At 39.0% G+C, this 65,048-nt stretch overlaps 7 protein-coding genes and 1 long non-coding RNA gene across 8 annotated transcripts; 3 read left to right on the top strand and 5 right to left on the bottom strand.

Annotated features, from left to right (window-relative positions):
- The first annotated feature begins 783 nt into the window (after nucleotides 1–783).
- Nucleotides 784–6,398, top strand: LOC133709313 (uncharacterized). Its single transcript, XM_062135013.1, has 14 exons — nucleotides 784–1,113; nucleotides 1,750–1,840; nucleotides 1,981–2,065; nucleotides 2,151–2,220; nucleotides 2,542–2,611; nucleotides 3,129–3,198; nucleotides 3,497–3,542; nucleotides 3,636–3,885; nucleotides 3,973–4,178; nucleotides 4,304–4,378; nucleotides 5,036–5,096; nucleotides 5,236–5,316; nucleotides 5,793–5,872; nucleotides 5,992–6,398. Exons 1-14 carry the CDS (start codon nucleotides 977–979, stop codon nucleotides 6,068–6,070), a joined length of 1,401 nt encoding a protein of 466 aa, XP_061990997.1. The 5' UTR covers nucleotides 784–976; the 3' UTR covers nucleotides 6,071–6,398.
- Nucleotides 6,399–13,666: 7,268 nt separating this feature from the next.
- On the bottom strand, nucleotides 13,667–16,272 carry LOC133710580 (leucoanthocyanidin reductase-like). The gene is made up of 5 exons (XM_062136687.1): nucleotides 15,901–16,272; nucleotides 15,623–15,763; nucleotides 15,301–15,538; nucleotides 14,299–14,502; nucleotides 13,667–14,172 (listed from the first exon to the last, which is right to left on the bottom strand). Exons 1-5 carry the CDS (start codon nucleotides 16,105–16,107, stop codon nucleotides 13,910–13,912), a joined length of 1,053 nt encoding a protein of 350 aa, XP_061992671.1. The 5' UTR covers nucleotides 16,108–16,272; the 3' UTR covers nucleotides 13,667–13,909.
- A 12,184-nt stretch (nucleotides 16,273–28,456) lies between these two features.
- On the top strand, nucleotides 28,457–30,157 carry LOC133709759 (uncharacterized). Its single transcript, XR_009846364.1, has 2 exons — nucleotides 28,457–29,104; nucleotides 29,187–30,157. It is a non-coding gene; the product is annotated as an uncharacterized LOC133709759 (long non-coding RNA).
- A 7,069-nt stretch (nucleotides 30,158–37,226) lies between these two features.
- On the bottom strand, nucleotides 37,227–43,852 carry LOC133708880 (transcriptional repressor ILP1). Its single transcript, XM_062134441.1, has 6 exons — nucleotides 42,597–43,852; nucleotides 41,580–41,747; nucleotides 39,849–40,528; nucleotides 39,350–39,629; nucleotides 38,834–39,123; nucleotides 37,227–37,852 (listed from the first exon to the last, which is right to left on the bottom strand). Exons 1-6 carry the CDS (start codon nucleotides 43,749–43,751, stop codon nucleotides 37,660–37,662), a joined length of 2,766 nt encoding a protein of 921 aa, XP_061990425.1. The 5' UTR covers nucleotides 43,752–43,852; the 3' UTR covers nucleotides 37,227–37,659.
- Nucleotides 43,853–45,101: 1,249 nt separating this feature from the next.
- On the top strand, nucleotides 45,102–48,883 carry LOC133712132 (SUPPRESSOR OF GAMMA RESPONSE 1). The gene is made up of 6 exons (XM_062138224.1): nucleotides 45,102–45,262; nucleotides 46,191–46,329; nucleotides 46,922–47,108; nucleotides 47,187–47,758; nucleotides 47,957–48,373; nucleotides 48,481–48,883. The coding sequence occupies exons 1-6, from the start codon at nucleotides 45,255–45,257 to the stop codon at nucleotides 48,532–48,534; spliced, it is 1,377 nt and encodes a 458-aa protein (XP_061994208.1). The 5' UTR covers nucleotides 45,102–45,254; the 3' UTR covers nucleotides 48,535–48,883.
- A 3,306-nt stretch (nucleotides 48,884–52,189) lies between these two features.
- LOC133712218 (small polypeptide DEVIL 11-like) lies at nucleotides 52,190–52,779 on the bottom strand. Its single transcript, XM_062138334.1, has one exon. It carries the CDS (start codon nucleotides 52,762–52,764, stop codon nucleotides 52,453–52,455), a length of 312 nt encoding a protein of 103 aa, XP_061994318.1. The 5' UTR covers nucleotides 52,765–52,779; the 3' UTR covers nucleotides 52,190–52,452.
- Nucleotides 52,780–55,672: 2,893 nt separating this feature from the next.
- Nucleotides 55,673–59,431, bottom strand: LOC133712216 (serine/threonine-protein kinase STN7, chloroplastic). The gene is made up of 10 exons (XM_062138332.1): nucleotides 58,841–59,431; nucleotides 58,673–58,756; nucleotides 58,350–58,472; nucleotides 58,125–58,223; nucleotides 57,697–57,865; nucleotides 57,494–57,587; nucleotides 56,724–56,817; nucleotides 56,578–56,634; nucleotides 56,090–56,503; nucleotides 55,673–56,011 (listed from the first exon to the last, which is right to left on the bottom strand). Exons 1-10 carry the CDS (start codon nucleotides 59,288–59,290, stop codon nucleotides 55,850–55,852), a joined length of 1,746 nt encoding a protein of 581 aa, XP_061994316.1. The 5' UTR covers nucleotides 59,291–59,431; the 3' UTR covers nucleotides 55,673–55,849.
- Nucleotides 59,432–60,113: 682 nt separating this feature from the next.
- LOC133712217 (probable galacturonosyltransferase-like 3) lies at nucleotides 60,114–61,925 on the bottom strand. Its single transcript, XM_062138333.1, has one exon. The coding sequence runs from the start codon at nucleotides 61,665–61,667 to the stop codon at nucleotides 60,573–60,575; it is 1,095 nt and encodes a 364-aa protein (XP_061994317.1). The 5' UTR covers nucleotides 61,668–61,925; the 3' UTR covers nucleotides 60,114–60,572.
- Nucleotides 61,926–65,048: the final 3,123 nt, after the last annotated feature.

The raw sequence follows: 65,048 nt of genomic DNA on the forward strand, positions 1-65,048 counted from the left end.
TGAAAAATCAAACAGGTACTCTTTAGACGAAAGGAAGTCGCAACCATATGCTGCCATCTATAACTCCATTACCAAGTGCCCTTTTTTATCCATCCACATCTATCCATATAAGATATGTACGCACCTGTCCCTAGCATTTTTATAAAATTATTTTCTCTAGTCTCCTTGGTGAGGAGGTCTTATGTCACGCACTTAAATCATTTCCTTGGTTCAATCAGTCAATTGAAAATTGCGGAAGTTATATACAGTACGCTAGCGTATCCGTACATCAAATGTAGAATAATTTTTTAGTTATATTCTAGCTTGAAGCCATGATACTTTTGTATCCAGCTGATCTGCCTAATGCATCGATGCATTAATGTACTATATATGTTGACATATGAAAAAAATAAAAATGATCATGAATTTTCAATTGAAATACAAGAGTATCTGAAATATAAAATTTCATTAGTTTGTTCAAGCGTCACTCTTTAATTAGTTAACCGAATCATTAAAATTGTCATTCATCGTAACCCGAGACTCTGTCGTCTTTTCGATCTCTAAGTATTTTGAGAGAGTCGCCTTCTAATAAAACTTTGTAAAACATAGATGGCGTGTGAAATGAATTTCCCCTAAAAGGCAAAATTGTCCTCGTCTCTAATCAAATCAAAACAATCATGAGGGTTGTTAGTTGACAAATTTAACCAAACCCCTCGTCGCCGATTATGCCAATACCCGAGGGCATTTCCGTCTAAAGAGACATGTCAATCGTAAGCAAAAAAAGGAGCAGGTGACTTGGCTTTTAGCGTGAAAATGAAGTCCAGATGGAAAAGAAACAACAAATGAAGTCTCCTTCTCCTTGTTGTTCCTTGTCCTTGTCTTAAAAACCTCCGGCGACACCTTCTTCAGTTCTTCAGTTCTTCGCTCCTTCACTGTTGACTGTGATTCATTGTCGGGCCTCGATTCCCGTTCACCGGTGGTTTGGGGAAATTAATTAATGTTGGTAGAGCGGAGAGGGATGACGTGGCGCTCCGTGGCCAAGTCCCTGCAAGCTCTTGTGGCGCATGCCCTGCTTTTCACATTCACCGTTTTCCTCGTCCTCCGCCTCCACCACGCCGTCCGCTACCACTGGTGGTTAGTAATTTTGTTTTATCTTTCTCTTGTTGCTTTTATCTGGTTTTGCTTCGAAACTCATCAGCTTTACATTTCCGGCGGCAGTGTGCAAATATTATATTATTCATGCTGCCCTGCATGTATTCTTGTGGGTTTGTTTATTGATTTTTCGAATTAGAGTAGAGAATTTTGTGGTCTCTGCTTAGTGATAACATTGGAAGCGCGCGCATTTTCAGTCGTGGGTGGTGGACATAAATTGCTTCAAAGAGCCTATTTTTGATGTTTTTGGTTAGATTCTATAATGCTTGCTGCTTCTAATTGTTACCTGCACTTTTTGTGTTGGAGCCACTTTGCAAGATAGTTCAATCTGGTTAATGTAATATTGAGCTTTGCAAAACCAATTCCTCGGGAATTTATCGAGCATTTTTTTCTGTAGTTGTATTGGCAACGCTTGAGACCTCAAGAAAGCTGTATCATAACTTGGTTTTTAAGGGTGTTAAGAGTTACTGACATTTCTGCCATGAACCGTACCTTTTTCAGATAAAGAGAATTCCCCCCCCCAAGATCGTATCTGGATTCACTTGCTTTATCTTCTAACAGCTGCTGTTTGCCGTATTTTTTTTCAATATATAACAGTTTGTTGTCTTAATACGGCAGGATCATATTCTCCCCTCTGTGGCTTTTCCATGCAGTTGTAGCAAGAGGCAGATTCTCATTACCAGCTCCAGTGCCACCTAATGATCGTCACGTATGAGATTCCAACTTCTTTGTGTTTTGCCATATTTCTCATGTGAAAATATGATTATACTGCTGTAGTGGGCGATCCTAGTTCTTTATGTATTTTCAAACCACTTGACAGAAAAGTAAATGTTTACTTTCCATTGACAGTGGGCGCCACTTCATGCTGTCATGGCAACCCCCTTGCTCGTTGCGTTTGAACTACTGCTTTGTATATATCTAGAGAACAGATACGGTATACAGGCAACAATCTTACTTTTTGATAAGTTGATAAATGATTATCTTGCAATATCACTTATCAATACTTTAAATGTTTGCAGTTGTAAGCTTGAAGATTGTCTTTGTGCCATTGTTGGCGTTTGAACTAGCAATTTTATTTGACAATGTCAGGTATGATTGTATTTCCATCAATTGGGCATTTCCCATATTGTTTCTGCCATTCTGTAATTGTAAATGGAGCGACTTCCACAGTTCCACCAAACTCCTTGGAGACATCCAAATTGTACATAAATGAATTATCAAGAATAATTTAAAATGAACTAGCTACATCTTCTTATAAAAGACTTCACAAAAAGTTTATCCATTACTTTTTCTATGGGCAATTCTTAACCTCCAGTCAAGCTGAAAATTCTTTTTAACTAATTTGTTTTAAAAGGCCAATGTAGTTGCCATTGTATTATAGGATGTGTAATTATTGTTTCTGTTGTATAGGATGTGTAAGGCTCTAATGCCTAGTGATGATGACACCATGAGCGATGATGTGATATGGGAAACTCTTCCTGTAAGTTTATCACTATCTATTGTAGGACTGAGTTGGAAATATAGATTTCTTACTGTATTAACAATTGGCTTAAGTGGGTGCAAGTGATTAGTATGACTTGAAGTTTAGTGTCATTTATTTATTCTGTTCACCTAGGTGTTTGTGATAAGAGGATAGCAGACTTGCAGCTGTACAAGAAATTTTGTTGATATAGTTAAGCTGGACGAAATCTAAAACCATAACAATATTGTTATTCTAAACACAAAATTATTTGGCATGATCAAGACGTGAATCTGTTATTTTCTATAAGAAATAATAATGATATTGATGATAATAATATTAATAATAAATCTGTTATCAAGAAAGAAGATCTGATGATGAAAATTAAAGTACCATTACTTTTTCAGTTAGTTGCAAAACTGGAAATTAATATTTTCCTTGTCTATATATTATTTTGTTATATTTACTCGAATTTTATGAATGGGAAGTGAGACTCCTTTATACTGTCCATGCTGAATTACCAATCTTTGGCTTCCAGCACTTCTGGATTTCTATATCTATGGTCTTCCTTATTGCTGCCACAACATTCACTCTTCTAAAGATAAATGGTGAGTTCTAGTTTTGTACTGAATTACTTGTATTTGATGACATGTGTTGTTGTGTTGTAATGACATCCTTTCATCTCTCAGAAGTATTTCGTAGTGATGCAGTTTCCTTTTGTGATGTTTACAAATTAAAAACAGTCCACAAAAGTTTTCAAAAAATGGACCATAGTAAGCTTACATGAACAATGATCAATTTGTCAAGCATGCATATACTTTCCTCATGCATTTCAGCCCGTAGTTAAAGAATAATGTTCATACAATCAGCTGTCCTTTCGCTTTAGTAACTTTATTTGACATGCAGGTGATATTTCTGCTCTAGGCTGGTGGGACTTATTTATAAACTTTGGGTACAGTTACTTTTATGTTTACAAATAATTGTTCATTATTAATCTTTAGTATTCTCTGTCTTAGCTTGTTGAAGTTTGTTTATCCTTCTACAGCATTGCACAGATGTTTGCCTTTCTTGTTTGCACGAAGTGGTATAACCCAGCAATTCACAGACATGCTCACTCTGGAGAAGCATGTTCATCTTCAGTGACCATAAGATATCTTGATTGGAATAGAGGCTTTGTAGTTTCTTCAGAAGAAGACCAAGAAGAGAGTGGAATATGCAGCCTGCAGGATATTGGTGGACATATTATGAAAATTCCTCTAATCACTTTCCAGATTCTGCTGTTTATGCGCTTAGAGGTATCTTAGGTGTTTGCAAAGCACTATTATTTTGATACTTCGGAATATTATCAACATGTCATTTTCTTAAGAAGATGTATCTTTCAGGGAACACCATCCGGTGCTAGTCAAATCTCAATTCCACTTCTTTTTGCTCCTCTTCTTTTACTGCAAGGAGCTGGTGTTTTATATGCTGCATATAGGTTGATAGAGAAAATTGTACTTTTAGTACGTAGTGGAGTTGTTTCTGAAAGATACTTGGTCATAACATCAAAAGTTCGTGATTATTTTGGGTTCCTGCGTCATGGTTCTAGGTAACTCTTCACTTTAGGGGAATTCAACATTCAAATTTATCTTTAGAGATTTGTAATGCAAACTCCAAACAAAATAGAAGTTACTGTCCGGCCATTCTTATTGGTATAATGCATCCTTTTGACAGGCTTCTGGGTTGGTGGTCAATTGATGAAGGAAGTCGAGAGGAACAAGCTAGACTGTATTCTGCCGGAGCTTCTGGGTCTGTGTTTCCTGTACTCAGTACTTTCATTTACTTCATTTATCTTCTGCAAATTTTAGGCAATCTTCTTCTGTGTCCTCTTGCTTTTTTATTGAAACAAGTCCTCATCAATGTAATTTCTTGATTGAAGATCTATGGAACTGAAAAGGTTGTATAGACACCGCACCATGGTTCATTCTAGTGTCGGGAAAATACCAATGCTTGATTTGCAAATCATGCGATGCATGGCAGTATGGCACACTTGATTGCAGGAAATACAAAATGTTTTATGCTTTGCTTAGTTCAATTGTTTGACTTCTTGCGTGTGGATATCTTGGTCTCTTATTGTGCATATGTGCTCAAGCATTTCAACAGATATGGGATGTTTCCATCTTGTATTTGTATGATGAATGTGGAAGTGTAATCATTTGAGGTAGTGATCTGCCAATGGGCAGACCGTCAGAACTTCAAAGCAGGGCCAAACGTAGAATAGTCCTTGTCTCTTTATTGTTGCTCTATGTATTGGTTTCTATCACTTTCTAATGTGTGATTATTCATAGTTCTACTATTTTCTAGTAGTTGTTGCATATGTAGATGTTCCCTTGTGTGGATGTAGAGGTCTTATTGCAAAATAATAACAGATATCATTGCCAATATTTGCTTTCATCTTTTGTTCAGGTATAACACTTTCTCACCTGATGTAGTGAAGAAGATGCCTAGGTCGGACCTTGTTGAGGAGGTGAACACTCTATTTAATTTCTTGGGAATACTTTTGCCTCTTAGTTGAACCATTTGTCTTCATTACAGCATTGTTGATATTTGGTACATGTAATTAATGTTTATAATTTTCTTATATTATTTCTGTTTCCCTCTGTCAGATTTGGAAACTGCAAGCTGCACTTAGTGAGCAAACAGAAATCACGAAATTTAGCCAGCAGGAGTATGAAAGACTTCAGAATGTAATATCTCAGCTGACTTCTGGTCTTTCAATGTTGGTTTGTTAAGTTTCCGTAACAACTGATTTCAACTAAGCCAAGCCCTTGGTATGCATACAATTATTGAATTAGCTACCTGAGTTCCCCTTGTACTGCAATCCTGGGCATAAATGCATTGTACCCACTTTTCCTGTCACGAGCCATTCTTCTCTCTTACATCTTTAATAATCTTGTTCCTACCTTTAGCAGTCTTTTCCTAAGCTATTATTTTGGTTTTCAAGAATCAATAGGCTGAAGAAGTTCATTAGTCAAATGTCATTTAACTAAAAAGAGCCGGGGCAGTAGAGGCATTTGTGGGTTTTGACTATGAAATAGTTATAGCCTATGTAGTTTTTCACTTTTTTGTTCTTGGTACAAAGATAATGTATATTAATGTTTTGAATTTCCAATATTGCCCATCTTGCATAATAATTATTTGAACGATCCATTGAATCCGACAGGAAAAGATCCTATGCAGAGTATGCTTTGAAGAACAGATCAATATAGTCCTCCTTCCATGCAGGCATCATGTGCTTTGCAGGTAAGTTCATCTACCCTTGCATTGTCATATTCTTTGACCATGCCAAAGTATTCTCAAGTAGGACTTATGGAGAACTGATTGTAGAGCCGTCGCTAATCTTAATTCTAACTGCATTTCAGCTCTTGCTGTGAGAAGTGTAAAAAGTGCCCCATATGCCGGGTCTGTATTGAACAGAGACTGCCGATATATCATGTATAATTTCAAACAAGTAAAGCAGGAAGAGCAGCAGCTCCAGAACTCCCAAGTTGTTGGTTGTGAATTTTGGTTGAATCCAGCAATCGGAATCTGGCAAGTCTGCCTCCTTTTGTTCATGCTAGTGTGTTGTAGTTTCCTACGGAAGAAGAACTGTAAATTCTATAGCCTTGTAGTCACCGACAACAGCGGTTCTGTCATTTGAAGTTTTTCTTGTTCATGACACTGGTATATAGCCGTACAGTTACCCACCAGTCAACCACTGTCTTAAGTCAGGAAATTGGATTGGACTCTTTGAAATTTCAAAAGTTTTGATCTAGCTTTCTTCATTTCATCTTTGTCTTTTGCTGTATATAAAGGCCGTACTCTTGTTTTCAATAGAAAACTTCTTTGTTACAAGTTGAAGCCTTCGAAAAGTTTGGTGATCACAAGTGAAGGAAATTTGCAACTTAAAAACGTATTTAAGATCGATTGGCTGGATAAAGTACGTACTGTATGCAGATTGCTTATTATACGCTACAACAATAATCCATGCAAATTTTGGTAATTAAGTTGGGGTTTGAAGCTTGTGCAGAACATAAGAATGATAACATTTCTGCCATGAATCTATAAGCTTAAAGCTTGAGGAAGAAGAAGATGAACTCACCGAGAGAAAAGAGAGCTTCAGACAAAAATATCTGAGAGTTTTTCCAATTAATGAAGTAGACCTAATTATTACAATGCAAGAGCTATTTATAGTAGTAGAGAAATAAAAACGAAATAAAGAGAGCTAGCTATTACAGCCTGTAAGTACACATCAGCACATCACCAACAGGTCACCACTACATGTATTACAGCTGGACAGCATCTTATTGGCTAACTGATTCACGTTGACGTTTACGTTGACTTGCTTTGCTAACACCTCCCCTCAATCTCAGCGGGAGATAACACACCGAGATTGGTACAATGCTGCTTAAACGCAGGACTATGAAGACCTTTGGTGAAAACATCTGCAGTTTGGCTCTCTGTGGGTACATATTGGAGGAGAAGATCTTGCCTTTGAACTCTCTCTCGGACAAAATGAAAATCATTATCAAGGTGTTTAATCCTTGAGTGGAAGACTGGATTTGAGCATAGAGCAAGAGCAGAATGGTTGTCGCATTTCAACAAAGGTGGAGCAGGAATCCTGATTTGCAGATCACATAGAATGTGTCTCATCCATGAAATCTCTGCAGCAGTATTAGCAAGAGCTCTGTACTCAGCCTCAGTTGAGCTTCTAGAGACAGATCCTTGTTTCTTGGATTGCCATGAGACAGGACAATGTCCAAGATAAACAATAAAGCCTGTAGTACGTTGATCTTCTCTGATTAATGTCCCCAGCCCAATCGGCATCACAAAAGGCATTGACATAAGCAACACTATTACCATACTTGTAAAACAGCCCTTTAGACAAGGTGCCTTGCAAATATCTCAAGATTCTCTTAACAGAAGCATAATGCACATCAGTTGGAGAAGACATGAATTGACACACAGTGTTTACAGCATAAGCTATGTCTGGCCTGGTAAATGTCAAGTATTGTAATGCACCAACAATGCTCCTGTAGAGAGTAGGGTTTGACAGAGGTGTACCTTCATTTTTGAAAAGCTGCAGATGAGGCAAACATGGAGTGTTACATTCTCTGCAAGTTTCTAAATCGATCAGCTTTGGCTATCAAATCCTTTGCATATTTCTCTTGTGACAAGAAGATACCCTTGTCATTGTACTGAATATTGATTCCCAGAAAATAAGACAAAGGCCCAAGATCTTTCATGTCAAACACATCATTGAGCTCAGATACAACAGTTGATACACCATTTTTGTCAGAACCAGTAATAACAATGTCATCAACATAGAGTAACAATGCAATTATTCCATTACTCGTGATCTTAACAAATAAGCTCGGATCAGAATGAGAAAACTTAAATCCCAAGGCAGGAAGAAAACTAGTGAATTTCTCATTCCAAGCTCTTGGTGCCTGCTTCAAACCATATAGAGATTTCTTGAGCAAACACACATGGTTCGGATGAACTGGATCAACAAAACCCTGAGGCTGATGCATGTATACTTCTTCTTTAAGATCACCATGCAGAAAGGCATTCTTAACATCAAGTTTCCTTAATTCCCAGTTATACATTGCAGCTAGAGAAATAATAATTCTTACTGTACTATGCCTTACAACTGGACTAAAGGTTTCATCATAGTCCAGACCCTTTTCTTAACTGTATCCCTGAGCAACCAATCTTGCTTTATATCGTGAAACACTTCCATCAGGATTTTTCTAGATTTTATACACCCATTTACTCCCAACAATATTTTTACCTTCTGGGAATGGAACCAGTTGCCATGTACCTTGTTTATTCAGTGCATCCATCTCTTCATTCATAGCAATATTCCATTCAGGCCTGCCAACAGCAGCTTTAAAGCTTTTTGGCTCAACAGGATTATGAATGTCCATAACAGCACTGAGGCCACTAAAGTAAGACAATTCATCAAGTAAATTGTGTTGAACAACATAGGAATAAGCACAAAACTCATCAAACGATTTCCTCTTGACTATTCCATTCTTGGCCCTAGTCATCATGGAATGATTGTTGTATGCAAGTGCAGGATCAACAATAAACTGCAACTCTTGAGAAAACACTTGACCACTATCTTGTACAGCATCATTTTCAACAGACTGAGATGAATCACTAAAAATACCCTCTTCAGAGCTATCATTTCTATTCCCATCACTGGTACCACTGTCATTGTCATTCATATCACCTCCATTGTCAACCTCAATATCACTACGAGAAGAAGAAGAAGAAGAACCAGTATCAACCCCCTCATCAGCCAAGGCTGGGATACCAGCAGAAGGCTGAGAGACAAATGGAAGAACAACTTGGAGCTGATCAGAAGAGAGGACAGGCATCATATGTGGGGAAAGATGGGAAGGACGAACAGGGACAGAGGACACAGGAAAAGAACAAGAGGAAGAATGGGATGGTGAAGCAGGATCAGGAGAAGAAAGTACACTAGAAGAGTGGAATGGAAACACTGACTCATCATGAATAACATGTCTACACATCCAAAGCTTGTTTTTCTCAATGCTGTAGCAGAAAACACCCTTGTATCCCAAGGCATATCCCAAAAATACACATCTAGTTGTCCGAGAATCAAGCTTGTCATTGCAGTAAGGTCTAAGAAAAGGATAACATGCAGAACCAAAAATCCTGAGATGACCAAGATCAGGTGCAGAACCAAAGAGTTGGATATATGGAGAGGACATATGCAAAGAGACACAGGGCATTCTATTAATGAGAAATGCAGAATGAGCAACAGCATGAAACCAGAATTGTTTAGGCAGGTGAGCTGCAGACATAAGAGTAATACAAGTCTCAACAATGTGTCTATTCTTTCTTTCTGCTACCCCATTTTGTTGGGGGGTATGAGGACAAGTGATAAAGTGTACAATGCCTTTATGATCAAGAAAATTCTTAAAGGCTTTATTGTTATATTCACCCCCACCATCAGTTTGCAGAGAAATAATATTGTACTTGAACTGAGTAAACACAAAACTGTAAAACTTGACAAATGTGGCAAAAGTATCAGATTTATTGATTAGTGGATAAATCCACACAAATCTGGTACAATCATCTATGAAGGTTACATAGTATTTGAAACCCTCAATGGACAAACAAGGAGCAGGACCCCAAAGATCTGAGTGTACCTTTTGAAAAGGAGTAACTGACTTTGAGATAGATTCAGTGAAAGGTAATCTATGCATTTTGCCACTAAGACAATGAGAACACATATGAGAAGTTCTGTCATTATTAAACTTGACTTGAGACAAAGACAACATTTTAGACACTACATCTGAAGAAGGATGCCCAAGCCTGTGATGCCAAAGAGAACATTTGACAGCAGCTCCAACAAAAGCAGTATGAACAGATTGAGATGGTGGTGTGAGCTTTGGTGTTTTGAAAAGGAAAAGACCTTCCCCATTACTCTTTCCTCTGTAAAGGAGAGCTTTTGATGCCTTGTCCTGCACACAGATATCAATATCATCCATGGTAATGAAGCAATGATTATCCTTGCATAGCTTATTAAAAGAAAGCAGATTAACTGCTAAACTAGGAACATGAAGCACAGTGTTGAGCTGAAAAGTATGCTTTGCAGGTGTAATTTGGCCAGAGCCAATATGCTTAACATGCAGACCTTCTCATCCATTACCAATTGTAATGGTGTTGTTGGAGGCAAAAGGATGAGCAATAGAAAGGTTTCTCAAGTCAGATGTCATGTGATGAGTTGCACCAGTATCACCAATCCTGTCACGCCCCTGATTTTTAACACAAATAAAAATCGATATATAACCCCATAATTATACATGCGTGAACGTTCAGTCATCAATACAAAATACCTGGAAACTTTTTCCTTTTCAAACTACATACACATTGATGCCCTGAACACACAATGTCAATATTGACCCGACCACAGAGTCATATATTACATAAGCTTACGAATTAAATTGCCAACACAATATAAAACGTAACTGCTCCTCAGAGTTTACTACACAACGAAAGTCATAAAAAATGGTTGGGCCAACCAAATATGCTTCCTACCTGTTCTGCTGCCAACAAGCCACCTCAGCTTCAGCCACGATCACCCTGACCTGCAAGGTTAACCCCTACACCGTTTGAATAGTGCACCGGGTCGTCACACAACAAACCTGGTAAGCTTTTGCAAGCCCGTATGAGTAACTCAAAACAACTCACACCAAATTACGGGATAAAAGCCCGCACAACTCACGCCAACACGAGGAGGAAAATCTTTCGACTCGAGAATAAGGAAAACACAAAAGTCACACAGTGGCAAAATCATATAAATCGTTAACCTAACAATTCAAATATGATAAATCGATCCAACCTGGATAAAACACATCAGTTTGGTCCAACCTGGACAAAATACGTACCCAGGAGTCATAAGTAACCTACTTAGACCCATGAAGTACCATGGCAGACAGACTAGCGCTCTAGCTGATCATACCCACTTACCCGGCCAATTGCGTGATTCCCCATTTCACGCCTTAGTCACTATCTGCGACCTATCACCATCTGTGACCTATGATCATTCAGACTCCGTCTGGTCTCGAAATCAACCTTTGGTCGCCATTTGCGACCTGTCACCATCTGTGACTCTTGGTTTTCAAACCCCGTCTGGTCATAGAACCAACCGTTGGTCACCATCTGCGACCCATGCTTTTCAGACCCCATCTGGTCTCAAGTCAATGTTAAGTAAGTCACACCTGACCTAAAACGTTACAACCATCTAGTTCCGGCTTTCTCCATCCCTGCTCACCATCTGTGACCCTTGGTACAAGGACCAATATCTTTAAAATGAGTCACGCTTGACTCCAAAATGTAACATCTAACTCAATACTTCTCAAACAATAGAAAACATCTTTTTCCACAATATTGTTTCTATGAAAAGTCTCATTCAACAATAATATGAACCCATCATGCATATTATTCATCACATATCATCCACAAGAATATATATATTTCACGTAAATATATACGTAGTCATTCGCTCAGGAATGCCTACTAATACCAACTATAGTTTGCAGTTAAATAATTAACGCCAAAACAATAATGGTAATTCCGTTCATAATGAACCTTGTGAGATTACTCACCTCGAAACTCCCGCTGCGTCTTCAATACAAAACAAAGCAGCCAATCACAATAGCCGTCCAAAGAATACTTCGTCAAGTACCTAAGGAAACACAACTCTGATTCAGTTAACGAATCACAAGGAATAACGTTCGAAACCCTAAATCGAACCAAAATTCCCAAGGTGACGCCAATCAAGGCGAAACCACATCCGAGACCTCCCAAAGTCTCCGGAACACTTCCACGATCGATGTGTCCAAGCCACAAGTCGATCCGATGCTTAAATCCTCACGGATCGAAACATCGAACGGTCCGAAACCGTAAAATCACAACATGCTCATACGATCTCCAAAAATTACAAACAATATATCGAAATGCTCGTATCGACGAGTAGATCGAACTCAGGAACAGAAACTATCCCTGAGGTGGCCGGAAACCGCCGGAAAACACCACCATAGTGGCGGCACCGCCGCCAAACCAAACTCGGAATTTGACAAAACTTCCAACACCAAAGTTCTTCATCTCAACCCCAATTTCAACTTTCATAACTACAACAAAGTCCAATTATAAACCAATCGATCGAATTTTACCTTAGAACAAACCGGACCGATTGAAACCCTAGAATTTCAATTCCAAAATTCGACCTCCACGAGTTGAATCGATGCAAGCCACCTTGTGGGAAGCATCAACGTCCTATGGGCTTCAAAAGCCCTCAAGAATCACCGGCAAAGGTGGCCGGAATCGGAGGTTCACATCTGGGTCCGACGCAGCTCCGCCGCCAGACTTCTCGGCCTTGCACCGCCCTCCACAGCTCGTTTCATGCTCCAATTCTTCCACAGACCTCAAGAGGGGATTGAGGCGAAGAGAACCCACTTTGAATCGCGTCCTATGGTGGCCGGAGGAGGGAGAACGAAGCCGGCGAAGGGGAGAGGCGAATCGGGCTCGGGGAGAGAGAAATAGAGCTGGGTTTCCCAAAATGGAAACCTGGCCTTTTTTGCAATTTTCGGAAAAAATCCTCTATATATACCAAAATGAAAACTTTTTCCGACGACCATAACTTCTTCATACGAACTCCGATTTCCGCGTTCCACATGTCCACGAACTCGTATCGACGCGCTCTACAACTTTCGTGAAGGAAGTTTTCGGAGAATCTCAACACTTCAAAAGTCAACCTTTGCAAACCCCCTAAAGTCATACTTTCCTAATAAAAATTCGTCCGAAATGCTTCCGCTCCATCCACGAGCCACGAAAACGTCCAATAACCACAATTTAGATTCCGGAAAATCCTCGGAAAATAAATACGAATTTCCGGGGCATCACAAATCCACACCTCAGCATTGTTAGAGCTAGATGAGTTTGAAGAACTTGCACCAGTACAACCAGTGTGAGCAGTCATAGCAGTGAAGGAAGCTGGAGGTTCAGAGCCTTGATAGGCATAGTTGCTTCGGTGATGGCAGTTAAGTGCAACATGTCCCTTCAGTCCACAAATTTGACACACCACCACAGATAGAGAAGGATGATCAGGTGGTATATCCCCTCTATAGAAACAGTTAATAGCAGTGTGTCCCTTCTTGCTGCAAATTTGACATTCTGGAGAAGCACCAACATTTCTTTTAGCAGTACAAAAATATCTATAAGCTGCCATGAATCTATAAGCTTAAAGCTTGAGGAAGAAGAAGATGAACTCACCGAGAGAAAAGAGAGCTTCAGACAAAAATATCTGAGAGTTTTTCCAATTAATGAAGTACAATGCAAGAGCTATTTATAGTAGTAGAGAAATAAAAACGAAATAAAGAGAGCTAGCTATTACAGCCTATAAGTACACATCAGCACATCAGCAACAGGTCACCACTACATGTATTACAGCCGGACAGCATCTTATTGGCTAACTGATTCACGTTGACGTTTACGTTGACTTGCTTTGCTAACAAGAGATGACTATTATAACATTATCATCAATTATTTCACATAATTGAGCATACTATTACATTGAATAACCAAACCAATCATAAAAACAGCTGGATCATATTCATATGCAAATGAAATTCTCCAGTTTCCTTGCTTTTACCAAACAATGATATTAGCACATCTTCTTTGGAAGTAAACGTGGAATGCTAAACAAATTGTGGAACGAAGTCGATCTTGGGAGTATCAGGGAATGACGATATAGAATGTTCTTCAGGCACAAGTAGCAGTGATTGCCCTAGGTTCAACTCCAACCGCCGCCGTGTTCTTGGTGGCAATTTTATCAGTCTCTAGCTTCCCCCCAACTTTGACAAGAAAGTCATTGAAGCACTCATCCAAGGTCCTAAAAGATTCTTCAGGATATAGAGTGCCCACATCAATATCATTAGGACCTTCAATGGGGAAATTGGTTTGACAGCCTTTGATAAAGATATCATGTGTGAATGAGGCTACAATACTTTCTGGTATACGGTTCTCTGCAATTTACAAGATGAAATGTTGAGCAAATTAGTTAACAGCTTGGATTATTAGGTCAATATTGTACAAAAGTTAATACACTTGAATTATTATATATTATGCATGTACAAGAAGATAGAATGGACCTGCAGCCATTGTCAGTAGGTCGTGTTCAGTTACAGTAACTCTCGGGAGGGTCCGACCAATTTTCTTCTCCCACAGAGAAGCAAGACCGTTGATATCAGACAAATTGCTTGAGGGTCGAAAGTGAACATTTTTGTTTATGGCTCGGATGTCGTCCACCGTCTTCATGGTGAACTTTCCAATATCAGGACCGTCTACGAAGTAGGCTGCATGTGCACCACAAAAACATGTCAATAAATTACCATCTTACTTCTTACCAAAAAAAAAAAAAAAAAAAAAAAAATGGGGCATCATTTTCACCCTAAATTCTTCAATTCATTCTCAACTTGTGAATGTGTCTGATTCAGATAAAAAAATAAAAAAAGGTGAACGTGTCTGCAAAAGAGGGGATTGTACTTGGCTGTTGAGCCAAAATGGTGGATTGTACTTGGTTTTAGATTGTGGCTAAGCTCAATCTCTTTATCACTTGGACCACAAATGAAACAAATATGCTTGTGTTTACTTTTCTTTCTTACCCCCCCCACTCACCTGTTTCATGATTGCAATTCTCAATGATTCCCGTAATATTAATTATTCTAAACAATCAACCATCACAACGCATCAACATATTGATGAGAATTTTTGTAATCTAAACATTTCTTATCTTGTCAAAGCTATGAAATGAAAAAATAATAATAATAAAGCTGGACATCATCCCTTGGTTTGAATGTTTGATACCCAATAAAACATTTCTTTTTTACCTACACAATTCACATTATTAATCTGCAATGTCAAACGTGATTCTGAATTTTAATTTTTAAAAAGAAATTTATTGTTAAGAAACTAATCTCAGGTTCGGTTTTCCGAGGCTTTCACATTTATTGAGCATGTGATAATCTCAGACCGAAAAACATTATCATCATTTTTATGAGGATGACGATTTTGTAGCCCTTCTAGGCGTGTTGGCTTTGTTTAAGGAATATATCGGAAACGTAACTACAGTGTGTGTATGACATGTATCATACCTTTGACTGTACCGTCACCGTAGATCTGGAACTGATCCAACGGCGGAACAACCTCTGAAGGATGCTTGTTGTCGTAGTAAGGCCAAGAAGCAATAGAATTGCAACAAATGTAGGTGTAAGGGACTCCAGTCTTCTCAATCGCACGCCTCACCTTGCGCTTCTCCAAGTACATCGTCAGACCCGGGTCCACCGGGTCGGCCCGGTCCACATCGTGCCCGAACTCTGACGGCAGAAACCTCTGCACCAAGAAACTAACGGTGCTCAATTTTTGTTTTCCGGTAAAAGAGAAACAAACACATTGATTCGCAAAAAGCAGATTTACCTTGACCGTTCCGACTGCAGCGATGGCTTCGATCAGGGTAATCTGGTCCAAAATTGTTGCACCACCCACGGCTGATATGACTATGTCGATCTCATGCTCTCTCAGCAGCTTCTCCATCAATGGCCTATCACTCATCACTCCCTGAAAAATTTAATCAGAAAGAAAAGAGAAAAAAAAAACGATCAGATAGAAATTAGTGTACGTTGTTGGATGGTTCGAACTTGGTGACAGTTTTGCGAACTTAACGGAGTTCTTGCTAGGTATAATATAGTACGTACATGTAGGATGATGGCGCCTCTGTCTTTGAATGACTTGATGGTGTCGGAATTGGGAGGACGAGAAGGGCCGGGTCGGACGAGGACGTAAGTAGGCAGGCCTGAGTCTAGGCTGGCTTCGGCGACGAACTTGCCGATGAAGCCGGTGGCGCCGATTATGAGGACTCGGCCACTCTTAGCAGCAGAGGCAATAGAAGGTGACACCGTCATGGCTTCTGCTGGTGGCCCTTAGTTGAAACAGAAGTCTTTCCTATTTATGAGGAAAAATTGGAATTCTTTTCCCAAAGTGGTAGCTAGAACAGTATAGCTCTTTGATTCGGCAGGATAAAGTGTGGAAGGTCGTTTATATAGGGGAAAGGTAGATATACATATGCTCTACAACGTTATTATATAAAGAGAGGAGAAAGAGATTCAGTTTTGAATGCGTTGTTTGGTCAGATTAAACGAAACTATAAAGAAAGCATAACTGCATAAGAGACATGATCAGCTAACCAGTTTTGACGTGTAGTTATTCATGCATTGACTGATAGCTAGCTTACTTAGCTCTAAAAGAAGCTCTAATTTGGTTGCTTGGTTCACCAATATAAGCTTATTGGAAACCTATTCATCTCTTTGCTTGTTGGTATGTAATTTTACCTTAACTTCTCATGATCAGCCATCTCTATGTGTGACCTTGCTAGCGGTTAACTAATATAGCCATATTGGGATTGTTTGATGTAATGATGAAGAGAGAGGAGGCTTTTATTTTGTATTAGGTTACAAGCTAGACTTTCCAAGAAAACGTATACTATAATGTTGTGAATACTGAATAATATATGGAAATTATAGTCAAATTGTAAAAATTGAATATTGGAAATAAAATATCCCAAATTGCTGGAGGTGACTTCTACTTGAAGAAATTCTGGGGATGTATGTAAATGGGGGATATATATCGGGAATCAAAATACGCAAGCATGTTGTATTGGGGAGTGGGAATGGAAATGATGAGAAATTAGGGCAGTGAGATTGTTTACTGCAAACTAGACAACTAGGGTTTGCTAATTACTTACTTTAATCTTACGTGCAAGTTATGTACGTACGTGCAAAGGGTATCTACAGCTTTTATTGATGATTAGATTAAGTTATCCGAATCTATGTTTGATCTTATAGAGTTTTTGGTAGAATTAGCCAGTTTCCAACAAGTATGAGAAAAATTGAAATTATCAGAGAAAATATCTCTAAAAAAAACTCTAATTTTTTGAAAAGTGAATTCATTGAAACTTTATCGATTACAATCGTTTAAAATAGCATCCCGAAAAAATTTGGGAGCAAACACAAGCCATAAATGACTTGAAGCTAGAGCAAACCAGAAGGTGTACTACATCAATAGGTTGTTCATATACAATACAATACTGTTCTGAATCACTTATAGAGAAACTAGCAAACAACTGAAGGTAAATTCCCAGGCTCTTCAAGATAATTACCAACAATGAGACCATTGCCACGACCTTGAGATTTGGAGACAAAACCATCAGAATCTGCGATCCTGGTATGCAAGAGATCGATAGACCAATCAAAACTATATTCGTCCCAGCACAAGTATCACTGTTCGCCAGGCACGCAATTGTGGTATTCACAGTAATATTATACTGAGAATTCTTATAGAATGTAGAGATGAGCAACCTACCTGCACATAAACACGGTACACCCGAAATTATACGGATAACACAATTGATCAAACAGATACCCAAACCACCTCCTGGGTCCCAAATCCTTGTAGAACTCAAGCTCAAATGGACTCCACCATAGGCCCACAAGAAGCCTAGCCATATCGCCCAATTTTCTGATGGACACCCAAACGCTGGGCACCCAGACATGAGTTATCGCCGCCATCACCTCCGACGTCGACCATGGCTGCACCTTCGCCATCCTGCCTCCCCGAATCACCATGCCCAGCAGTGCAGGCCTCCTACCTCGCGCTGTAACCAGCAACCTCATATCCAAATGTCGACAACCAAGGCCAAAAAATCTCCCCAGGACGGACGTCTCAACCTTCATCATCAACCTCGTCGTGCCGACTTCTGGTGGCCTACCCCACCGCCACAGCATACGATCAACATCAAAACTCATCGAACCCATTATGTTAGACCAAATGCAGCAGTGCAAGACTAAGATCGGATACGAACACTGACTCAAATCTGCTCCACACAGGCCGATGCAGAACAAGAACACGACCAAAGACGTAAGCAATGTCTTCATCACCACATCTCTGGTACCCTGTGATTCCATGCCCCACACTAAGGAGCCTCGCCGCTTCTAGACCACTGACGGATCCTCTGAAGAAATCCGCCGCCACTCTCTACTCAAACCCTAGGGTTTGCTTTTTTTAAGCATCATATCGTAAATCCGCCACTCTCTAATGAATTAGTCAGACTAGCTAACCAACAAGTCACGGTTCACCGATAAAAATATATTAGTAAACATGACTTGGATCATGTCTCTAAAGCAAAGACATAATAAACACATATTAGTAAGTCTATTAAGCTCGTTTATTAAAACGACTCTACAAGTAAAAAACAACCTAAATAACTAGATAGTTAAATTCAACTTGTAGGCTACAACAACCAAACTAAAAAACACTAAATTTTCTCGTTGTTTTTAGAGCTAGGGAAAGCAGACACTTTTCACATGATATATAAGCTAAACGGGGGTGTGACTATTGATCGAAGTGTATAATTCTAACATTGTAAATGTCATAGGTTCGATTCTCACTGACATATATAAGGGTGGGGTGAGCCAAGGGTTTAAAAAAAAAAAAAAAATTTGATCGAAGTGTATATTTAGTCACTCAACTTGCTTTCAGTCTAAATAGAAATAATTTTTCTTTCTTTCTTTTCTTCATAATGTAATTCATGTAATTTGTTAATTAATGTAATTCATGCAATTTACACGAATAAACTGAATCTGTCGAACCGGAACCGTTCGTGTACATTGTTGTAAATTGCAGTTTTGAATGCCTTAACGATCATCAATTTGGCTGAAATTTTGCAGAGATGATCTATACATTAGGACCTAAAAACTGAATGGTTAAGATGTGAATATGTGATCGAAAAGTGGCCACAAACTGGATTATGTAAGGACGTCCTTAGCCAAGAGCCCAAGAAGGACACGTGTATATATATATATATATATATATATACACAGATTTTATCCAGAGCGGAGCTGTGCTTTGAAATTAACGTGTGAAGTTCGAGTTTTGGGTCACTTTTCGGTCGCTTATCCACATCTCGACCATTCAGTTTTTAGGTACTAGTGTATAAATCATCTCTGCACATTTTCAGCCAAATTGATGATCGTTAAGGTATTTAACTCGCTTAAATCAATGGACGGACTGAATCTGTCAACCTGAACCGTACTAGCTTTAAGGCAGTTATCAATGTCTTAACGATCATCATTTTGGCTGAAAATTTGCAGAGATGATCTATACACTAGTACATAAAAACTGAATGGTCGAGATGTGGATATGCGACCGAAAAGTGACCAAAAACTCGAACTTCACACGTTAATTTCAAAGCAGAGCTCCGCTCTGGATAGGATATGTATATATATATATATATATATATATATATATATATATATATATATATACACACACATACATTCCAGCTACGGTGCGGACGTCCGTACCGTGTGGACGATACGGATTTCCCGTTTTCCCCCACTTTCCGATCACATTTTTGCATCTTAACCGTTCAGTCTTTAGGTCCTAATGTACAGATCACCTCTGCAAAATTTCAGCCAATTTGGTGATCGTTAAAGCATCAAAAACTGCAAATTACAACAATGTACACGAACGGTTCCGGTTTGACAAATTCGGTTCGTTCGTGTAAATTGCAGTTTTGGATGCCTTAACGATCACCAAATTGGCTGAAATTTTGGAGAGATGATCTATACATTAGGACCTAAAGACTGAACGGTTAAGATCAAAATATGTGATCGGAAAGTGGGTGAAAACCGGAAATCCGTATCGAAATTTCGGTACGGACGTCCGCACATGAGAAAAATCCTATATATATATATATATATATATATATATATATATATATATATATATATATATATATATTCAGGTTAAGAATTAATTGCTTCAATTTTCTACAAATCATTGCTGCTACAGTACTGTTCGTTCGGTTCTACTCTGATCATGCATATAATTTGATGTGAACTTACACCAACTTACGTACACCTTTGTAAAATATATAAGGGTTAACTACAAAGTACTACCAGACAATAAGTTTTTTGACAACAAAGTCCACAACCTTTTCCTTTATACAATTAAGGACACACACTATTCTCCTTTTAACCTTTTACTCTTTTAAACAGTATTAGCTCTTTCACAATACCAATTCATTTTTAACTTTTCCAGACTAGACACCCTATCAGCCTAAGGACTAGCCTTCAACATGCCACAATTTCACCTAACGACTTCCTGTCTAAACGGCTACTAACAGGGCGAAATCACTGCTGCCTTAGTATAATAAAGGGTCTGGTCTTTAGAGTAAATCATGAGGATTGTTACTGCTTAATAGCTGCTACTGTATCTAAAACGTAGATGCAGAAATAACAAAATATTTTTATGACAGGATAATGGGCACAAACTGAATTTATTTAATCAAACATAAACTTCAGATACAGAATCCAGAGCCTCACTCTTGGGTAAACAGCTAAAAAGTTGTTTAGCTATCCATAAGAGTGATTACAGATACTTACTTGTAATGGAAATACTTCACACTAGACAGAAAGGGAAGAGCACACTGCTACTATGGCTTTCTTGTTTGAGAGAATATGATTCTGTCTCAATTTTCGAATGCCTTACAAATGAAACTAAAGCTCCTTATATAGAGAGCGGAACTCAAACTAGAATTCAAAACAATCTAATGTACAGGATAACTCCGTGATCTTCTGCTTTTCTGAGTGCTCCTGATAATGGAGGTTGGACAGGGAAAAGCAAAAGTATTTGGGTGAAATGTTTTTCACCTTCTTCTTTTCTGAAAAGCAAAGTCTCTTTTTGAAAAGGGAACAGTTGCTTTTTTGTTTTGGCGCTTTTTCTTTCACCAGCTGCTACATGTTGTCATCAGTCTCTGAGTGGTGGCCAAAGACAAATGAGTTGTTGTCTGTCTGTGCCATCCTTACTGTTGTAGCATTATCTTCAACATCTGTGTCGACATACATCTTGTAGTGGTTGTCGTTTTCAAGTCTGTCCATCCACTGCATGCATGCCATTGTTGAGTCTATCTCTTTTCTGGTGAGAGATAGGAATAGGTCACTGCTGACCACGTCAGGATGATCGTAGGCAGTGACAATAATCTTTTCTCCTGCTGCCAGGAAGGTATTGCTGAGGTCTTCAGAGATGATCTTCTTCATGTACTCCAGGGCCATGGCCTTCATCCATGTGATGCTAGAATTTGGTTGGCCATTATACCCAACACAGGCAGGTTGCAGATATTGTCTTGGAATAATTCTCACATAGTGATATGGAGCAATATATTCAACCTCACCATTTGCTTGCTGGATCCATTCTGGAGGAGTGGATCTGAACTTTAGACGAAGCGTACAGTCTGTTTTTCTGACATTCTTGACTGTATTGACAATGATGGGTGGCAAGCCTTTTAGATCATCATTAGTTTTGGTCCACAGATTATGGACAAAACCATTTTCAACAAGCCAAAGCTTGTGTTCTTGTGGATGTTCACTTTGAACATTTACCAGGTATCTTCCAACATATGGTCCTGCTATTATGAAGAGGGTTGGAGGAACAAGGTCTTCTGAATTATGCTTTCCTATGAGATGGTGGAATTTATGCCAGTCTGCTTCAGTGAGTGCTTTGATAGGGACCCTAGCACATTCAGGATCTTCTAGGAAGTGAATTTTTTCTTTCTTGACAGCACTCTGCTGTAATTCTTCGAACTGTGGTCATGCATTCTCGTATAGTTCTTCAGCTAATGCAAAGAGAGCTGGAAACATTAGACCACTGCTTCTTTCCTGAAAGGCAAATAAAAGATTATCCAGAATTGCCTTCTGGTGGTAAGCTAATCTCCTGCCAGTTCTGAACACAGGAGTATCGAACGTTCTAAGTTCGTAATTGAAAACATTTATTACTCCAGTTGGAGTAGGTTTGCTTTTTGGCAAAGCAGCAGCCGTCAACGGTCTTGATGAGCCTTTACCGTCTGCCGTTTGAGACGGGCTAGTCAATCCTTTACCCTGGGATTGATCAGTTGTGGCTAAGCCTTTTGAACTTAGCAGGAACCTCTTGAGGATTTTTTCTTTGGGATCCTCATTGGTTTCGTGTTCTTTCCCAGCTCTTCTGCTTCTGGGATTGCGACATTCGTCGTCGTCATCATTTCTTTTGCTGAACATGGCTAGTTCTCTTGTTAAGGCGTCTGGAAGATAGTTCTTATTCCCTGCAATTAATTCAACAACATAATCATATTGGTTAAGGAATAATTGCCAGTTAGCTAGTCTTCCTCTATCAGCAGCTTTATCCAGTTTGAAATTTTTGAAATTCTTTACTCTGGCACAATCGGTGCGGACAGTAAAGGGTTTTCCAAGAAAAGCTGGAGAATTTAAAATTGTTTTCTTGACAGCCAAAATTTCTTTTTCCCCTGTGGGATAATTCAGTCTGCAGGGCTGAACTTGCCACTACAAAATTTACAGATTTTTTCAATGTTAGTTCCAGGCGTTTTTGCCAGAACAACACCGGACCAGTAATTATCACTCGCATCTGTTTGGAGGATAATTTCATCATTCTCTTCTGGTTGTTGAAGAGGAGGGAGGTTTTTGCAGAGATTCTTTATCTGCTTCACAGTTTTTTCATCATCTTCTGTGAAGTTCCATTTTCTTTTGGAACTTGTCTTTGGGGATAACATTGCTGTTAACCCTGAGATCTTGGGGATGAAATCTCTCCCATAATTTATGACACCAAGGAACCTCTCTAGACTCTTAGCATCAGGAATTCTATCTGGGAACTTCCAGATTTTCTCAAGGATATGAGGTTGGAGTTTTATCACTCCATTTTTGATATTTATACCTAGGAAATCAACTTCATCAAGGATAAAGAAGATTTTCTTTTCACCTAGGATAATTCCATGCTGAACTATCAGCTTTACAACCTCATGGAGGTGTTTCATATGTTCTTCTCTGTTTTTGGAGAAGACCAGAATGTCATCTATGTAGACGACGCAAAACTCCGCAACATGCTTGAAGATATTATCCATTTTTCTCTGGAATATTGAGGGAGCTTGCTTTAAACCAAAAGGCATTACTAACCATTCGTAATGTCCTTGTGGTGTTCCAAATGCAGTGAGAGGTACACTCTCAGGATGCATTTTGACTTGCCAAAATCCTGACTTTGCATCAAATTTTGAAAAGACTTTAGCTCCTCTGAGCTGGTTGATCAATACTCTTACTTGAACAATTTGATAGCCGTCTTTGACAGTCTTCTTATTGACATCTCGATAGTCAATAACCATTCTAGCTTTTCCTCGAAGGGTTTCTGCATGATTTCTCACGTAGAATGCTGGAGCATGATGAGGGCTAGTGGAAGGTTGAATTAATCTCTTGTTCAGGAGATCTTCAATATCTTTTCTGAATTCCTTTTGGTCTTCCTCTTTGTACTGAGGAATGGCTTTGACATGACAGATAGCATTCATGTCATGTAATCTTAATTCACAGACCACTGGGTCTTTTTCCCAAAACTTCTGAGGGTCTACATCGATGTTCTGCTCGAGTAGTTTCTTGATTTTTTCAAGAGTGGGAATTTTCTGAGACTCAAGCTTATTCTGAAAGTGCTTGAGGTTATGCTCATGGATGAAACTAGCTTCTTCTTTTTCACTAGTTTCTGCCTCTTCTTCTTCTTCAGAAGATTCTTCAACAAGTAATTCTTCTTGTTGTTTGATTTGGAGTATGGGTTCAAATTTGGGTTTGTAGGGGGTAAGATCTCCACTATTCTGTTGCGATCTCTGATATTGGGTAGTAAAGTGAGGACCTACTACACTTTTGGCTTGCGTAAGCCTATCTGCCCAGAACACCCGTTCTCCTTTTCTGAAGCCGATTGCTTCATCATCCTGAATGAATCTTTGTTGGAGAATGAAATCATTACCCAACAAGAAATCAGCGCCTTGGCCTTCAGATTGCCAGACATTATGGATGATAAATGTTCCTCCGCCAATGGTGATGTGAACATTTTTTGCTACTTTATTCATGGTGAGATGACTTCCATCAAAAGTAACACCAGTAGCTGTTTTCTTTTCTTCTTTCCAGAGATTCTCTGGAATTGCAAATCTTTTTGCAACTGTAAAGCCTGATCCATTATCTACAAAGGCATGTAGATGATATTTTTTGTGATCAGGAAATTTTAGTCCAATCTCTATGTAGTTGCTATATCTACTTGTAGAGATGACTTTCGATTGCTGAAGCTCATTTTCCTGAGCTTGTTCCTTTGGAACGAATGGTTTACATTCTTCTGGAACAATTTCTTGTGGTTCAACCAGTTCAAAGTTTTCATAGGTTTTTTCTTCTTTGATGAGTTCTTCCTTTGTTTTTGAGGAAGGTGGTTCCATGATTTCTTGGAACAAAGTTTCGACTTCTTTCTCTTTTTTCTCAGAGAAATATTCTTCATATTCTTGATCGACCAATTGGCTGACAAGGCCATTCTTGGTTTTTCTTCTTGCTTCAGCTATAAAGCATTCTTTGTGGTAAGTCTTTTTTGACTCTTCACAAAACATAGGGAGACCATTCTTTTCATGACATAAGCAGTAATCACAAACGAATGTACTAGGGTTTACCTGATAAGAAGACATTAAACATTCTGTCTTACTTTCTTCCCAGTTTTTGATTTTCAAAACATTCATTTGTCTGGATTCGAAGTACTCTACTTCAGAATCTGTCTCAGACTCAGATGAATAGTCTTCTTCTTCAGATCAGGCAGAGTAAACTGACTTGTCGTCTTCTTCATCATCAGAATAGGCTATTTCGTAGCCTTTCATATTTGCAGATTCTACTATATGCTCATATTCTTCAAAGAGAGCTTTAGTAGATCTTTTACCCTTTTCCGGGCATTCATTGGCATAGTGCCCTTCAGCTTTACATAACCAACATCTGCAAGCTTTCTTGCTGGGTTGTTGTTTATGCTGATGAGTATTCTTCTTTTTCTTGAAGAATTTCTTTTTTGGATCTTCATCCTGTTGTTTTTTGTAATTGGAACTTTTCTTGAATCTCCAATCTTTTCTTTGATTACTCTTTTTGAATTTTTTAGAGTAATATTTTCCTTTTTTCTTTCTGTGGAACTTGGATTCATGACATCCCCAGTTGGCTGGCATGTCTAGTATTCCATAACAGAAATTTTCAACTCCTTTGAGTTGTTTCTTAGCCCTCTTTGCTCTAAGATTGGCTTTGCATTGTTCTTTTAGTAATTGCCGGATTCTATCGGCAATTCCTCCAACTGAAAATCTTTCAATTGGTTTTTCTGCTATGCTTTCTCGCACAGCTGTTCTCCATGGTTCAGGGAGTTTTCTGTGCAACAGGTTGACTAGATCAGTGCTTTCTAGTTCACCAATTGTACAGTAATATTCTTGAAATTCATTCAAGTATTCTTCAAAATATCTCATGTCACAAATTTTGATAGCATAGATATTTGATTTAGCCGCTTCTCTGGCCTTTTCACTCATATTAGCAGAATCTCCACAGAACTGATCGTACAGGGGTACTGCAAAATCATACGGAGATTTTGAAGCTTTGATATCTTCCAGCCATTCTTTTCCTCTGGCTGTTTCTTTGAAAGAGAAATAATATTTCTTAGCTACTCCTGTGAGAGTAGTTTCAAAGTACATCTGAAGATCAGGAGCTTCGAATTTTCCAAAGGTGAGAGCAGATGCCATCATCAGGCTGTCTACCCATTGGTCAAGAGTTTTTCTCTTGTCTAGAGTTTTGTCTAAATCTAACCAGATACCAAAATTGGTAATTGGTACTCTGGGTATCTTGTCCTCTGGGACAAATCTTTGAGAATTTCTTTCTCCATCTCTGCCCGTAGGGGCCTTCTGTATAGGGAGTTTCACCTTTCCTTTTTCTCTGGTGATGGAAGTTTTGGAGCTTTCTCCTTCTTCCATTTCAACATCCTGGTAAGGAAGGAGTTTTCTTTCCTTTCCTGGATTGAAATTTTTCATTTCTTCGATTAGTTTTTCTAATCTTTCTGGATTTTCACAGAATTCTGCTTCTTCATAAAGATCATAGAGCTTTTGTGCTCTAAGCATATTAACTGGTCTGTTTAGATCAGCTTCTAGGTCTTCTTCAGTGATTGGCTCTTCAGTAGTGGGTTTTGTTCCACTAGTACTAGCCTCTCTAGTGCTATAGCTTCTTCTGAGAAGATTTTTGTTTATCCTGATATTCTCAGGACAGACATCACTTTTTCTGTGATTGTCACTTTTTCTTCGGAGACAGTGAGCTGCATCTTTCAAGCTGGTAGAGAAGTTGGGGAAGCAGTTGAAATATGCTACTTGGTTGCACAGAGATGCTTCAAGGGTTCCCAAAAGACTAGCTTGAAAATCTTCCAGCCTATTGTCTTGTAAGACACATAGAACTGAACAGTTTATGCCTTCTCGAGCTAAAAGTTTTATGCCTACTTGGACTGCTCCAATATGCATAAATTGATATTTTTTTTCTTTTGCTCTGGCAACTTCAGCAGGAGTGATCAGTAATAGATCGGTTTCTCCTGTTGTAGAGGGGGTTGTAAATTCAAGTAATTTGAAATGATGGCTATCCATCAGGTCAAATGTTCCCCTTTTGTATATTTGTTTGAAATCTAGCTTTGGAATTGAGGCGTTTTTTACCTCATGCTCGATTTCATTGTATTCAAATTCTTCAGCATTTAGGAGTTGTACTCCTTTCTTTTTCCCGAAGATGCTCATCATATTGACATCTCGAGTTTCTATCGGCTTTTCATACCGAATACTAGTAGAACTAGTTGAAGGATCCAGAAAAATCAAGTTTGGAACAGGATTCTCTGGTCTTTCTAATGGTTTGAATCCATTAGCTTTCTTTTTTACTGTAGGCACTTTCTTGTCCTTCAGTATAGTTTTCATAGAGTCCAGCGTTTTTTGCTGTTCATTGATTTTTCTACTAACACTTGTTAGCTTTTCTTCTTCCGTTTTTGGAAGTCCTTTGATATAATCCAGTTTGTTTTCCAGTTTTTCTAACTGGTGGATTATAACAGGAATTTGTTCTAGATGATCTTGACATCTAGATATTTCTTTCTGCAGGATCTGATATTTTTCATCAGAAGATTTTAATAGAGAATTCAGTCTCTCTATTATTAAATCAGACATTGTCCCCATCAGGGATTCCCCTGCTGAGCTCTGATACCAGTGATTTGCAGATCTAACCAATGCTCAAATAATCAAGAGGTTTTTGTTCCTCTTCCAGAATATATAACAGATTATCAATATTTTCTTCTAATTTATAAATTCTGGTTTGAAGTCTATAGATGATATCCCAGTAATTGGGAGTTTCTCTATTAAGACCTTCTCTATAATCTTTCAATTTTTTCAACTTTTCTCTTTCTTTCTTCAATTCTTTGCCATTATTTTTGCATATAACATTTAACTCAAGTCTATCGACGATCGAAATTATGAATAGTAAAATAACTGTTTACCTTTGAGTATAGAGGATGGATTTATACCTGCAGTATGTTTAAACAAACAAATTCAAAAGCATGGGCCCACTACGCTCCGTCAATTTTAAATTTTACTGAAGGAAAGGTAAATAAACAAAGAAGAAGAAAAGACAAAATGTCCTTAAGTGTCTAAAAACAAATGTAGTGGAGTTTTTTGTGTTTTGGAGTTTGGTCAAGGGGGTAGGTGTAGTTTCCCCAATATATAATTTACAGGCATGCAAGATATAACTTATTGTTATGCTTGACTATACAAATTGAACGTCGTCATGTCGTCATCGATCGACCATATTCAACAATTAATTTAAACCAGAAAACGATTAATTACGATTTACGTACACTGACTGCATCCATCTACTCCTCGTACGATTGTATCCATGCATGTGACGTTCAAGTTTCAACATAGTTCAGCTGGGATTCAATAGTCATAATGTCATATTGTAGAAACTGATTGGAATAAATTATCCCAAATTGCTGCAGGTGTCTTCTACTTGAAGAAATTCTGGGGATGTATGTAAATGGGGGATATATCGGGAATCAAAATCTATGTTGTATTGGGGACTGGGAATGAAAATGATGAGATATTAGGGCAGTGAGATTGTTTACTGCAACTAGCCAACTAGGGTTTGCTAAAACTAAACCCAAGGAAAAACATATATACAATTCAAGAAATTGAGATTAACTAGGAACTAAATTAAGTTTAAATTAGTTTGGTCCTTGATATTTTTTATTTTTTTTAATCACGGTGACTCTTGTACTTCCAATTTTCATCATCAGCATCCAAATTTCAAATTTAGGCTTCAATCATGACGTTACAAGCTGACTTAGCAGTGACAGTATGACCCACAAAAAGGGCAAGATCGATATTTTTAAATAAAAAAATTAAAAGAACAAAAAAAAACCAAACCCCGAAAAAATGCCCTCTCTCTCTCAACAAAAAAGCCCAAGTGACTCTCTCCCTCTGATAATTCAGAAATGACATGTGGAGGCCACATCTCTCGTCTCCCAACTCTCTGGCCCTAAATCGTCTAAGTCCTACTTCGGCCACCGACAAAATCGTGCCCCAAACTCAACCAGTCTCACTCAATCGCTCTTCCAACACCTCCACTCATCTCAGTCCCTCCACTTCCTGCAAGGCCTTCAGAAATCAGAACTGTCCCTGCACCTCAAACCCACCCGACCCCCAAAATTTCCAAACCTCTACTTAGGTTTTAGAGCAACCATTGCAGATCGCGGCGGTGGTGGAGAACTGCCGAAGCCCTACCAGAAGAAGCAGCAGCGCCAAAGCTCAAGGAAAGCAATGCAGTCCAATCGGAGATCGGCGCAATCGAGAACTGTAGGCGGCGTCGAACGACAGCTAGTACTTCGTTTTGGTGTTCGAGTTCCCGGTTGAAAACCAGGTTATGATAGTCGTGCTTGGAGTGGTGGCTCTGGTCTTGACCCATGTATGGCTAAACGATGTCGTGGCGGTAGCTGGCTGAGAAGCTCACACTGTGGTGCTCACAGGTAAGAAAGACTCTAACATACAGAGTATGATGATAGAATTTCATGAAGTTTGAGCTTTAATGATTTTGGTGTTGATTTCAAGTTATGGGTATGTGTATTCATGGGGAGAGGCACGTTTGGGTGTCTCGGAACCGGTTCGGAATCCGACGAGCTCTTTCCGATTCGGGTCAAATTGAAACCAGAAAAGGAGCTCAAATTTGTGGGAGTTGCTGCTGGTGCTTACCATAGTCTTGCTCTGGCTGGTTAGTTTTAGCTTTGAGTAGTAATAAGCATCAATCTTTTAGCTATACTGCTATAGTGATTGCTGGAATATGCTTTACCACATGTTTTGATAATCTTGTTCTGAGTTGATTGAGTCTTCGATTCTTGAAATACTTAGCAGATGTTTGTGGCAGACATTGAAATTACTAGATGATGATATATTGGTGTTGCTTAAGATAAGGCTTATTGTATGTGTACGTGGTTCGATCTTCCTCACTTATCTCAACCATTTGGGTTTTGATGAAGAGGACGAAAAAGCAGATTGGGGTTTTGAGGTTGAGATCGATCAGATAATGGAGAGATTGGGGCGGCGCCGGAACAACCTGCACATCGGGATCGAATCTGACTCGAGCTTAACCCCATTACCAGAGGAAGAAGAAGAATGAGGTGGATGGTCGAATGAGGGTGTGGATTGGAACAAAATCAGAACAAAGAGTAGTTTGGACATTTTACCCTTGTTGGGGGTCTAAAATCTGAAAAATGAGCCCTCATGTCGGTGCCAACTCAGCTTATGATATCATGTTCGGAGCTAAATTTAAAATTTGGACGCGGGTGATGGAAATTAGAAGTGCAAGGACCATCGTAATTAAAAAAAAAATCAGGGACCAAACTGATTTTCAACCTAAAGTTTGAGCGAGTAAACTGAACTTAGTCCTAAAACTAATTACTTACTCTAATCTTATGTGCAAGTCATGTACTGATGTACGTGCTAGGGATCGGAATCTACATCTTGTATTTTCGGATGATTATGTTTTGGGAAACAAAGTAAAGATTCGGATAAGTTTATGTCAATGCTTTGGTAATCAATGTAATGTGATAGAGTGTTGATATTTTATACATATTTGTCGTCCGACAATTATGAGAATATTCAAATTATAAGAAAAAATATCACTAAAAAACTATAATAAATTAAATAAATTTCTTTATTAGGTTTTCTCTTCACAATAATGTTTAGAGTTGAGACTATTTACTAAAACGATTAAAATTCTTTGTAAGTTAGGAAGCTTCAAGGTACTAAAATTCTTCTTTCTTGCTTATGGATGATATGGGCATTCCTTATCAACGTAATGCTTGATTGGAGTTGTGCTTTATTTGTTTCCCTTGTATTTTTGGGTAAGGTTTATGTCGCCCCCCCTCCTTTTGTATTTTTTCTTTTTTATTAATAAAATAAAATATGGGGATGGCGGCGGGTTTCCAAAGTGTGGCAGACCCTTCTCCTTCGGGGTTGAGGGTGGGACTTGCTTCCTTCATCGTCTGCTTCGGATGAACTAATATCGCCTAATTCCTTATTTGATTTGAAAAAAAAGTACTAAACTAAAAAGATTTTTAAGTTGTGCGCTATGTGAGTGAGAGTATAGAGGTGTAAATTCAATCACTTAATTGGATTTCTATCCACACACAAATAATTTTTTGTTTTTTTGTTTTTATTTAGAATGTAATAAATATAAATAACTCGTTGAAATAATCTTTTTTTTTTTATCGGGTTAGTTGTTAGTAACTCACACACCCATGCAGTGGTATCCCAGCGTCAGGACACCTGCACCTACATTGCGGCGAAAGCCTGGCAAAGCCAGACTAATCCACTGCACCGCAGACGCACGAACCCAAATGGTCCCTCAAATCTGCTGGCCACGGGATGGAGCTGGGATTCGAACGCTAGACCTGGAGGTTCCAGACTAGGCCATTCGACCAACACACCACACCACGTGGTTTTGTTGAAATAATCTTATTCTATGATTCTGTCAAGAGTATTCTAGAAGATAGTTCAATATAGGATGATAAAAAATAAAAACAAAGATTCTATATATGACTCTTTTTTTTTTTTTTTTTAATTAAAATATATGAACTTGAGTGGCTACTTGCTAATAATAGAGATGTCACATTAACCATGATATGAAGCTAAAAAGAAAAGACGCCCAGCTCAAACAAATTGTGTATTATTCTCGAGTGATACGTGTGTATGACTCCCAAAAAGGGGTGGATAGGTCGATCAATCAATATGTCAAATATATTGCATCTTCATATCTACTACAAGTCGATCTGCCTATATCATCAGATTAGCTGCTAACTCCGTCGATCTGAGTTTTTGAAATTGATAAAATATTTTTGACTTTCTATCCAAAATCATTTGACAAATAAAGTCTCTCATATCCTTATAAATCTATATACAAATTAAAATATATAAACTTGGGTAGCTATTTGCTAATAATAGAGATGTCATTGTCAATTAATATATAAGATATACACACATATAGTACTAGCCTACTAGGTACAGCCCAATTTGCAATTTGGTTTTGCGTAAAATATAATCACATTAACCACGAGTTAGCTAAAAGCTACGCGTTGAAGCCAAAAAGAAAAAGCGACAAGCTCAAACAAATTATATATTGTTCTTAGAGTGTTAAGTGCGTGTGACCCACAAAAAGAAGTGGGTAGCTCGATCAATAAATCATGTCACATATCATATTCAAGCATATTACATTTATATATATATATATATATATATACAGTCCGCCTACACTAAGGACGTCTTTAGTTTTTCTTAGGTATGGATTTCCGGTTTTCACCCACTTTCCGATTAAATTTTCACATCTTAACCGTTCAGTTTTTAGGTCCTAATGTATAGATCACCTCTGCAAAATTGGTGATCATTAAGGCATCCAAAACTGCAAATTACAACAATGTAAACGAACGGTTCCGGTTCGACAGATTCGGTTCGTTCGTGTAAATTGCAGTTTTGGACGCCTTAACGATCACCAAATTGGCTGAAATTTTGCAGAGGTGATCCATACATTAGGACCTAAAAATTGAACGGTTAAGATGTGAAAATGTGATCGGAAAGTGGGTGAAAACAGTAAATCCGTTCCATAAGCTTAGGTAAGGACATCCTTACCTGAGAAAAATCATATATATATATATATATATATATATATATATATATATATATATATATATATATATATATACAGGAAGGATCTGAAGCGGACGTCCGCACTTTCGCTAAAGTGCGGACGTCGACGCAGCAGGCGGTTCCAGGCGACGACGACGGCGCGGGGCTGGCCGGAGGCGTCCCAGACCTTTTCTGGGCGGCGTTCGAGGTCGGAGGAGGTCGGGCTTGCCGGTTTCTGGGCAGCCACCTCACCTGCAGTTGCAGGTTCTGTGCAGCACTGCAAAACCGTGACCGGCGACTCCACCAGACCGCAGACCCCTCCACACGACCCCCGGCGTCCCTCCGGCAAGCCGCGCCGCACCGTCGCCGCTCGATCGAGGCCGGAGGAGCGACGTCCGCACTTTTTCTGGGTTGCGGACGTCCTCTTCATAACATTTTCGTATATATATATATATATACAGATCCTATCCAGAGCGAGGCCTCGCTTTGAAATTTCAGAGTGAGGTTAGGGTTTAGGGTCACTTTTCGGTCACATATCCACATCTCAACCGTTCAGTTTTTAGGTACTAATGTATAGATCATCTCTGCAAAATTTCAGCCAAATTGATGATCGTTAAGGTATCTAACTCGCTTAAACCAATGGACGAACTGAACCGTATTAGCTTTAAGACAATTATCAATGCCTTAACGAACATTGTGCTAATCAAATGGTTAAATGTTTTCTGATTTGGCTAATTTTTTGTAGAATTCATATGTGTGTAGGTAACTAAAGAATGAGTGGTTGTGATTATTAAAATACATCCTAAAAATAAAAACATCCTCACTTTAAGAGTTTAAGGACATCCTCTCTTGATCCTCCATATATATATATATATATACAAGACCCTTCTAGTGAGGGATCCCTTTTTTTTGTATTTTCTAGGGATAGGGCATTAGACCAACTTTTCGATCATATTTTTGCATCTCAACCGTTCAATTTTTAGGTCCTAATGTGTAAATCACTTCTGCAAATTTTTCAGCCAAATTGATTATCGTTAAAGTATTCAAAATGGCGATTTAAGATTATAAATATGAACGGTTCAAGTTTGACAGATTTGGTTCGTCCGTTGATTTAATCTAGTTTGATACCTTAACGATCACCGATTTGGCTGAAAATTTGCAGAAATGATCTACACATTATGACCTAAAATCTGAACGGTTGATATGCCGAAATGTGATCGAAAAGTTGGTCTAATGCCCTATCCCTAGAAAAACAAAAAAAGGGATCCCTTAGTGGAAGGGCCCTATATATATATATATATATATATTATATATATATAAAATATTTTTCCAAAGCGAGGTCTCGCTCTAAAATTAAAGTGCGAGGTTGGAGTTTAGGGTCACTTTTCGGTCTCATATCCACATTTCGACCGTTCAGTTTTTAGGTACTAATGTATAGGTCATCTCTGTAAAATTTCAGCCAAATGGATTATATTTAAGGTATCTAACTCACTTAAATCAATGGACGAACTGAATCTGTCCAACCTTAACTGTACTAGCGTTAAGGCAGTTATCAATGCCTTAACGACCATCAATTTGATTGAAATTTTGCATAGATGATCTATATATTAGTACCTAAAAACTGAATTGTCGAGATGTGGATATGCGACCGAAAAGTGACCCTAAACTCTAAAAGCGTACTTAATTTCAGAGTGAGACCTCGCTTTGGATAGGATCTGTGTATATATATATATATATATATATATATATTTGTTAAGAGTGGATCTGCCAAAATCATTATATCAGCTGCTATCCCTGTCGATATGGAGTTTGAAGTGGCACATATATTTATAAACTCATATGCAAGTCCTATTTTTTCATGTAAGATTCATATTCTCAACACGTTCTCGCACGTGGAGTGAATTTTCAAGTCATATATAACGACAACTTATAGTGACATGGAGCTCGTGTAGCCGATACCACGATAATAATATTGGTTTCACATTCAAAATCAGTTAGCAATGGATAGAGTAGCCCAAATTCGGCCTTATAAACCTACATACAAGATCCTCATTTTCTCATGTGGAATTCATACTCTCAACGGAAACTTCTTCCATCCCCCTGTAAATATTCAAACACGTACATATATATACATTTAATCTAAGAACAATTCTTAAGTTCACCTCTAGGGTGAATGAGCATATTCACCCCTATTGTCGATTAACATACTTTCATTTAATAAATTTATAATCCAACAGTTCATATCTTAAATAATCCTTTAAAGATCATCTCTGTAAAAAATCAATCGAATCAGAAATCGTTCAGTTATCTAATTGAATCAAACAAATGGATGGTTTTTTTTTAAAGAGGATCAAATGATTTCACTCCTACCCCCATGGTGACTTGAACCCATGACTTCGTCATTAGGTAGTGGGTGCTCTAACCACTGAGCTAACACCACTTCGTCATAAACAAATGGATGGTTCTAACAACACTTGCTGCTATTATGATGAACCGTCCATATATTTCATAGAAATGAATAACTAAAAGGTCTTCAATTTAATTGGTTTTTTACAGAGCTAATATTTGTATTACGTTATACAACATTAATGGTCGGATTAGAAAATTATAAAGTTATTATGTCTTAATCGCAAGAGAGGGTGAATATACTCATTAACACAAACGGGTGAAACTAAGAATTGTCATGTCCTTAATCTAATGGCTTCCATTTAATCTTCTAGTAATTAATCTCTGCTACAGTACAGTACTGTTCGACTCGTTCTAGCTAGCCTGCCATCAATATGTATATAATTTATACTACCCAAGTACTCAGTAGTAAGTATGTACTCTGATCATGCATATGATCTGATTCTGATGTAAATGAATCTACACAAATTAACTTACGTACACCACCTTAATAATTTACAGGTACCTACATATATATACACAAGGGCTCCGTGAATGTGCTCAATCTGAGCTAGAGAGCCATCGCCCATCAGTTCAACTTCCACCTACCACCTAGCTAGATTTGACCACATGTTATGATCGACAATGCGAACGAACATTCCACCATTGATAGACCATATTCATCGATCAATTTAAACAAGAAAACGATTGCCCAAAGTGCATCCACCTACATCTGGTACGATTATCACTTTCAAGTTTCAACTCAGGTCATCTAGCTAGGTTTTTAACGTGCAACATACACAAAGATGACAAAAGACAAAAGTCCAAAGATCGAGCTTGATGCATGAACCATATATATTTACACACACATGACACATGACACATGCAAAGTGAAAAGCTAAAACATAAGACCAAACAAGTTAATTATGGGTAGTCCCAATCATTTCAGGCCTTGCGTGATCTTAGGTCAATATATATGCATACCACGTTTTTTCTTTTTTAGTCGAATATATGCACCATGATTGAATGAATCATTGAATAATTTATCTGTACGGCAGCCAAATGAATCCCAATTACGAACTAATTAAGAGAGAATCTTGCGTAGGGCACCCGCACGGACCACTGCCCAGCATGGGGTTTTTTGGGTATTGCACTTTAGAGAGCAGGGGCAGTTTTGGAAAAGATGGAAAATTTCATTTCTTCTGATTGGGTGACCCTAAAGTCACGTGGTGGGGAAACCCCCACCTAAGAATTTCTCTACGAACTAATCCCATTTTGGATCCTCAAGCTTGGTCAACACAAATAATGCCTGGGTGGGTATCTCAACCTTGTTCATTACTCCTATATATATGCTTTTTGTGCACTTGAATGTATATAGATTAATTACTCTATATCTAGAAGCCATGACCTCCACGTAGTGACATGGAATTTTTTTCCATCAATTTAAGGAATCACATGTAAAATCAATTATGCGACTCAATTTACACGATCTAAACTATAATAATATATATATGTATAGCTGTATATTAGCTTCTTAATTTTCTAGTCACCACTAATTGCTTGCATGCATGGTACTTTCAAGCTGTTCTGTTCTAGCTTCCCATCAATGTCATTGTACAGTAACATTTTGATCTGTACGATAATTGACTTAACCCTGGCGCTATCAATCATTGGTTAAATCAATCAAGTACTCAAATCCACAATGGCAATAAGGGTTTGGTATGATCATCAACCAATTTTTGACAATAAGGTTTTAATTGGAAATGCATGGTGAATGATTCCGAGTCAAATGCGTATATATGCACCACGATTGAATCACTGAATCTTATGCTAAAATCTGCAGCAGCGTATAGATATAAAATTCATCTTAAATCCTCTTAATTAGTCAACACAAACAATGACTTAGTATCTTAATCGTATACTCATATGCGTTTTGTTCACCCACTCCATTATCAATCATTTACAATGTTCAGAGCACTTCATTATCCCTAAAAAGGATCAAGTAAAAACGACTTGACATGGTAAACGTCACCGTCACCGGCAGCTATGCTAAGAGCCTAGGATAATAGAAAAACTTAATTGGACCATACATAAGTGTGTTTAACAATTTTGTATTTTTTTTGGTCTGAAGTGTGTTTTACAATAGTAGTGCTGAATATGGAGAGACGGATAGAGCACAAGTAGTTAGAAGACGAATAGAGCAGTAGGATAATTTATAGTTTAGTGAAATGACGAATATTTCAACTGCTAGTGAAATGACGAATATTTCAACTGCAAAGGATAATTTATTTATTTTTCTTGAGGTTCTTGCACAACGAAACTTTGTTCACAACAATCTAATACCTTTATCAGAATCTTTTGCTGAGGAAATTTTCGTTGGTAGGGTTCTTAATGAATAATCTTAAGAGCACAAGGTAGACATCTGAAAATGGGTTATGTTTTTAGGTGAGCGGGTTTGTTGAGCAATCTGCAGCCACCTACTTCGTTGAACTGCTTCACAGATTAAGCAGTAGAGAAAATAATACCATAAAGTACTAACCATGCCATTAGGCAAGAATCAGGTCATTTCTGCACAAAGGTGAGCTAGAATCAGAAACCCATAAAACATCTAGTATGTACTGAAATTTTGGTAGCATTTCGGACACTACGGCAGGAGTAAAACTCTCCCCCAGAAATCAAGAAGCATTCCTGAACCAGAAGCAACAATTGGAAATTTATCTAAACGAATTCTCTTATCATTTCTCTCAAAAATTTCACATCTTGATTCCCCCATAAGGGATATCCTGCTCTAATCAATTACCATGGTTAACAGAAATGGAGCGACCCATATTCTGAGAAAAAAGATACTGTGCTTGATTGTGTATGTCCAAGTATGACATAAGGAGGGACTTGTCTGCTTGAAATTTACAGGGTCCAATACTTCCACCTTGTTTTGCTCAGATGGATTGTCGAAAATCTGTGGCCGGTGGCCTTTAACGTGTGTTCTAGTCCAGATATCCATCTTCAGGATTCTCGAAATTCACAATGCCTCTTTAAGATGGAAGGACCTAGCTACGTCCCTGGCCTTGTCATACTCGTTGAGCTCAACCAGCATCTTCTTCAATCTACGAGCCAGTCCACCAGTTTCACTTTGTGTCACACCCAGCGAATGTTTCTTCTCTATAGTCTTTCCCAGCGTCAGCACATAATCCACCAGTGATTGCAACTTGCGGCTGCATTGTTATTGGTACTATTAGATCTCCTTTTCAGAATATGAATAGATAACATTAAATATGCAGCTAAAGGACACAACTAAAAAAAAAAATTAAAGATCACATACCGTTCAAAAGTATTAATTAACCAATTTTACAAGACTCATCTAGTACTTTGTATGTAAAAACAAAACATCAAAGAGACCCAGAAGGAACGGGGAGAGAGAAGGAAAACTTATGCTTAAAAAAAACACCAAGTCAGCAGCCAATTGCATAAACAAATTGCCATCAGAGAGTCTTCTAAATTGAGAAGTACTATTTTTTCAAGGGAATGTAGACTTAGCTTAGCTCAACAGACTTAAAATAATTATGTTGAGTACATTCAACTTCGACTTAACAATACACCAAAGGGAAAAAAAAATTAAAAAAAATAAGGGCTCATTGGTCTTCAAAGGAACAATCCGTTAGTTATGCTTCTCTCTCTCTCACAGGCCTTCCTCTCACCATTTGAGGGATACCCTTAATGGCAACTCAACATCATGTCCATGCAAAAGATGATGGGTTTTTCACCAATCTGCGACTAAAGTAACCTCACCTAATTCCCCAAAAACAATAAAAGGTAACCTCACTTATTGCACAAAGTTTCTTAAAATGAACTGCAGTAACCTGCTTGGAAAGGTAGGAAAGACTTTTATAAAGGTATGGGAGGAGGAGAAATGGAGGGAAAAGAGATGCTAAGTTTATTGCAAATTTGGAGCACACCTATTTGGGGTTAAAACATGCCTTTATTAGATCAGTTGAAGAATTGTGCATCATATGCAAGGGACAAAAAGATAAGTAAAAAGGTTGATTAAGAAAATCGTACATAACATTCAGACGGCTAATATCAGTAAGCAAGCTAATTTATGGAAGTAAAAAATTGTTTGTTTTAAGTGCGGCAGAGGCTATTTTAAATGGCAGATAATTTTAATCTTTTTAAAGCGCAATGGTCAGTAGCAATACCTACGGTCTCCTGTGACATCTGAACCTGACCACACCCCTGATAGAGAAGCAATAATCCTTTCAGTTCTTGTAACTGCATCATTAACATTGGCAGCAATGCTTCGAATGTGAGGTAGAACTTTGCCACACAAAAGCTCATTAATAGCAAGCTTCTCTAGAACTGGCAAAGCAAGTACTTCTTTCCACAAGCAGATATTTTTCATCAAACGAACAGACATGCCAAATCGATATGCTGCAATTCTTGCAGCATTTGGTACTGCTTTCAATACAAGAGGGCTCCATGTTGGGACCTATAAATAAGAAATGATTGAAAATTCATGTAAGTTCCTCGATCAGAATTTCCCACCCTTAAGACCTAAGGTTATCCAGTAGATTGTAGATATAGTCCAAAAAAACCTTGATCAAACAACATTTGTTCTATAGCATATAGGACCAATATCAAAACAGGCACACCTATCTTGTGCTTACACTGCTTAAATGACTCAAAAATTTAGTTTGACTATTCAAATGTTATACCGTAAGTTTTGAGACAGCATCTGCCAGACGGGTGTGAATAGCAACTAATAAATCTTCAAGAGCCTCACTGGAAGAGACATAATCTGTTACCAAGCTTGTGGCAGCAACTGCATTCTTTGTTTCTCTTGTACTGAGAATATCCCAGCAGTGAACAATTTGATGATGCAAAATGGGTAATGCAACCTTTTCCACCAATGCAGGGATAAGGTTAGCATCAGCATCATCAGATGCAAAATCTGAACCATCCTCCGGTAAACCATAATTCTCTAATAATAAATGCCTGAACAGGGGAAAATGATCTTATTAGTATGATGATTTAAACCAGCATGAGTACATTTGTCTGTGCTCAGTGCTCAGTGCTCATATGAAAGATATACTGCGGCTACTGATGCCTTGACCAAGCAGGCTAAGCCCAACAAGAGAAGCAAGTGTACATAGAAGGTGTGAAATAATTAGCAATAAAAAGTATAAACAAGCAATAAAAAGTATAAACAAGTACCAGCTCATATGTACAAAATCTGTGTTCTCACGGAGAGGGTCCCACTTCAAGAGCTCCAGCCTTACGTACGGAGAGAATATAACAGGAACACTCAATGACATGTAAGCATCACGGTAGCTGGATCGATACTCTCTCTTCCATTCTTCAAACCTTTCTTTGACAGCTGAAAGTTGTGAATATTCCTCGGCTGCATCACTGAAAACTTGATCAGCAGTCCCAAGCACCAACTGGCGGTGTGACTCGTACTCTTTACTCTCACTGTCACTCTCATCGGTGCTTGATTCTCCTTCAACCGTCCGATTAGGACTGTCCACATCCATGGATGACTCTCTCTTAGCTTCATACTTTTTTCTCCTGCGTTGACGAGCCTCAGCCCTGCCTTTCATATCCATACGTTTCTTAAGGTTCATATCTCTACCAAATTCATCTAGCTTGACTGGTAAATTTGTTTGTTCTCTCACAGCAGCAGAAGCAGCCTGTGCTGCACTTTTAGCAACTGCAATTATATCAGCACCGGTACCTTCTTTACTGAAAATAGACATTGCTGCATTTACAGCTGCTTCTACTTCCATCATTTCATCATCGTTATCAGCAATTCTTCTTTCAAAAATAGCTGATGCACGTTCATCACGTTGCTTCTGCATTTCCTCTTCAAGCTCCTCTATCAAGGGAGCCTTATCCTGAAAATAAGTAAACATAAACAAAGTGACCAACGAGCACACAGAATATCAATAGTAACCCATTTTCCATTTTCAATTATAGTGAGTTAGAAGCCTCCATTTAATACAAGTCTTAAGTAATTAGATACTTTTAGCCAATGTAGTGAGAAATCAACTGCCAGATAGCTGTTAACATGTTCTTAGGAGCAGTCAAATATGCTAACTAAAGCAGAATATTGATTAATGATCTATGCATGGTTAAAGTAGGAAGCCGCTGTAATTTGTTAGAGAAGTCGGTGAGGATGAAGATACTCATAGTAGTGATGATCTTGATTATGAAGAAGATGAGGGTGACAGAGGGAGTGAATATAATGACAATAATGATGAAGATGAGGAACCGATGCAATTCATAACCCATTCATAGGACTAGCTTTTTTCATCTTTCACTCAGTAACGCCAGGTAAAAGAAAGAAGGGGGGGGGAAGAGCGAGAGATTGGCCTCTGATTGACAGACATAATAGATGAAGTGCTCTGATGAAATAATGTATATACAAGAATCCATGGAAGAAAAATAATTTCTGCAAATTAATGGGGTCAAACCAACCAATATCATAAAAAGATATTGTTGTTTAAGAAATTCAGTGATCTGCAATAGGTGTCAATGATTGAATCCATAAGGCCTTTTGGGTTGCCATATAAAGTAAGTAACGCAGCTAATCTTAGAAATTATGTAAATTTATAACACTAGGATTGTGGTTATGGTGCATGAATTGTAATATGGGAAGTGGATTTTGTCTTCTTTTGGCCAAGATGGCATGAGCAGTAAATGTTTGTTCCCAACTTCCTACTAAATGTTTGGTCGCTTCTTCCATCTTCTGTATTCCTCCTTTCTTACGAACTTATACATGTGCTTGTGTGTATGTGTTCGAGATTTAATGGAGAATGAGTTGAATGATAAGAGGTAACAGCAAAGAATTTAGAATAATGCAGTCAACCATATTTATAAATAGCCGCTACTCTCGGGAAATTTGGAGCTCATATTCAAGCAAGATAAGATCTGATTATAGCATACCTGCAAAAAGTCACATATGGTAGAGACAAAGTCGCGAAGCTCTTGCATGAACTTGTACTTCACGTCAGCAGCAGACAGAGACTTTTCAAGAGCAGTAATGTTCAATAGTGAGGCAGATAAATTCTCATCAGCCTTAGTTAGTGACATCTTTGTTCTTCCGTGACTTTCCTGAGAGTTTTTCAAGAAAAGAAAAAAAAAGGCGTAAATAAAGGAACAAAAGTACAAAACAAAACAAACAATAATTTAATATATTTTGAGTCTACATATTAACATATACATATGCTCCAAACACAAATTTAATATTCTGGATTAATCGTGCCATAAATGAGTTTCCTGACATAGCAAAATACATGTCACACATATACTGATATACATATGTAGCACACATTTTTGCAGACGTATAGTTGTTCAGGTAGGGATTGCGATTAGTGATTTACCCACGAAAGTGACTGATTTGACCAATATGTCAATACCTAGAAATACATATCTAAACCGGTTAAAACAAAAAGGCTTGCAGTATTTGCATGTTGATAAAACCAAAACAGTTGTTTCCTTCATGCCATAAAGACATCTTTACATCTATCTAACTATTGCCAGACCATATAGAAAGTGAAAGTCAGAAAAGATATTGTTGGTCCTTGTATAGATTGGATACATGTAACTTTCTGTTGCAAGGAAAAGAACTACATGGCATTTACCTTTCTGTAGCAAGTAAAAGAACTAAATGGTAAATGCCAAGGGGGTGCAATTCAGCTACTGAAATGCATACAAGAAAGGCAGTTATGTTCTCTACGGTTTTGTTCTTAATGCCAATTGAGGCAATACCCACAGACCTAGTGAAAAGTAACCAACTTCTATTCTACTCATAGTATTAGTAAAATGATATATGTCATACATGCCTGACACTATTACTGAAAGCCAATATCTCATTCCATTATTAATCCCATATGATCTTGCATCAAGCACATATGCCAATAAAATAAACTCATCAAATTCAACAAGAACAGCAATTCGTACCTTAAGTTTCTTCACATTTTCCTGCAAAGCTTTCTGAGCAATTTCAGCTTGCTCATTTATGGACATAGCATTCGAACCTTGTGATGCTCCTGTTGCCCCTCCTATACCCGACACACCAGGCAGAGTCTGTGCCAAACTATACCCAGCGATTGCGGAGTAAGTAGCCTTGGGCTGTGGCACACTATGAACTCTAGGAACACTAGCACTAACCCCTATACTAGACCCATCATCCACTCTCTTCCCCAACCCTTTCCTAAACTGCTCTTCCTCCCAAATCTTCTCTTCTTCATCCTCATCATCATCTTCGACTACTACGCTCTCTTTCCTCAATCCACCACCATCCACTTCCCTATCATCAACATCCTCAAACACACCTTTCTTACTACCCTCCATCTTCTCCCCAAACATTGCAATTCGGTTCCGAAACTCCGGTTCCTCATCACTCAACCCCTCCGCCGCGCCGTGATTACTCCCCGAATCCAATGAAATGAAATCCGGCGCGGCGGGCTTGGACTTCCGGAGCCGCTCCCTTTTCTTCCGAATGGCTTCTATGGTGGCCTGATCAGGATACTCCGACCTATCCTTGTCGATCCCCATGGAAGCCAATCGTGACTCGGCATCAACCCTATCCTTGTTCCCTTGCACTTCGTCGTCATCGGAGTCCAGCTCTCTGGCTCCGTTCACGGCCTCGGCGGCGGAGGGCTTAATCAAGCCCTTGAGAACAATGGTGGGCTCGGCGGCGGAGGAGGGTCTAGAGCTGGCTAGGGTTCGCGTGTTCTTCTGAAGCTCACGGAGGGCTTCCTTGGTGTAAGTTCCGGCTTGGGGCTGGACATTGGAGGGAAGAGAAGAAGAGACGGAGGAGGAATTTACCAAACGGTCCTTGGCGGCCGTGAGCTTGTGAGCTGAGGAGGGCTTGGCGAGGCGAGAAGACGACTTGTCGCGCTTGGAGGAGGAGCGAGACGGCGTGGCGTTTTCTTCGTCGTCGGCGAAGCTGAGGAGCTTCGGGGCTTGGTTCTGAGGCTTCTTGGGCTTGGCGGAGGAGGAGGGTTTCGATAGGGATTTGAGAGTGGAGGTGGTTGAAGGGGTATCGGCGGCGTCGTCATCATCGTCGTCGTCGATGCGGCGGCGGAAGTTCTTGGCTCTGGCGGAGCTCATGGTGGCCGGAATGGTGGGGGATTTGAAGGAGAGGAGAGTGGGAACTGGGAAAGAAAGAATATTTGGGGAAATTTTGGGAATTGAAATCTTGCGGCTTCTCTGGTTTAGTTTTTACTTTACTTTAATTTTTCAGTATTATCGAGTGGGCCTGTGAATCGGGCCAAGGCCCAGCCCTTGTTCTAGGGCCGTTGCTGGTTCAACCCGATCACGAGTTCGATGTCAACTTCCTTAATTGTAATAAGTAATTAGCCATTATGGAGCTAGTGTGGGAAAATATGATTGGATGCGACTACTAGATCCCCTCCTCCAATGCAACAACAAAATTCCTCGTAAAATTACTCATTACATGACATGACAATAAACTCGTTCTTAAGCTCAAGACAAAAATAAGTATTAGGTTTTAAATATCAGGCACGATCATTTCTGATTTCTTGGGGAAGGGCTATAGGCCTATAGCGTATCTACCATAAGGCCTCTCTTATGTTGAGTTGTATTCAACACGTACTGGATTCATCACTAATAATACAAACAATGTAACCACAGCATCTTGCATGTTCCAATGATGGTTAGTTTATTCAACAATTAATAAAGATTATATTTTCTCTCAAAACACGTAACAAGTAAACTGATACATAGTTACCAAACAATAATACACTTATCTTAGCCCACGATACAACTTTTGAATCAAATTGTAATTTGTAACCAAGTGAGCGAATTGTGTGTTTCTCGTTAAATTTTTGCATAAGATTTAGGTTGCTTTTGGTCGCTTGGGGATGAAGAAATTTAACCTGTTATTTATGCATACGTTGGGATTTGCAAACAATAACCAAATCCCTTTGCCTGACAAAGCTAATGGTCAATTAGTAGATGAACCATCTTTTCTATTACCATATGCATTCCAATTGATGTGGCACATTCATGTCATTTATGGCACGTTTACTTACTTGGACTATAAAAAATTCATGAATCGGAGACGAGTGGAATAAGAGAAGAAATGAATCGGTATTGATTCATAAATTCATCTCCCCCCTTCGTTATCAAATTCGTTGTGATTTGTGTCACATTAGGTGGAATGCAGGTCATGCAGTTGGTACCCCAAGAAATTACTACAGTTTTAAGCGATGAACAATTTCCATGAAAAAAGAAAAAGAAAAAAAAGAGTTGATAACTATTTGGCAAAAGAGTCCTCAAACGATGGCCCAAGATCGACCGTTGATCATAAGGAACCACGAAGCAGATGATAAGGGAACACATAAACTCCCTCCTCTATTTCAATTTTCAATTTTGCATTTCTTTTGTTTCTGCTTTACCGGGAACACGTTTTCAAAATTCAAACCCTAATTTTTTTTTTTGTCACTTAATTATTAAAAAGAAACAAGTTAAAAGGAAAGCGAGTTGGGTATATACCCCCCACGACTGTTCGAGTCAATAGGTCAACCGAACCCAGAAACCTGAAGAGCCACAGAGTCGGTGGTCTTCGATCGTCATCATCGCCGTTTACCCATGGCTGGGTAAGTTCCTCTTTATCTCATTTCGATCGTTTTTTTGGATGACTCTCAAGTTTTAGCTTCCGTAAAAATCAGTTCTTGAAGTAATAGATTATAAAGCTCGAAGCTTTAGTACAAACTAGTCAGGATTTTGCTTCAGTTTTTGTAATATTGTTTCATTGGGCTGCCGGTCAATGTTGTTTGTGGGATTTGTTAAAACGATGACCCAGTTTGGATTTTGGAAGAAAGGTTGAGACTTGAGAGAGGGTTTGATAGTTGTGTGTAGTTTTTTTTTGCTGCAAATGATGAAAGAGACTGTGCCCACTTTTAGCTGCGAGCATAAAGAGCAGCTACTGTGGCCTTGCCCTGCTGTAATCTAGTCATTGTTATATCCATTTTCGCTATTGTTGCGGTGAAACACTCCAATGTGGCAGACTGCTTGGATGCCTATTCTCTTGAATTGTGTATCGCTTGTAGTCGCATTTTACTTGCGTGGTTTACGTCCCTTTAGTCGGGAGTTTATTGCTGATAGCTTGAATTTTGTGGTCTCCTGAAGAGAGACTCCAAGTTGTTTTCGGCAACAAAAAAAGATTTTGCGTCTGCAAGGAGTCATGTATTTACTAACAGTTTTTAAAGACCTAGTCAAACTCAAAGTTCAATGTTTCGTTCCATTTGGTTACGTAGACTTTCCATATAACTACGATATGCTGATACACGGTCGAGACCTGTAGTTTTCTTGACAGTTTGATAATTGTAGGCAGTTTTGTACTTGATTCTGGAATATGATGGAATCATCATTCTCATACTATTAATAATGTCTTTTTGTATATTTTTCACTGTACTTGCATTTTAGAATATCTGATTCTAATTGGTTCGGCATACAATATTCTGGTAATCATTTTTGACGGGAACATTCTGTTTCAACTGTTAATTATTTGTATGATCAATGCAGACCTTCGTGGTTGGTGGACAAAAAGAGAATCGCAACAAAAATCAGGAATGCATCTACAAGTGATCCTGCAAGAATCAAATGGCAAAGCAACCCAACTAGAGCTTGCCCAAACTGCCAATATATGATTGACAACAGTGATGTAAGATTTCCTTTTTTATATTGCGACTCCAGATGTTTTTACTATGTTAAGTATGTTTAAATTGATAATGCCAAGAGATAGTGTTATACAGTCTTCTGACTTGTTGAAGATCTCACCTGTATCAGGATCTAGGGATGTTCACCTGGTCAAACTGATATTTTTAAGAGAGTGCATCACTAGTAGGGCTAAAATCGCTTACCTGATTAAGCAGTCAATGTGAATTCAGCACACACTCGCACAACCAACACGAAAATAAAAACTAAGATAACACATCCCGTCTTGCTTATATCTCTGACATCCCCTTCAAGGTTTACAATCAAATCTAGTATCCTTCTAATCTCAAACTTTTTTTATGTCCATGAGGTCAGATGTTGATATTGAATTGCCTTGATGTTGTGCATCACAAGAATACTAGTCGTAACTTGTGAATGAGACTTCATATAATCACCAATATCAACCATATTGAATAGTAAACAGCTGATATGTGTGCCCAACGATATTCTTGATTAAGTTTATTTCTGTTTATTAGTGCTTCTATTTGAACAAATATTGCACAACTTGGAAAGTGAGCTCATTTGCAATTTCTTTCCAGGTTGCTCAAGAGTGGCCAGGATTACCCAAGGGTGTGAAATTTGATCCAACTGATCAAGAGATTATATGGCACTTGCTTGCAAAAACTGGTGCAGGGGATTTGAGACCCCATCCTTTTATTGATGCATTTATCACAGACTTTGATGATGATGAGGGAGTCTTATGTTCCCATCCAAAGAAACTACCAGGTAAAGTGGGAAATATATGTTTTGGTTTAGTGGTGTGACGCTTATATTATTTAATTGATTCCAAAATTAAATTGTTAGGTATTAAGCAAGATGGAAGTGTATCCCACTTCTTTCATTTAGCAATTAAGGCTTACAACACTGGAACTCGAAAGCGTCGAAAAATACATGATGATGAGTATGGTGATATCCGCTGGCACAAGACTGGAAGGACTAAACCAGTGATCTTGGATGGGGTTCAAAGAGGGTGCAAGAAGATTATGGTTCTGTATACGAGCATGGCCAAAGGAGGCAAAGCTGAGAAGACCAATTGGGTCATGCATCAATATCACCTGGGAACTGATGAGGATGAGAAGGATGGGGAGTATGTAATTTCTAAAATATATTACCAGCAACAGCAAGTCAAGCAAGCTGATAAAACTGATCAAAATTCTCCTGAAACTAGTGATCCTTTGATTCAAGCAGATCCAGTTACTCCCAAGTCGGTGATTCCTGAAACTCTGGACCCTGCTTTCAATTTGGGAGAAGATATTCCTGCTGCTTGCACAGAACCCAAGTCAATAACTCCTGAACCTCCACGCCCTGAAAGGAGACATTCTAATCTTGGTTTGGGGGAAGATACTCATATTGCTTCCACAGATCCCTTTCTTCAAGTATGGTTCCTCTTTCCTTTTATTTATTTTTTATTTTTGTATTAATTTAGAAACACAAAAGCACACATCCATTGCAATCTAAACAATACTGTCCTGCAGCTATATTCTTCCTTAACAAGTTCTTTAGTTGCATATACTATTTCCCTAATTTGTGGTTTACATAAAGAGATACTGATGTTGGCTTACTTTTACTTACAGATGCAACTGAAGCATCGTGATATGGACTTTGTTGAAGATGAAGTTGATCATGAATATGAAAAGTCTGGCTGTCATGATCAACACAGCATAGAGATTCCAAATGATGAAGCAATAAACAACAATGTAAATCATACTCAGGAATATCCAAAGTGGTGGGACAGTGAGTCACAGAATCTGCTGGATTCACAACAACTTGTGGAAGGCTTGTCTTTATGTGATGATCTTCTTCAGAGCCAATCTCCAACTAGGGTTGAACATGGAAATGGTGAACTAGCACAGGTCAAACCCTGTCTTGCTGATTATGCTAAGCTAGGAGCAGATGATTTAAAGAAGGATCTAGAGGAGTGCCAAAATATTGTCCTCGATCCTGCTAACATGGAACTTGGAACACTTCCAGATTTCCGACTTAGCCAGCTCGTACGTTGTCTTTTCCGCCCATGGTTCTTACATATTATTGAATTAGCCAAATTATATATTCTTTGCATTTTCTCTTATGGTAATGCATTTCTTAATTGCTTTTGTAGGAATTCGAATCACAGGAAAGTTTCCTTTCTTGGGGTGGCAAATTGGCTGAGTGATTATGGTTGCACTAGCACTAGTAGCAACTATCTTTTGAGTAAACCATGCCTGACAATCATGTCTGCTGGAGTGCTGAGTGTCCATCTCTAACCCTTTGGAGTACAGCTTGAATTGATATCTGGTGGAAAAGTACCACCCTTTTTGTAAACTATGAGTCACGAATATTTGGTGTTCAAGCACTGATCAAAGCGACTCTTTTGCTCCCTTTGCGTTCAAACTAACATTCAGATTTAGTATCGGGTTTTTCCTTGTAATTTCAATGTTGGGCAACTCAGATATGTGTATCCTTATCTTAATGGTCAGACTTAAATAGTTAAATAGATGCTTTTGGCAAAATTCCTGTTTCTGTATTTCATGCATTGCATGTTAAAGGTGTGAGCAGTCGTATTGCTCATAATTTCTTGTTCACGACTACCATTCAATTACTTTGAGGATATTACAGATTCCGGTCATACAAAAATGAATGTGTCGACCTTCGAATTATTGGAAAGTTCATGCCTTGTCAACGCCAAAGGAAAACGCTAACGAAATGCTCACCTGTACTCAAATGGGCAGCACAGGTTGGAGCATCGCACATTCATGAACTTAGCGCGATTCATAGACAATGCTAGTTGGCTTGGAGAGTGAGTTCGAGGTTGTGGAAGTGCTTGTTCATGAGCAACATCAATGTGCTTGTAGGGAAACCAGAGTAAGACCTGTCCTTGCAACTACCCTTTGCTTGAGGTCTTGTTACATGTTGTAGGGAAGTGTCTTGGTCTCATAGTAGGACACCCTCCGTTTGCTGTATGAAGCGAAGACTCCAGGCTGAGCAAAAAGCACCTTGAAATGTAGACCTGTGATATTAAAGCGCCTTGTGCCAGGCCCGTACTGTTGTCTTTGATGCAAATGATTGGGTTAAAGAACAGACAGAGAGGCCCAAAGCAACTCTGGCTTTTTTGGCTCCAATAAGCAAATCATCATTGTTCTTGAATCTTAGGTTATTTTGTTCTCTTCTAAAAGCTCTACCCAAGCCATACATTTCACAAGATTCTTAGTTAAGCAAAACTGCTTTATGGGTGAATCTTAGAATAGATCATATATTTAAAAGATGCAAATTATTGTAATTACCTGACCTTAACTGCTAATACTACATGCTGTGCAGTTAGGGTTTCTTAGAGATTAGATTCAGCAGCCTTGTAGCCACCTAGCACAACATAATCTTCTGACCTAACCACTATATACTAGTTTAACATATTAAAGAACCAGTCACCTTAATTTAACATGATCTTCTTTTGCCCTTTAGGAAAGAGAGGGAAAAAAAAAGTGTATATACTAGAATAAAAGACTAGCCATTTTCTACTTAGTGTTGCATATTTTTGTCTTGAACAAAAAACTTTTACATTGATGATAACGCTACTAAATTGTCCTTCGAGTTAGCTCAAGTTCATCACTTAGTGTGGTAAGGTTGGTTGAGTAGCCTAGCAAAAAAGCTCTATGTCTAGCATTTGAGTTTCAACTCCTACCAATTTGTGGCCAGTAGATTTGAGAGGTTTTCGGATTCGTGCGTCTTCGGCGGAGGGTTATTTTGGCTTTGTTGGGATACCCTCGTGAATCTCGGTCTGGATACTGACCAGATAAGTGTGTTATTAACTTGCTAACGTAACCAAGTTGATTTGCTACCTCACTTTCAATTAAAAAAAAAAAAAATAGCTCAAATTGACGCAGTTAAGTTCGTAGTTCAAAAACAATACAAAATTTGTGCGAACATCACCCATTCCCTATCCACATTCTAATTTAGTGAAAGCCCTAAAGCAAAAACCAGCTAAAAATCTCCATGGATCATGAAACTGAAACCACATCCTCAACCAGATTCCACGTCGATGTGGAGTTTGTGTGTGTTTGGATATGCAGTTCTTCCGGGGCTGTGATCATCATGCACTCCATTATTGGATGACTTATAAGATGGCGCCGCGTGGGGACCACGCGCGGTCCCCCCCCCCCCCCCCCCCCACCACTCGTTTTGATTAGAATAGAATCGGACTTCTCCTGTGGTGGTGGGGTTGTGGATTAGGGAGGCGCACGTGGGCACGATAAGGCTGCCGTTTTGACCCGACCTGAGGCCCATTAGAGGAAAGAAAGCCCGAAAAGAGTGATGACGTGGCACTCTTCTGTGTGGCCGACAGCAGAATATTACATTGCATTCTGCCATTCTCCGCTTCTGTGCACCTGACATTATGACCCGCCACTTGACACGTGTCCTAGTAAGTTCTAAATGCCCCTGGTTTTGAATTAAATTACAAGGTTGTTCATTGTTTCCTCCTCTGACGTGACTGAGCATGGTATTATTGTGCTCCTGCTCTGCTGGATTGTGCAGTGCCTTGTATTTTGACCATTCCTGCTTCCACCTTTAAAAGGAAAGAAGAGACAAAAGGGAGGGCCCATTATTACCCGTACACGTGGCGCACGTGAACATGAGTTGGGATCCAATAATTCGACTGCCCCACATAACCAAAGGGGTTCTGGGTTTCATTTGTGTTTGAGTTTTGACTTTTGACCCGACCCTTATCTATACGGCGGAGCATATTCAGTTCACCGTCACTCCGTCAGTAAAAATTTATTAATCTGTTTCCTGTTATTTCACCGAAATGAACAAATTAAGACGAACCCGAACATATTTTTCACAAGACGATATTTGGATGCTCCTCTCTCAAATAATGCATTTAGTTGAAGACAAGGCTTAGGTGGAATCAATGCTCGTGCTGTTAGGTTGAAGACAATAAGATCAAGACCAAGCTTATTATCACTATTATTATCAGGGTAGACAATAGTGATGGGCCAACAGCCAACTACAGTTTGTTTCTTTGATTAAAACATGGCTTCTGTAGCTAGCACAATAGACAGGTACTAATTTAAACTAATAACGGAAGGGCTTCTAATATTAGACACCATGTTCAATGTTGTCACAACTCACTTTGCCAAAAAAAAAAAAAAAAAAATGTTGTCACAACTCAAAGTGTACTTAGGTTTTAGTCAAACTACTAATTAAGCACTTTGTGGACATTCTGTCCACAAAAAGGACTTGAATCCTATCCCTACAATTTTGAAATCCAATCCTCAGTTGAAATGATTAATGGCCTACATGATTATGATTGTTCTCCTAAATTAGGGATGCTCATGGTCCATTTCATAACCCCATTTAATCTTCACTAAAACACTATGCGAGAAGATATTTGTGCTCCTAAGCTCCGGTCATATTTATGTTTAGTGTAAGCTGTATCAAGAAAAAATTCAAGGTGGCAAAGACAACCTTCATTTGGGGGTATATCTTAATCTTGCATTTTGTATCATCCCAATTGGTAACTCAACTGATGATGATGAATAAGTTGGACATTTCCAGACTCCACAATGACTCGTTTGGAGGAATTAAATATTAAGCTAGAGAAAAAGAGTGAAACAAACCCAGGTTTTGGTTGCTTTGACTTTCTGAGGCAGAGCCTTCACAGAATTAATTCTCCCATAATTTGGAAATCCCATTCCAAACTCATGTTAGATTATTAAAACTCTCTATTCATGCAAATTATCCTCGCGCATGAGCGATGCTAATGATTATCATCCAAACATAAATCACAACAGAAACAAGTATAGAGTGTATGTACCAAAAAAGAGAATGAGGAGTATAGTTATGAAAGTTTCTTATATTAATGCTATCCGATATACATATCTAGCCCATGAAGAACATTCCATACAAAATTGGTTTCAGCTAATTTTCCGACCACATCCTTAGCTTCACTATTTACAGTAGTACTCCACCAAGAAGAAGATAGAAAAAAGTGAAGGGAAAAAAAAAAAAAAAACCAAAAATCTTCCCTAGCCAATTGCCCCTTGCAATTGACATAGCTAGTAAACTAAGCTAGGACTTCAGATTCTTCAAAATCAGATCAGTCATGCCAGCATAGAAGCATGACCACACACCTCCTTATGATGTAAAGCCTGGCTCTTTGCTCTTTGAGAACACCCCCAAGCCCTCTGCTTGATGATGATGATAGCCTTCTCTTACTGGCACTGCTGCTCATCTTCATATCTAGCTTAGATTTGACTGGTAGTGATGAGAATATATGAGATGAGCTTTGTGTGATATGGAAGTGATGACTGGAAAGCTTTGAGCTCTGTGTGAATGTGGGAGTTGGGTTTGAATATGGAGAGGGGAAAGGAGGTTGTTTATATAGAGGGTTGAAGGGATGGTCATGCATGGATGGTCATGGCTCCAATTGGTCTAAGAAAAGAGCCAAGGATGGGGCAGGAAAGGGTGTGCGGTGCCCCCAAACCCACCAGACAACACCCTAATAAGGGACCTACCTTTCCCACTTTGGAATCCATACTCATCACCCTACGTATGAGAGAAAATGATAAATGAATCCATACAAAACCCTGTCTCTCACATGTAGAATAATAGTATCATATGTTTATGGACATAAGAGAATAGGTAATTCTTTAATATATCTGATATCTGATGATAACTGGTTTTGTATGCAACGAAAGCAGTAGTTAACCGTGAAGGCATGAATTAACTAATTATTTTTTATTTATTGCTAGTATCACACTCATTCAGAACGAGTGTGATTCAACACAGTAAAAGAACTCAAAACCATGTAAAACTATACCAGCAATTTATGATATGATCGCAAATAGAGAAGTATAAAAAGTTTCATCCTCAGTGTAGCTTAGTATCAGGTATGTCAAATAAAACTGATCAATAATGATGATAGTGCACAAATAGTTAAGCAATTTTCAACTTAATCAAGTTATTGGGAAAAATGATTCTTTCCGAGAGACCTAAAGATGAGCAAATATCATAATCGAATTACATGATAGAAGGTGAAGATCCAAAATGGAAATCTGGACCTTCGCCCTAAAATCGGCAAGACTATACCTCATATGTTTGTATAGGCATTAACCACCAGGATAATGGGTCGGCCACTACTAACCAAAAGGTCCAGTGGAACAAGCAATTGTTCTGGTAGTTCATGAGCTGCATTCAACATTTCTACAAATGATGAGGTGATAATTCAGTATCTGTAGGGCTCACCAATTTGCCCTCTTTCTTCTCCTCGGAAAATCCTTTCTTTTTAGTGCTTTTCTTTGTTTGTTCTTGAACTTTTCTGTTGGATCCACCTAAACATGCAATAGGAGAAGACAAGTTGAATCCTACATAAGAATGCATATTAACAAACTTTAATTAGCACTGTTTGAAGACTATAATGACTTCATCATCTTAATCACCACCATCATCATCACCACCATCATATAGACTAATATATAACAGAGAAACCTGGGTTGTAGGGACATGATCCTTGATAGCGAAATCTGGGTTTTGGCTAGGGTTAATGAATTATTAATTTTTAGTTTCTCCAACAACAGTCCGGTAATTAGTGCATACTTTAGGTAACTAATGAGTCATTGACCCATATAAGAAAATGGAGATGATGTATGATGACAGTAACTTTAATCAAAGTTTAATGGTCATTTGGCTGCATATATATGTTGCTACTGTCTATTAGGATGATGCTATTGCTTTGTTGATAAGTGGGTTTCTTAGAATAGAGTACGTATTTTCTGCTTTTTGTGTTCTCTTTAGAGATATTATTAAAGGGTAGAAGTTGAATTTGCTGAATCAGGATGATATTATTTTGTGGACTGTGAAGTATGCACCAACTCATATAAAAATTTCACATCTTATGTGTTTTGTACTATCATGGAGGCAAAGTGTTGAAATGCTTCAAATAGGTTGTATGAGACTAACATAAGGGCGCAAAACTAAGATTTTGTAAGAATGCATCTGCGGAGAGAAATTCTTAAATATGCTACTGAGCCGTTAACATGGAAGATTTTCTCTGCATATAGTTGCTTTAAACAGAAAATCTTGATACAGACAATGTACCAGACACAGTTGTCTAGCTCTGTCCTAAAATGAGACAGTAGGAATATATGAAAAGGGCTGAAGCCATTTTTCCAATATGATCAAAAGGCTGAAGACCAAGATCAGCATTTCAAAGCTATGACCGAAGATTCCGTATTGCACTTATATAATCACTACCTTTAAGTATTTAATCTAAGTGCTCGAAGATATAACTTCAAAGTTCAAACACACTCGAGCAGAAGCAAAGGAAAGCAAACCCACTTGCTTCATCTTGTGCTCCATTTTTCTAAAGACAGACCAATTTCCAATACCCCCCCAGTTTCCATTTTCTATTCCTTTCTTTGTTCAAACCTAAGCTGTAAACACCCAGTTACGTTTTTTAGTTGCATGAGATACTACACTAAAAAAAAAAGAAAAAAAAAAAAGAAAGATAACTAAGCTTTGGGAACTCAAACAGTGCTGTGATCAAAGTGTGTTGATCCCATCCCAGGTCGAGAATTGCAGCTATCTTGTGTCTCATGCTGTGTTTGTTAATTGGTGTCCCCATTTACACTTCAGAGAAAAAAAATGGTCTGGTTGTACTGAACAAGAAGGTCAGAGTCGCACGTGAAGTTCTCGTGGTTAACAATAGCATTGCCCCAGATACACTGATCAATTATTAGATCTATGTTATCTCTAACTCTAAGCCCCTCTGAATCATAATGTTTAATAATCAGAGCATGCAAACTTGATCTTGTTGGCATTGAATATTTTGATATATGGTATTGCTTCCATACCAGAGATGGGACTTGAAGCATGTGAAAACCCGGTGGATTGTACGGTTTTGAGTAGCAGCTCCAGTTCACATACATGCGTTTGGCAGCAGCAGGCTTTTGCTTAAGAGGGAAGCTTTGAATATGATTAAGCTAACACGTTCTTGAATTATGAGTCCTTTACAGCTCTTGATTACCGTACCATTAGCGACATTAATCAATGGATTATTGTGTGAAGAGGCTCATTGACTACAGATATAGCCAGCTCCAAGAAGCTAGCTAGGTCATTTGTAATTGGCTTTGTTCATTCGTCATTTCGTCACTGCAAAATCCAATTAAGGCCAACTGGGCTTTTGTATTTTTCTAATTTTAAGAAGATGATGGGAAAAGATGTCGAGGGTTGAAGGAAAGTGCAGCTTCAGTTTATGAATAACTGTGCCATATATATTTTTGTGTGTATCTATAATCCAGTAAAAGTCATTGCACGTGTGCTCAAAATATACAATTTTCTTGATCACTATTCAAGGTCTGTTTTCTTTAGATTCCAGCTAGTTTGTTTCATATATGGTTTAGACATAATTCTATGTCACCAAGTTGGTCAATTGAGATTGCTACACAACATTTACAAAAAGAAAAAGAAAGTATGCATGTATGTCCTTACAAGCTTCATTCCTCTTTGGGAATCCACCTGCTCCACCAGAGACTCTTCCTTTGGTTGTTAAGCTCATTCATGCTCTCATTCAATGTTTTCACAATCTTCCTCTGCAGCCAAAGAGCTGAAGCAAGAGCATTTCTCCGAGGACTAGACTTCTTCTTAGGCTTCGTTTCCTGCAAAACGTAGGATAATGAGATCATTGTGAAAGAAAACATGAATTACTGATTGCCTAGTATAGTTGAGGTACAAACCATAAGCTCCTGGAGTTGAGCTTCTGTGAAGCCACCATCCTGCTTGGTTCCGGATCTTGCCATTAGCCGAGTAACCCATCTGGCAGCCTCCCCATAATCTTGTTGTGTGTATCGGAAGAGTTGCAGCCTCAGACTCTGCATGACGGACAGCGCTAACAGGCCTTCCTTGTCAAAGTAGGGATATGCTAAAGCTGTTTTTGCACTGATTCTTTGTCTTGGTTTGTATCGAACCATTGATGTCAGGAGTTCCCATCCAATTCCACCATCTAAATCCAACAACTCAAAACCTTTTCGTAGTTCAGAGTTAGCTCTAGGCTCAGCAGTTTTCCTCCATGCAACCAAGTCATAATCACATCTTTTAAGCTGACGGTTGAATTGTATCAGGCCGCTGTCACTACGTAATCCTGGGAATGCCTGTATGAATATCAAGACAGTTAATCTGAGGTTATTAACTTTAGTCCTGTTACCAACAAACTTTTGTTACTTACCATTTGTAGGAAAATGAGCCCAGTACTGTAGATATCAAATCTATCAGGCAAATTCATCTGTTTAAGATCATATAATCAAACCCATTAAAGCAAATGAGAAGTAATCTAGCTCCAATCAAGCTGAGATGGTTTCACAGTTATTCCACCTGCCATAGAACTGGGGAAAGTGCTGTTGCCACTGGAGCAGAGGGTGCAGATGGTGTCTGTGTGCTCATGATGTATTGCTCAGGTGCAGCATATCTGAAATAGGGAAAAATCGAATAGCATCATCAATGCCTACTGATATGAACAGACTACACCAAAGTCACTGAGATGCTATAAGGAAACTGAAACTAGGTACTAAATGGAAGATGCAAATCAGAAAGATGTTCTTTAAGACCATTAATTCAGTGAGCATGCTTTCATAGTCAAGTATCAACGTTTCATCAACACTCAGGTCCCATTTTTTATACAATACACAAAATGAAGGGCCATTTGCTGGAATTTCAAATATTCTTTCATGGCCTAGATCTAGATAACTTTTACATATGAAATTAAACTGTTGGCTTTGCTGTTCTTTAGTCCCCAGAACACCTTCAAGATTGACTATAGTTTCAGTTCTTGGGTCAGAAAATCTAAAGTAGATAATGAATCTTGACACTAAGCTGGTAAACTTCAGCAATATCAGACCATTCTGCAAGTATTTGGGTATGGAACCAGCAGAATAATCAATTGAACTTTGTTAAGGCATATTTGTATGTTCCAGTAGTCTTAAATGAAATCATTGATTAGTTGTTCCTCTTGTTAGGAAACTTCAAACTAATAAGTTTGTCATGCCTTTGATACAAATCTACGCAATCTGCTACTTGCATAACATAGCAGGAAAGGTGATTTTAAGAAATTAGATCAGTGTAGGAAGTGGTTTAACAGAAGGTACCTTGGATCCAAAAGAAACTCCTTTGGAATGTAGTTGATGCCGACTCGCAAATCTGCTGCAGCTCCAAGGTCAATGATCTTGAATGTACGAGAGCCTGCTCATATCAAATTTGGAATTAAGAAATCGTAAGTTAAATTGAAGAAAGGATGAACTTTGCTATTTCTTGATCGACTGATGTATAGCATGCTATGAAGTATTATTACCTTCAGAGAAAATAATATTTTGAGGCTTTATATCTCTGTGCACAATCCCTGTTGAGTGAAGACCATCCAATGCAAATAAGATCTGTCTCATTATTGTTTGAATGATTCTATTTTCCCTTTCCAGACCCTTTGGCAAGTCCTGAACTTTTCCAAGTATCATAGTTTCTACCTGTCATTTTATGTGATCATGAGTGAAGTTGGCAGTTGAATAGTTAAACTACACCAGGACTTGCTGTAAAAGTCAGAAGCAATCAAATAATCATAGGCTTGAAAGAGTTGATTGCAGGTCAGTGAAAGGATCCACATTTGGATATTAAAGTTAGAGCTACTAAACTTTCAACCGTGCATGCTAAGTTTGACAAAGAAATCATTTGGTTAATTCTTAAAATTTAACAAACATCTAAAGACCGACGAGAGAAACTACCAACATTGTAGGGAAAGTCTTTGCTTTGCAACAAATCATAAAGTGTGGTTTCCCCTTCAAACCGCCATATAAGCCAATATTCAGCTTCTTTCTTTGAAGAACTCTGCATGCACATTCAAAAATATATTTCTTGTCATGGGATACACTCTAGAACGTACAATGGCAATGGCTAGAATGCTTCAAGATAATGATACCCTTAAATCATATGGTACTAGTAGTAGAGCAACACCTCAAGGAAGCCGTACTTAAAATCAGCACAGCTGTTTGCACACGCCCTTCGCACACGCTCATTCATCCAAATCTCTACCGCGCCATATTCAGTAGCCTTTTTCAAGACCAATTCCTCTTCTTTCTAGTAACAACCAAAATTCACACATTAGCATAACACATTCTTCCCACAACACAGTCTCAAGTATAAAACCTCAAACATACAACATAACCTAATTCCTTACTTGTATTTCTTATAATGCTAATAAGCTAAGTCTGCTCAGGAATGCATGATTAAGCAGTAGTTTTGCAAAAAACATGGTAACTCACTAATTTACTTCATACCTTGGCCTTCTTGTTAGCCAATGAAACTTTGTACACCACTCCAAAAGCTCCTTCACCCAACTTCTTCCCCAAAACAAAGTCATCCTGCACCACAAAACCAAACACAAAAACCTCACTTAAACCCCAAAAGCTGACCTGAACCCAAAACCAACCAAAAAAAACTCCAACCTTCTTGTAAGTGGGTCTGAAAATCCTCTCAACAAAAGCAAGCACAAACATGTCAAAGAAGCCCGGAGCCACACCAGGAGTGGCCCAGAGATAAGACAGAGCCCCCAGAGCCAGAATCGCACCGGGTACCGTGATCGTCAAGGCATTAGACTTGGGAAGAGTGCTTCTGTAGATCATATCACCGCACTCCATGACGGTGCAGGGCAGCCCCACCCCCACCCCCAGAAACAGGTCGTGCACCGCATGGATCAGCTCCCCGCCGGAGGCCAAAACCACCAAGGCTTTAGGGTTTGAGCTGGAGCTGGAGCTGGAGCTGGTTTTTACTAAACCGGAGGGTTTGGTTATTCTGAGCTTCCTGCCCAGAAAGTGGGATGTGGGTTTTGATTGGTGAGGCTGGAGCTTGGCAACTCCGATAGTACTAACTCCTCCGGCTACTACTGTAACGGCCATGGCCGCCGTAGTAGGGTTTCAGAAGCTGCTTGATTTTTGGGGAATCTCAATTCAAGTACGAACAGTTTGCTTGAAGAAATGTGCTGATGATTATCTACACCATGACTGAGACGAGAGCAGAGTCTCTCTTTAGTTGTGACGGTTATTACAGGTATATTTGTGGAGGGAAATGGCTCGATAGGATTGGTGGCTAATATTCCACCACAAATGACACGTACACTCTCATGTATTGGACTGGATCGAATTAACTATTGGGTTGAGCTGAAACTTTGAGATTCAAAGCCCATGTTTGGAATTACTTAAAGTTTATTGATACCTACCCCTAGTCAATTGCAATCAGAGCGAGAAAACGTCCACGTTATCTCGTTTGGTGCTTTATTAGTGTCCAGGGACCAGTGGGTAGTTGTCAAACACCAACTAAACCTATTATTAATAAGATGAATGTGATTAGTTCGCGCCTTCACTATCTCAAGGGAATCAACTAGACGCAATGCTTAATTACCCCTGCATTGCATTTGCACGATGCCTCGGATCATCCTTGAACATGTACAATGGTATTAATATACATACAGAGTGATATAGGACCACATTGAGAGTTTCTTTTAGACACGAAATTATTTTGCGTATCCGATACATCATGCCAATACATGCTGTTGAAAGGCAGCATAGCGCCGGTCACTATCTGGCGATGATACACATTGTTGCTTGATAAGCACTCCTTGGGTTCAAGGTTTAGGTCTCGACTACGAGAGCAACTCAATTCTACAGCTCCTATACTCTAAAATACTAATGTTAAGAATTCTTAATTTTTACCACATCAAAATAGAAAAAATTAAAGCAAATTTTTATAAATTGTATTTACAGGACTACTACACAGATGGGGATGTAACTCTAAGCAATGATATTGCTTGATCTGGTTGATCAATAGTGAAAAGTGGCCACAATCGCACCTTCATATAGTCCATACCAAAACCAAAAAAGCCTCAGTCTTGTAGTCTTGCACCCCATCGAATTCCGAATCTTCACCAAACACTACCAATTACCTAATGCAGTAAAAAAAAGCCACATCACTTTACCGCCCTGGTATTTTTTTCCCCATTCACCATTCATCAAAATCTCAAACCCATTTTTTTTTTCACCCTTTCTGCTTCAATCAACGGCAGTAACTCCCGTCTGCCTTGACCAGCCCAGACAAGATCCACATCGTCGTATTTACCCCCACCAGTAACTGCCCGCAGAGCCATAGAGCCTCCGTGAAACGCGACGCGCAGCGCCGTCGTCATCAGCTATCAGCGAAGAGAGAGGAGTGACGAAAGAGGTCGTACGGGGCCCACAGGCTATCCAAGGGACACGGCCTTTTGGAGTCCAATCGGAGCCAGGGCTTGCCCTTACCGCTCCAATGGAGGAGGCTGACCGGGCCCGGGTGGAGGTCCCTACAGAGCCCTTCCAGGTTGTCACCGCCGAGTCCGTGCTGGTTCCACCTGTGCTCCACCCCCTCCACGTCACCCGCGAAAACCAACAGAAACGGCGGCAGCGACCCCAGCTCGTAAATACGGTGCCGTTTCTGGACGCTCATCCAGTGCTCCAGCTTCTCCGTGTACTTGCCCTCCCTCCACTTCCACAGATCGATCACCATAACCCCCGTGTTGAAATAGCACGCGCTCCGCCCCGAGAACTCCGCCGCCAGCGCCGCGTTTGACCAGAACTTCGGGGTGAAGTAGTTGGTGAAGTTCGCGTGGCAGTACTCCGGCGCGCCCAGCACGCGCCTCCCGAGGTTGATGCGCCAGAGCTTCGCCACGTCGTCGACGACGATCAGGTCGGAGTCGAAGTAGATGATGCGGCGTACGCCGGAGGGGAGGAGATCGGCGAGGTAGATGCGCGCGTAGTTGAGCGGCTGGTCGAGCGCGCGTCGCACCGAGTACGAGATCTTGCCCTTGACGAGGTTGCAGTCGAAGTGGTAGAGGCGGAACTTGAGGTAGGGGAAGGTGGCGGTGATGACGCGGCGGAGGTCGTCGCGGCGGTGGCGCGTGGAGATGAAGTGGAAGACGATGTTCTCGGGACACGTGGCGTGCTGGAGGACGGAGAAGACGCCGGCGACGGAGCCGCGGAGGTAGGTGGAGTCCAAGGTCATGGCGATGTGGATGATGGAGGGGTTGTGGGAGTGCGCGTCCAGCGAGGACCACGCCGTCCGGGGGCACCCGCGGCCATTCCGGAATGCAGGCGCTTCTCGGAACTTCGGGAGCTCCACGGCGGCGGTTTCCGCCGGAAAATGTACGGCCGCGGCGAGGACGAGGAGGAATGCGCAGAGTCGGCGGTGATGATTTGGTGGCATCTGCGCTACTCTGGTGGAGTGAGAGAATGGGAATGAGGAGACCATGGCTTTACTCTTTTTAGGCTTCGATTGGGGGTAGTTTGGTCATTTCGCTGTAGGACCGGCGGGGGGATTGAGTGTAATGGAGATTGATGCTTTTTGATTTCTTGCGAGTAGGAAAGGAATGAGGGGGCGAAATCCAGGCTGGAAAGACGCGTCCTTTTGTGTGTCTGATTTTGGTATTTTTTATAAGTGGGTGTGGGACCCAGCTAGTGGCTGAAACTTCATTTCGTTTGCGGTGGTGGCGCCGTGGCGGTTTCAACCGTATTCACGTCGTGAACGTAAATGAGAGCGTACTGTCGACGGCAAGTCGTACAGAACGCTTTACCTGTGATTAAATCGTGTCTACTTCCCTCTTTGGCAAGATTTCAAATTTATTTAAAATTGTTGAAATTTCTGTTGAAAAATACTTGTAATTGATCTTTACGGAATTTGAGTTGTATTTTGAAAAATTAGTTATTACTTACCATAGTTTTTTGATCATCAGATAAATTTTTCATCGAAACTATGCTTGCGAATGTTGGGTGGACTTCTTTTTTTTTTTTTTTTTTGGTAAGATTAGGTGGACTTCTTTCTGATTTAATTATTTATGTACATAATTGAGTAAGGCAAGAGACACTTTTGACTAAAAGAAAAATAACTGTGTTGGTAAAAGTTGAATATCATTTCATAGACAACAATATGCGGATTATAAGCTTAAAGTGCGATTTACTGTTAAAGGTGATATGAGATGTGGCCATACTGCCATTAGGCCTGGCATTTAAACCCGTACCCGCACGATACCCGCACGCTAAAAACCCTCACAAACCCGCCCGTTTATTAATCCGGGCTAAAAAAAGCCCGCAAGCAAAAAAACCCGCAAATTAACGGGTTTTGCGTGCTAAACCCGTTGGAATTCGTTAACTCAAAACCCTTCCTAAAAACCCATTTCTAGCAAACTTTTAGGATTTTAAATTTTTTTTTAAAATTTGATTTACTCTCAAACTTATCTTATTCTAGCAAGCATTACCAAACGAGGCATTAATTGTAAAAATACGCGATGCTATGGTCTACTCCCGCGTGTGTATGTATGTAGATCTTCAACTTTGAATTAGTAATCTTCTTGGAGGACTGCTTTATATATAACACCTTATGACTATGACTTCAGATCTTTTTAACACTTTGACTATGACAAATAGTTATTGCAGAGCCAATAGTTATCTTTTGAATGTTGGAATCTCCCTTTTCTGTTTGAATGGTAATTAATTGTATATTCTTGTTTCGTTCTTATAGGCAACTTAATTGCCTTTCAATGTCAAAAAAGCTACTTGCAGTGTCTTGTGATATAGTAATGTTCTTGGAGGACTGCTTTATATATAACACCTTATGACTATGACTTCAGATCTTTTTAACACTTTGACTATGACAAATAGTTATTGCAGAGCCAATAGTTATCTTTTGAATGTTGGAATCTCCCTTTTCTGTTTGAATGGTAATTAATTGTATATTCTTGTTTCGTTCTTATAGGCAACTTAATTGCCTTTCAATGTCAAAAAAGCTACTTGCAGTGTCTTGTGATATAGTAATGTTGTTGTCAAAAAAATTATATACATAAGTCTTAATTGGTTCTAGTTGCTTTGATAAAAAGTAAAAAATAAATAAATAAATAAATGTTTACGGGTTTTAACGGGTTCCAACGGATAACCCGCAAACCCGCCGGGTTTAGCCCGCGAAACCCGTTAAGCTAACGGGTTCTTATCGGGTCGGCCAATCAAGAACCCGGCCCGTTAAGAACCCTCACGGTACCTGCACTATACCCGCACGTTGCCAGGCCTAACTGCCATAGTCGAGAACATATGGGATGTGTGTAATACAAAAAAAATAAGTATACGTGTATTACTAAGACATGTTTTTTTTTAATTTATTGAAATTAAGACATAGATAGAGAAATGAGAGAAAACGATATGAGAATTATTAAAATTAAGACATGTTTTCTAGTGTTTCAATGAAAAGTTAACCGAAACATTTTTAGTTAATTAATTTTTAGATTCTAAAAGAAATTGTATATAATACTCTTTTTTTTTTAGGAGAGTGAAATTTGCACACCCCAAATTGTAATCTGCACTCCCACTTTCTATATTTAATATATTTTATAATCTTATGTGTTACACTTCCTCTTTTGCCCCTCCCAACAACAAATTGCTCTCTTAACCATATACCCACCTGTGTTCTTCATCTTCACCCCCAGCTTCGATATTGTACTCCAGATCCAAATCCCAATTTCAACCTCAATCTTACCACCTAATCCAAATCCCAATTTCCTATCTCAGTTTCTCAATCTCTTCCTCTTTATCTTTTTTAGGGTTTTCATTTCTCACCATGGCCTCTGCCGAGCTCGAGTTCCGTTGCTTCATCGAAAAGCTCTCCTTTTGGCGAGATTATCGAATCGAAGATCGTTAACAATTGTGAGACCCGAAGGTCCAAGGGTTTCAGATTTGTCATGAGAAGGCTGTGAGGGATGCGATCAGCGTCAACGAGGCTCTGGCGCGCATCAGCAAGCTATATATTCCCACCTTTCAAAAGCTCCACCGTCTTTTAATGACCAACTACGTCATTCAAAGAATGATGATTCTGGGAAATGCAAATGGTTTCATATATAAACTCATCCCCAAGCTCTATTTTTCTTTCTTTAATCACCAGTCCAATTCCCAATCACGCGTCCCTACAGTTCTTGTTTTGCCTTGATTTCAAAACCCAATAGTCCCGGTGATGCCAAAGACGTAGACTTTGTTCCACTGAACAAAAGGATCTGTCATTTGATCTGAACTGGTCAGATAGAGCAAGCCTGGGAGCGTTTGACAAGATGAAGCAACAATATCATAACTTGGAATGATAATCGGGTATGTGAAACGCTGAGAGATGGCTAAAGCCCGGAAGCTGTTAGATGAAATGCCCAAGAGAGATGTTGTGTCTGGGAATTTGAAGTACTACATAGGCTCTTCATTTGCAAAAGAAACAAAGGAAGGGCAAAACAGGAAGTGAGTTTGTATGATGTATAAAATATATTAAATTTAGAAAGTGGGAGTGCAGATTACAATTTTTGGAGTGCAAATTTCACTTTAAAAAAAAACTTTCAGACTTTGAAAGTACTAAAAATTTAACGAGTCTATTTCTACAATACCTACTATAAACATATTTTATAAAAAGTACATATGTCATTCATACGTGTATTATATGAAAAAGTACTAATACATGACGTGTTATTTTGAGAACATTCCAAATGGTTTTGGTTAAAGATCGAGTATAAATCAATTGGTATAATACAACAAACTAATCACAATCAAGTGATCAACCACTATAAATTATTGAAGTGTTGTTTATAAAAACAAATGTTGAGACATAGACTGA

This window comes from Rosa rugosa, chromosome 5 (genome assembly GCF_958449725.1).
Source record: "Rosa rugosa chromosome 5, drRosRugo1.1, whole genome shotgun sequence".
In the NCBI taxonomy this organism is placed as follows: domain Eukaryota; kingdom Viridiplantae; phylum Streptophyta; class Magnoliopsida; order Rosales; family Rosaceae; genus Rosa; species Rosa rugosa.

What these genes read in the sequence shown, in the direction of transcription:
- LOC133708880 (XM_062134441.1), bottom strand. Translation starts at nt 43,751, where the DNA reads ATGAGCTCCGCCAGAGCCAAGAACTTCCGCCGCCGCATCGACGACGAC. An exon ending in AAAATGTGAAGAAACTTAAG is followed by an intron (nt 41,748 to 42,596) that starts GTACGAATTGCT and finishes AAAAACTCTCAG; the next exon opens with GAAAGTCACGGAAGAACAAA. An exon ending in GATTTTGTACATATGAGCTG is followed by an intron (nt 39,630 to 39,848) that starts GTACTTGTTTAT and finishes TCCCCTGTTCAG; the next exon opens with GCATTTATTATTAGAGAATT.
- LOC133712216 (XM_062138332.1), bottom strand. Translation starts at nt 59,290, where the DNA reads ATGGCCGTTACAGTAGTAGCCGGAGGAGTTAGTACTATCGGAGTTGCC. An exon ending in GAGTTTCTTTTGGATCCAAG is followed by an intron (nt 56,818 to 57,493) that starts GTACCTTCTGTT and finishes TCCCTATTTCAG; the next exon opens with ATATGCTGCACCTGAGCAAT. An exon ending in GGCTCATTTTCCTACAAATG is followed by an intron (nt 56,504 to 56,577) that starts GTAAGTAACAAA and finishes ATATTCATACAG; the next exon opens with GCATTCCCAGGATTACGTAG.
- LOC133710580 (XM_062136687.1), bottom strand. Translation starts at nt 16,107, where the DNA reads ATGACGGTGTCACCTTCTATTGCCTCTGCTGCTAAGAGTGGCCGAGTC. An exon ending in GAGGCGCCATCATCCTACAT is followed by an intron (nt 15,764 to 15,900) that starts GTACGTACTATA and finishes TAAATTTTTCAG; the next exon opens with GGAGTGATGAGTGATAGGCC. An exon ending in CTGCAGTCGGAACGGTCAAG is followed by an intron (nt 15,539 to 15,622) that starts GTAAATCTGCTT and finishes TTCTTGGTGCAG; the next exon opens with AGGTTTCTGCCGTCAGAGTT.
- LOC133712218 (XM_062138334.1), bottom strand. Translation starts at nt 52,764, where the DNA reads ATGCATGACCATCCCTTCAACCCTCTATATAAACAACCTCCTTTCCCC.
- LOC133712217 (XM_062138333.1), bottom strand. Translation starts at nt 61,667, where the DNA reads ATGGTCTCCTCATTCCCATTCTCTCACTCCACCAGAGTAGCGCAGATG.
- LOC133712132 (XM_062138224.1), top strand. An exon ending in CCACAGATCCCTTTCTTCAA is followed by an intron (nt 47,759 to 47,956) that starts GTATGGTTCCTC and finishes TTTTACTTACAG; the next exon opens with ATGCAACTGAAGCATCGTGA. An exon ending in ATTTCCGACTTAGCCAGCTC is followed by an intron (nt 48,374 to 48,480) that starts GTACGTTGTCTT and finishes TTGCTTTTGTAG; the next exon opens with GAATTCGAATCACAGGAAAG.
- LOC133709313 (XM_062135013.1), top strand. Translation starts at nt 977, where the DNA reads ATGTTGGTAGAGCGGAGAGGGATGACGTGGCGCTCCGTGGCCAAGTCC. An exon ending in TGATATGGGAAACTCTTCCT is followed by an intron (nt 2,612 to 3,128) that starts GTAAGTTTATCA and finishes TTTGGCTTCCAG; the next exon opens with CACTTCTGGATTTCTATATC. An exon ending in CACTCTTCTAAAGATAAATG is followed by an intron (nt 3,199 to 3,496) that starts GTGAGTTCTAGT and finishes TTTGACATGCAG; the next exon opens with GTGATATTTCTGCTCTAGGC.